Source organism: Syngnathoides biaculeatus, chromosome 10 (assembly GCF_019802595.1).
Source record: "Syngnathoides biaculeatus isolate LvHL_M chromosome 10, ASM1980259v1, whole genome shotgun sequence".
NCBI classification, from domain to species: domain Eukaryota; kingdom Metazoa; phylum Chordata; class Actinopteri; order Syngnathiformes; family Syngnathidae; genus Syngnathoides; species Syngnathoides biaculeatus.
The window spans coordinates 15,777,386-15,831,393 of NC_084649.1; the positions used below are offsets into that span (position 1 = coordinate 15,777,386).

General features: G+C 42.2%; 4 protein-coding genes across 7 annotated transcripts; all 4 read right to left on the reverse strand.

Annotated features, from left to right (window-relative positions):
* Positions 1 to 1,031: 1,031 nt before the first annotated feature.
* timm17a (translocase of inner mitochondrial membrane 17 homolog A (yeast)) lies at positions 1,032 to 8,058 on the reverse strand. 2 transcript variants are annotated; one of them, XM_061833714.1, is made up of 6 exons: positions 7,941 to 8,058; positions 5,792 to 5,891; positions 4,736 to 4,799; positions 4,147 to 4,275; positions 3,948 to 4,058; positions 1,032 to 2,255 (listed from the first exon to the last, which is right to left on the reverse strand). In XM_061833714.1, exons 1-6 carry the CDS (start codon positions 7,964 to 7,966, stop codon positions 2,179 to 2,181), a joined length of 507 nt encoding a protein of 168 aa, XP_061689698.1. In that variant the 5' UTR covers positions 7,967 to 8,058; the 3' UTR covers positions 1,032 to 2,178. The 2 variants fall into 2 exon arrangements, with proteins under 2 accessions (XP_061689698.1, XP_061689699.1); XM_061833715.1 differs by lacking the exon at positions 7,941 to 8,058 and adding an exon at positions 7,433 to 7,552.
* Positions 8,059 to 10,701: 2,643 nt separating this feature from the next.
* Positions 10,702 to 25,049, reverse strand: lmod1b (leiomodin 1b (smooth muscle)). 3 transcript variants are annotated; one of them, XM_061832855.1, is made up of 5 exons: positions 23,805 to 25,049; positions 23,431 to 23,688; positions 18,257 to 19,554; positions 14,917 to 15,214; positions 10,702 to 13,160 (listed from the first exon to the last, which is right to left on the reverse strand). In XM_061832855.1, the coding sequence occupies exons 1-5, from the start codon at positions 23,886 to 23,888 to the stop codon at positions 13,134 to 13,136; spliced, it is 1,965 nt and encodes a 654-aa protein (XP_061688839.1). In that variant the 5' UTR covers positions 23,889 to 25,049; the 3' UTR covers positions 10,702 to 13,133. The 3 variants fall into 3 exon arrangements, with proteins under 3 accessions (XP_061688839.1, XP_061688840.1, XP_061688841.1); XM_061832856.1 differs by having other exon boundaries at positions 23,431 to 23,684; positions 23,805 to 23,935; XM_061832857.1 differs by having other exon boundaries at positions 23,431 to 23,684; positions 23,769 to 23,829.
* Positions 25,050 to 25,548: 499 nt separating this feature from the next.
* Positions 25,549 to 35,834, reverse strand: shisa4 (shisa family member 4). The gene is made up of 5 exons (XM_061832858.1): positions 35,190 to 35,834; positions 33,568 to 33,745; positions 30,619 to 30,755; positions 30,343 to 30,534; positions 25,549 to 29,086 (listed from the first exon to the last, which is right to left on the reverse strand). Exons 1-5 carry the CDS (start codon positions 35,275 to 35,277, stop codon positions 29,046 to 29,048), a joined length of 636 nt encoding a protein of 211 aa, XP_061688842.1. The 5' UTR covers positions 35,278 to 35,834; the 3' UTR covers positions 25,549 to 29,045.
* A 360-nt stretch (positions 35,835 to 36,194) lies between these two features.
* On the reverse strand, positions 36,195 to 52,233 carry ipo9 (importin 9). The gene is given in 24 exon segments (XM_061833345.1): positions 36,195 to 36,924; positions 37,061 to 37,137; positions 37,224 to 37,331; positions 38,662 to 38,781; positions 38,892 to 39,025; positions 39,185 to 39,351; positions 40,806 to 41,081; positions 41,155 to 41,283; positions 41,731 to 41,879; positions 41,986 to 42,212; positions 42,473 to 42,635; positions 42,753 to 42,892; positions 43,782 to 43,888; positions 43,969 to 44,067; positions 44,129 to 44,280; positions 44,351 to 44,437; positions 44,912 to 45,002; positions 46,488 to 46,607; positions 46,673 to 46,759; positions 46,850 to 46,938; positions 47,168 to 47,369; positions 47,447 to 47,533; positions 48,024 to 48,085; positions 52,066 to 52,233. Coding segments are annotated over 24 exon segments (3,135 nt in total). The 5' UTR covers positions 52,217 to 52,233; the 3' UTR covers positions 36,195 to 36,813.
* Between the last annotated feature and the right edge of the window lie 1,775 nt (positions 52,234 to 54,008).

Here is a 54,008-nt window from a genome sequence, read left to right on the forward strand (position 1 = left end):
ATTCTGATTTTAGTTTTTTTTTTTTTCCACCTGAAAAGCTAGGCCATATTATATTTAGGCCATGGTGCACAAAATTGTCCTCATAAAAGGCTTTTTTTCCACAGACAAAAAACACATTTACAGGAACCCATCATACAATTTTCAAAATTTTGTACTCAAGTTTAACTGGCATTCCAGTCATACTCAGCATTATGAGGAATCTTATCAGATTGTCAACATATGTAACGTGCAGCATTTGAAGAAAATTGTGTGGTTCCAAGAGGTATAATCAGTTACTGCCCTACATGCTGTTTTGAATGTGGTTATTTCATATATATATAGCCTACAAGTGTTGATTTATTTTAACAACAACTGTGCCTTGATGTTTTATCTATTGTTTTTTTTTTCAACCCAAGATGTTCTTTGATTTTTATTCTATTTTATTGCACCTTGTGGAGAAGCACTCACTATTTCGTCGTATGCACAGCATATGACATTAAAGGCTTTTTATTTGATAAATGGAGACATTTAGTGTAATTACGACTGCAGTGGGCAGCACGGAGGCTCAGTTGGAAAGGCTTGGCCTCACAATTCTGAGGTCCCGGGTTCGATTCGGGAGTTTGCATGTTCTCCCCGTGCCTGCGTCGGTTTCCTCCCATATCCCAAAAACATGCAACATTAATTGGACACTCTAAATTGCCCCTCGGTGTAATTGTGAGTGCGGCTGATTGCCTCTATGTGCCCTGCGATTGCCAGGCAACAAGTTCCGGGTGTACCCCGCCTCCTGCCCGTTGGCAGCTGGGATAGGCACCAGCACTCACCACGACGCTTTTGAGGATAAGCGGCTAATAAAATGGATGGATACGAATGCAGTACGGCTTCAGCGTGTTAAGACTACAACTTGCGCGGACTTCAAATTCTCCATAAAACAAACTCCACGGAAAAGTTTTGTTTGCGACGGCTGCCCTCTAGCGGCTAATTACAACGACATCTTTTATCCAGTCAGGAGGAACGGGGAACCCTTGTCCTTCCCACTCCGATAAAAACACACATTAAAACATTTCAGTTTATTGTCTTATAATACACTCTCTCATATAGATTGAATACATGATGTAACGACCCCCTGGATGAGTTCCTCCATTCAATCGCAGCACCTTTTGCGATTTTGCCTTCCTCCAAAAGATCTTTGTGTTTTGAATGCCAAAAAGATCCTCTGCATAAAACACCTTATTGACTGTTTACATTGTAAAAATAAATACATCCCTACGAAACCAACTGGAATAGTCGTATTTTATCCAACAACAGGCCCACAGCAAGTTTAAGGACTTGTTCAATTTAAGGCAAATGAGCAAACACAATGGGGACTCTGTAAATGTATATACAATACACTAAAGTAATATCATAAATTAACCACACTTAGTGTGGTTTTTCGCGCCATTCGACAACTCAACCAGATCACCAGGCCTTACCCTGCAGCGACTGGGCTACAGATACATATGACAAAATAACACCTAAAATAACAGAAATCACATTACAGCGCAACCTCCAATTACGAACGTCGACTTTGACCGACATTTTGTGGAAAAATGTACCTCAAAAGTAGCGATAAAACCAGAAATGGAGCTTTCCGTGACATAGGCATGCCTCGCCGCTCACTTCATTACATACGCAAATTATGTCCCTTATTATTTGAATGCGTTATTTTCACTCCAATTGTAATTTTTGGATAAAGCTTGGCACCAAAAGCTTGCGATGTTTGTGTATTTTCTGGGCTTTCCATTCCCCCACGCACAGCTGCTCAAAACAACATGAGCAATACAATTCACAAAATTTACCACAGAGGGTGAGTGGCCACAATCGATCTTTAAAAAGGGACAAATATCATATCACTTGTCATTTGTTGATAGCGTATGTTTAAAAAAAAAAAAAAAGGCCCAAAAGAGGGATGTGTTTGTCTTTGTGTATCCTTTTGGAGGTTCTGCTGCACTCAAGAAAACAACGCCACGTGTATTCTGCATGAAAATGAAGACGTCACTGTCCAGTCTCAGTTCATCATGTGGTAAGCGCAGGGGGGTGTAGTCGTTTCTATGGTTACGTGTGCATGTGTGTGGCATCTCCATTTCAACTGTAACTCCAGCGAGAAATTAAAAAAAAAAAAAAAAAAAAGGCCTAAGAAGGTGTGAGAGGAGACCGATCCTCTCACTGATATTGTCGGTAGTCTCCAAAGGGGGCGGCGGGCATGGAGGCGGGGGCTGGCTCCTCCGGAAACTGAGGACCTGAAACACATATACAGAGAAATCCAGATGTTTGCAGTCTATGTTGTCATTACATGCCAATTAGCTATAAATTGTGCAATGTTGCCGCTCTTTAAGCATGTTATGTGTATTATTTTTTTGCTAGAAATGCATTTACTTTTTATTGTTAAAATATTAATTCATGTACACGGTCCCTCCATGACCAATAAATGAAAAAGAATGTACTGAAATAAGTCAAGAAAACACACTCTTAGGAACTATGAACATTAAAAACCAATGGGTGAGGTTATTTGTACCTTGTCAGTCACAGATTTTTCTTTATGGGATTGGGGAATTGTTGTTTTGAAATCAACGTAAAAAAGAAATATCCAAATAATTATGGAACTAATGAAAATAAAAAATATAAAATCGTCACTATCCATTTTAGGCATTACAGATTTTTTTTCTTGCCCAAGTTATAAAAAGGAACCAAGTCACATCTGTTGTCAATACCTCAACCCATGTACATTTGTTTTATTTAAAAGTCAACTAAAAATGAAAAAAAATCTGACGTAATTGAGTACAAAAAAAAAACTATATTTACACGATGTGTTATTATTATCTGAATAAAAAATAGAGGCAACGCATAACTGAGGACAGTTAGAAGGACATACATCACATCTTTTGTATTTTCTGACAACATAGGAAATGGATCATAAAACAACAAAATACAGTCATAGACTGATTTAAAAGTTGAATTTGTTCCATGACCAAGATTGTAACTCAATTTCCTTGTGTATCAAATCAAATTTCTCCATTGAAATTAACTGAAATGCCATTTATCTGTTCGAGCCACCCCAAAACCCAGCATCAAGTACAGTACCATTTTATTGTATCAGGATAATGGAAAGAAATCTGTTTTCCTAAAGTGTAATTACCATAATTTTCGGCCTATAAGACGCAACTTTTTTCAGATGCTTTCAACCCTGCGGCTTATGCGGTGATGAGACTAATTTGTATATTTTTTCTAACGGCCGGAAGGGCGCACTAGAGCGGAAAAGGTAAGAGTGAGACTGTGGAATCAATGTGGCGAGGAAGTGACTTTTACCGGCATGTTTTTTTTTTTTTTTAAACCGGCTCTGTTAGCACTGCGCTAGCGTTAGCGCTGTGTCTATCGTGATTTTTACCGGTATGTTTTTTTTTAACCGGCCCTAGTAGCTACAATGGTTGTTTTATTTTATTTTTTTGACTGGTATGTTTTTTTTTTTTTTTTTTTTTTTAAACAGCCCTGTTCGTGCTACTGTGTTGTTGCTTTGTTAAGATAAGATAAGGTATTAAAACTTTGAAAACTCTTTCTGTCTCCCATCTTTCTTTGTAAATATCTCGTGTTTCAATGTGGGCACTTGTGGCTTCTACACACGTTTATGTATGTACCAAATGTTATTTCCTACACAAATGTACTGGATGAGGCTTATAAGCAGGTGCGTTCTGTAGGCCGGAAATTACGGTACTGTACGTATGTTTTTTTTTCATATTGGATGTGTGCCTGCTTATATCCCAAATTGTGGGTTAACAATGGAATGTGAAAAACTGCTAGGTTGGCACACTCATAAGTCTAGGATACTGCTGCTGTACCAAAAATTAGCTATTTTTTTTAAAAAAAGGGGAGGGGAAAAGAATGAAAACAAATGAAATGATTTCACAATAAATAAAATAAATGGCAGACGAAATTACCTGTGGGCAATTGTGACGAAGCAAATCTAGACAGCATGATCCCGGCGCCCTCTATCAAGGCCAGCAGGATGCCCCCCATGGCTGCAGAGCCCACCATGGCCACTGGCCCGTCTGCATGGAGGCACAGTTACGCGTGTTAGTGTGTGTGTGCTAAGGCCAACTTCAGTCACATCATTTGCAAAAACATTTGTGCACTGACTTCTGGCGGCGAGGATGGCTCCTGTCATGGCGCCGCTGGTGATGGAGTTCCAGGGGTCCTCCTTCCCGCGCACCTTCACCAGGCCGCAGTCGATCATGGAGAAGAGGCCGCCCCACACCGCGAAGCTGCCTGCAGACCGCACAAACAAGACGTTCAACATCGCAAGTAGATGACGGATTGATGTTAATTTTGGAGGTCCATGACGATCGTTGATATTTGGCAGGAAAAAAAAAAAAAAAAAAAAAAAAAAAATCCAGAAACCGATTTATGGCATGATTCATTTTAAAAATATACAACAAATAAAATAGCTTATTTTTTGGTACCTTCATGTTTACGACAACAAAAAATGACGACAGGAAGAACATGTGGCATGGTGTCAGAGTTCCAGTGCGCGGAACAATGACATTAGGACACAAGTCCAAGTGACTCCAACACTGAAGGGCATTTACTGATTCAAGAAAGAAGAATTTAAAAAGAATTTAGCGGTGTTTGAATCGGGAAAACTCTGGCCAATTATGATGAGCGATAAAATTGGATGACCAAGAATCTGGTCCTTATATTTTGGGGCGGAATGAGAATAAGACTTTACCTCCAAGCTGTGGCGCTCTGGTCTTGATGGCAGTCATGCTGCCTTTCATTCTGTGACTCATTCCCTGCAGAACACAGTGACAATCAAAACATTTTCATTCTCTTGAAAGGAGAATCTTTAAAGAGGATACATGGAATTAATTAGTTTTGAAAGACGTGTAAAAATATTTGTGTATGTGGAGTCACAGCAAATAATTTCTATCTACCAATTTTTGAAAATGTGTTTGCAAGTGACTCGTTCTAAATCTTGGCACATTGTGATGTCAAAGGCTGGCTAATTTAGAGAACACCCCCCTCCTCCCCGCCTTTTGGCAAGTTTCTCCGCTGATAATTTGGGCACTTCGGGTGGGGGAAGATCGAGAGCCACTTTCAGGCAACATGCAGATTCCTCTCGCCGGACTACACTATCTGACATACAGAGACACACAGACTCCCCTGCTGCCAAAGCCAAAAGGTAAGCAGAGCTGCATTTACTTTTGCAGCATGCCCAGACTGGTATGACCTTAAAGTATTAGGTTTTGTTAAATGGCACTATATGTGATTGTGTGGTTAAGTTGTTGATGCAGTGCCAGGGGACATTTGTGTTTTTTGTACCACATGCACATAGTGTAGTGTGTAGAGGTACAACAATTATTTGATTAACTGACAAGTATTTAGACAATCTAATAGTTGTTAAATTTTACATAGCTGAAACTTGTCCACATCCTTGAATTACAGCATCTCAACAGTAAATATTTTCAGATTTCTGTAGTCCTCCATGAAAGCAGACTGGTTATCTTTGTGTTTAATCAAGATAAGGCATTTGCAAACAACTCTCACTTTGGAAAAAGATAAATATTTGTGCTTATTTTCTCTATGATACAGACCAAACCAATGAATCACAATCATTTTAGGTTTGTGTATTTTCCTACCTGTCAATTTAAAATAATGTCCTGCATTTGAATAAAAGGATAGAAATCAATTCCATTATTTCAGTGTAAGTAATTAAATAATGTAAGTAATTTCAGTCAATAGTTTGGCGTCCAAAAATTACATACAGCGTTGTGACTGGTCTTACCGAAGGTGCGTTCCTGAAGCCTTTCACTGCTTGGAATATTCCACCGCCAATGGCGCCCATGGTGAACGCACCCCCACAGTCGTCCACAATCCTCCAGGGACTGAAAATATTGACAAAGGATTTCATTTCCATATACAGTTTGAAAAAAAATATATCACTGATTCAATAGGAGCGGAACGGCAGAACAGATGGAGCGCAATCCCGGGCCCACCAGCGCAGCGTGCCTGCGTGGGTTTTCTCAGGCCACTCCCACACCCCAAAAATATGCAACATTAATTGCACACTCTAAATTGCCTCAAGGTGTGATTGTGAGTGCAACTGTTTGTCTCTTTGTGCCCTGCGATTGGCTGGCAACCAGTTCAGGGTGTACCCCGCCTCCTGCCAGTTGATAGCTGGGAAAGGCTCCAGCACTCTCTGCGACCCTTTTGAGGATAAGTGGCTTAGAAAATGGATGAATGGATGATTCAATAGGGCTGCAATGATTATTCAAACAACTTGAATAATTCTATTACAAAAAAAGATTGATGTAAAATATCAGCTTCGAAGATTGGCAGCGATGCTTTTTCCATGTGGACCAACATTAGTGCAGTTGTATGCACATGTCCGTTTCAAAATAAATTGCCGCGAAAGCAGAGAGACAGAAGGAAAGAATGCGTACAAAACAGAATGTCCAAAGTGTGGAAGCATTTTGCACTTGAAAAAGATACAATGTGTACCTCAACAGCATCTCTACAAATCATCAACAAAGAAAGTAATATAATGATGTTAGCTAATTTAATAGATGCTATTGTTGCTGGTTATAATGTTTTGTAGTGCCCCCGAGAAGTGGTCAAGGATAGACACAGCCTCCGGGGTGCTTTTAATGATTCTACTGAACAAACAATAAGAAGATAAACGCATAACCACAATGATACACTGATGGCCACAACTCACACAGTCCCTCAAAAGGGAAACTGGCTAACAGGTTAGCCACAGCCATTAATATAAAATCAATTTTCATCCCAATATGACAACAGATTAGTGCATGTATAGTGGCAAGTGAAATAGCCAGTGCATTTACGTAGTCATTTTTGTATGGAGGGTTTGAAAATGTTGTTCAAGTGTTCTAAACATTTTTAGGGATGTCAATAATTTCTATTCGGTCGTGGCCCCTAAGCCCTGTGAACAGTTAGGCTTGACAGCATAAATTGCAATATCAATTTATAAAACCCACAAGAAGCATGTTTTGGCTGTCAACATGGATAAGACGTGCAATATTACAGGACAATTATGTCCAAAGTCACATCTTCCATCATTCCAATGTCAGTTTAATGAAGCTGCTTAAAAATGTGGGAAGGATTTTGATGATTAAACACTAAATGCCAGAGTTGGGGACTCAGATTTCATTATTTGACCAGTTTCAGGCAAAAGTCACCAATTTTGAGAGATAGTATTACAAGCCTTGCCTGTTTACGGGTGGAAAAATCTACGTTTTCAAGGTAATGTGCGAATATATGCTGTGACTGTGCAAGGTTGTGCAACCAAAGTTATGATGACTTGCTTAACCCAACTAATGATTTGACTTGCTTTGCATTGTTCAGGTTCAATACAGGACTCGGTTGGTAATTGTCACGGTGACTTGGGGCTAAAACGTGCACTTACTTGCCCCCACATTTCTGATTACAACGTGACTGACAACAACTTTTGCCATACTGTGCAGTCAGGTCTCACTCGTCCCAAGTAGTTAGCTTATCAAATAGCTAAAGCTCACACGTCCTCCACCGGTCTAAAAAAAAAAAAAAAAAAAAACGTCAATATAAGTGTTCGATGTGTCGTAGTCCATTTTGTGCGATAAAACTGGACGAGAAAAGTAAAAAATGACGTGATGACATAATGGCGTGAATAAGCAAAGGTGCTAAGTCCGCAAGGTCACAACAACGTGCTTTTAGCCTCGGTGTCGCCCGGCTAACGTAATCTGATGGCAATTTAGCATTTGAGCTACAAGGGAGCCGGTCCCTGCTGGGTGCCGCGGGAAACAGTGACAAAAACAAATCAAATGAAAAAAAAAATCACAACATTTTCGTGCGGGTGACTTCTCACGGACGCAGTGACGCGCTGTGCCAAAGAAAACGTTCCAATAACGCGATTATTTGTGTCCCACAGGACTCACCACGGCTCTCTGGCATATTCCTCCATTTTGTTCTCCTGCTGCTCCCTCTGACGCAATGACGCAAACGTGAAGCGTTTATGGCGCCTTCAGGTGCACAAACAATGACAGGAAAGTCCACAATCATTAAAGACTCGCAGTGATGAAAAAAATGAGGCAGTTTTATTTTCATTTTCATTATGAGTACTAAATACGACATTCTGAACGTCGTACCAGGGCAGCACTGATTGGCGGAGAAATTTTCCTTGTGTGTTTTTACACACTTGGCCAATAAATCTGATTCTGATAAATCCATTCATCGATGATCCAGCCATTAAACTGAGCCGCTAATCCTCACAAGGGTTACATGGGAGCCGCAGCCTACCCCAGCTGTCATAGCCGAAATAGTTGCCAGCCAATCAGGGCACATGCAAGTATTCGCACTCACATTCACACTTACCGCAATTTTGAATTAATAGACCACCATTTTTTTTTCTTTACCACACAGGCATGGGTAGAACATCTAAACCTCACTCCATTTGAATTAGGGGGCTCAGAATTGTGATGTGCTCCCCAGTCCGTCACCATCCCGCCTCTCTCTAGTTAAATATAAAATGTGTTTTTCTAGGAGTCTTAAGTATGAGGGAAATGACAAGCTTTATCTATGGATAGGTTTAACCCTAACCCTAAATTAACGATAGAAAAAAACTTCAGGCTTCACCTATCACCTATGTCCTCTGACCTCTGTGACACACAAGATGGCATAATTGGAACCCTATCCATAGAAGTCATGCTATGACTTTACATATGAAATTTGAAAAGCTTCTTCGACATTTGGGTGTTATAACTATAGTGAAGCCTGTTATTAATAACAAGATAATACAGTCCTGGATGTGCATACTTTCGACGGCATATTCTTGGAGTCGCGGCGCACAGACTGAAACCCCGATGTTTTCATTCCTCAGCAATCTTTGCTGCAGACAGTCGACACAGCGCAGCGACGGACGGCGCTCGCTGGCCGGCGGCCTACTATTCGGAACCGCAAAGGAATGAATTACTGTACAGCCCGAGCGTCCTCCATAGAAGAAATGACCAAATATAGACATTTCGTGGCTGGACAGGCTGAGGGCCGTGCAAAGTCAGATGTAAACTGGCCTTCTGCTGCTGCGGCTCTTCTTGTCTGCGCGCTCGACATATCCCACCCGGTTCCCATCAGGAAACAAACCACGCAAACGCATAAACGTGATAAGATCAGATGCGAATGGAGCCCTTCAGACGTGGGAGAGGTAATAAAGTCAGTCAGACCAATGACATATAGCAAATTTGCACTTTTTTTTTTTTAAGTGCTATTCCCTAAGAAAACGGCTTTGTTGCTGGCCAATGAAAACTACATATATTTATTTTTTTTAATTATTTTCCCCTACATTTATTATTTGCAGTGCAACTTTTCAGAAGCATTTTCATTTTTATTACAAATTTACACATTTTGAAAAAATTGGAAACATTTAAGATTTTGTTGGCAGAACGGTGGATCAGCTGGAAAGCGTTGGCCTCACAGTTCTGACGTCCCAGGTTCGATACTAGCCCCACCTGTGCGGAGTTTGCATGTTCTCCTCGTGCCTGCGTGGGTTTTATCCAGGTACTAAACATGCAACATTAATTAGACACGCTAAATTGCCCCAAGGTGTGATTGCGACTGTTGTCTGTCTCAATGTGCCCCGTGATTGGCTGGCATCCAGTGCAGGGTTCCGCCTCCAGCCCGTTGACAGCTGGGATAGGCTCCAGCACTCCCACGACCCTAGTGAGGATAAGCGGGAAAGAAAATGGATGTATAATATTTTTTCGTTTTATTAAACTATAGACAAAATTGGATGACATCACATTAATGTGACAGGATGCCTATACTGCCATTAAGAAACGATAAGTATCAAATAATAGCTATGGACAGATATTCAAAGCCAACCATCCATTTTCTGAGTCGCTTATCCTCACGAGTGTTGCAGAAGTGCTGGAGCCAATCCCAGCTGTCAACGGGCAAGAGGCAGGGTACACCCTGAACTGGTTGAGACAGACAACAGTCGCAGTCACAATCACACCTAAGGGCAATTTAGAGTGTCCAATTAATGTTGCGTATTTTTGGGATGTGGGAGGAAAGCCCGTAGTACCCAGAGAAAAGCCACGCAGGCACGGGGAGAACATGCAAACTCCACACAGGCTGGACCGGGATTTGAACCCCGATTGTCAGAACGGTGAGGCCAACGTTCTAGCCATTTGGGTCACCGTGCTGCCACATTCACATGAAAATGAAAGTTCTATTGATTTTTCTTTGTCCATTTGCAGGGGGGAAGGGCGGGCATAACTAAATAAAATATGTTTGTGCAAAGTCAGACATTCCTCAATCATATTATTCCTTCGTTCATTTTCCGCATTGCTTATCAGCTGGCGGGTGTGCTGGAGCCAATCCCAGCTGACTCTGGGCGAGAGGCGCGGTACACCCTGGACTGGTCACCAGCCAATCGCACATTCACACCTATGGACAATTCAGTCTTAAACGGTGGATTGGAGCTACAGCGCCCGATGGGGAAGTTGAAATAGGTCTAAAAATAGAGTGCACACACAATTATTGACTGAAAGTAGCGCATGGCATGTAGATTACCGTAATGGAGTAAAAGTACCATTTCTTCTTAACATAAATGCACAAGTCACCTAGCTCGGAAAGTGTTGAACAATTACTTCAATAATAGCGTCTAATACAAATCTATACTGAAGACCATTACAAGTCAAGGACAGCATAGTGAGGCGTTTTTATTAAAGACTTACAGGCTCTGTAAGAAAGGCGTGCCATCGCAAATGAAAAAAATAAAATACAATATACGTTGAAGAAAAGACATTCACTCAAAAAAATATGGCATCAATCAACAGGAAGCGTCATATAAGCCTGAAAAACACAAGCTATATTACATGAATGTTACATACGATTAGCAATCCTGGTAGCTAGAGAAATTCTGTACAAGACTCATGGATTTCTACTTCCTGATAACATAATAATTATTGCCCAGATCAAATTCCTTCATGGCGCTTTTCCAAATCAACTTTGCCTGAGATTTGTTGACATGAGACGCACGATCCTTGACGTTCTCTTTCCCGTAGCCACGTTGCGTCGCTTCCTTGAAGTCGGCCCCCCGTGCTGGTTTATTCCCTGATATTTCCATCCCGGTTTGGCCGCACTGACGGTGGTCCAAATGGCTAAAGCGGGGTACACGCGTTCTGACAATTGGGCCAAACGTGAATATTTTCACCAATTAGGATCAAAGTCAGCAAAGGCCCGATTATCAGATGTGTCAGATTAGCCTCAGGGATCATATTGTGGTGCGAATTGAGTCTTTTTTTTCGACCCGATCCATGCGGAAATCGCTAAGGGCCACTACCATAATTCCCGGCCTACAGAGCACACCTGGTTAATAAGCCTCGGTACACAGCAAGAATTTTACGCTAGTGCCGCGCGCTAGAGGTTATAACCAGGTGCGCTAAAGCTAACGCTAGCGCCACACCACCGCATAAACCGCACCGTTGAAAGAGTGTGAAAAAAGTCACAGCTTTAAGGCTGGAAATTACGGTAATTGGAAATGTTTAAAGCGGGGTACGCGCATACCGACAAGTGGCCCAAATTTAAGTATTTTCTTTTCTTTCCCATTAAACCAGCAAAGGCCAGCTGAACAGATATATTGAAAAGATGATCCTAGGTGATTATCCTGTGCTGACAGTGATTTTTTTCCTTCCTGATTTGCTCAGAAAACGGTGAGGGTAGAGAATTAAAATTGTTGAAAATGTACTTAAAAATTAAAACAATGTATACAATAGATCATGTAATATGTACTCTATCTTGACAATGTGATGTTAAATCCTCTCTCATTTAATAGTGTTTTGAGAAGATTTTTATCCACAATTACAAATTTTCAGGGGCGCTGAGTCACATGACCTACACGGGCCGATGTGACGTGTTACGTGCCGTTCCAAACGCTCGATTACATGGGACACCGTTTACGCTGATTTCTCAGATTTATTCTCATCTGATGAAGAAATGGCAGTATCGAATAATCAGGAAGTCGGAGGAATACTTCCATACAGATTTGAACCTGTGGCTGTAAATAATGTGGAATATTTGGATGGTTCGACGGAGTCTGACTACTCGCATGCCTACGTGCAACATAAGTGCGTAAACAAAGACCGCCGGAACTCCGGGCCGGCAGCCGCAGATGGTTCTTCGGACGGAAATAACGCGGAGTCTGATGAGCAAGCTCTGGCGGCGGGCGGCGAGCCCAGCTTCAGGGTCTGCGAAGGCTGTCAGCCAAGCTTCGGCGTCCGGGGAGGCCGTTAGCTCAGCTTCAGGGTCGGCGAGGCCGTTAGCTGAGCTTCTGGAGTTGGGGAGCCCGTTAGCTCGCTCCCTGAAGCTCAAGCTCCAGATCAAGTGATACTTCTAATTCTTCATCATATGAGGATAAATCCGAGAAATTAAGATCTGGGCATAAATGGTGTCGCTTGTAACCAAGCATTTGGAACAGCACGTGACACGTCACATCCACCCACGGAGGTCGTGACTCGTGAAAATGGCAGTGCCCCTGAAAATTCGTAATTGTCGATAAAAATCTTCTCAAAACACTATTAAATGAGAGATGATTTAACATTACATAGTCAAAATAGAGTACATATTACATGACCTATTGGAGACTTTGTTCATGCAAACCACTGGATTTCCCCTTTAATAGATAAACTAACAGCATAGCTACTAAAATCTTCTTCTACTATTTTTTTTCCACCATGCTGCCTCTCACAGTTCAGTCTTGGTACTACAACATGAATCTAGTTTGGGAGGCACTGTCAGTCAGTATGTGTGTACCCTGCTTTAGTTGTTTTCTCAGGCACTCATATTCACACGCGAGCCAATATGTTGTTTTATGGACTTCATATAGTACCAATTAGTGCAAATAACAATTGACCAGCGAAGAGCGATAGGAAGCCACGACCACAAAATGGCACCCGTTCTCTAAAGGGTTCCTTTTTGGTCCAGTGTTCCGTGGGGAGGACTCAGGGTAATAAAGCGGCCTGGTGGTCTTTCCCCCGAGACGGGCCCCGGCCCCCTGGGAGTGTTTATCTGCTTGCGGTGAGATGTCCGTTCTCCCACGTTCTTAAGTTCCAGACACCAGCGGGGGGGAAAAGTCACTGCAGCCACTTGGGCACGGGGACCTGTTGTGAGATGACAAAAATGCGTCAACGGACTCGGGATGTGGAAAGCAACGCAGTGTTCCAACATGGCGGTCCCGTGATATGATGGATTTTTGTCTGGTGCAGAAACAACAGAACTCTGCATTTTCTCGCAATGGTTTTGATATCAGTTTTTAACGGGACTATAAATACTTTCCAGCAGGCGTTGAACTGAAGGGCTGACTTTTCTACTTTGCATTAACGTTTGAAGCTGGAAGTCGACAGCATTTCATCTTCCAAATGACCAATTTACAGAGAACCTACGACTTTGTCGTCATGGGACTTTTAACGCTTTGTGCAGCAATGAAATGTCCTGCTACTTGTGTATCAGTGTATGTTGTTAAAATTAGGAAATAAAAAAAAGATGGAAATCATATTTAGCCACATCAAAATTACATCACTGTTCAATTACCGTAATTCCCGGCCTACAGAGCGCACCTGGTGATAAGCCTCGGTACACAGGAAGAGTTTCACGCTAGCGCAGCGGTGCTAATGCTAACACTGCACTGTTAATACTAACGCGGCGGTGCTAACGCTAACGCGGTGGTGCTAATGTTAACGTGGCGGCGCTAACGCTAACTTGCGCGTCGGTGCTAATACTAACTAGTGCGGCGGCTATGAAAAAAGTCGCAGTTTGTAGGCCGGGAATTACCGTAATATAACAAGGGACAGTGTTTTGGGGATTATACTAACCCCCCCCCCAAAAAAAAGAAAAAAAATTGAAAAGGAAAACAATTGCAATTTAAAAAAAAAGCGTTAATCTGAGTGTACCGAACTGCAAGCATGCGGAGGTCCACCGTAATTCATAAAAAAACTAACTGTAAATGGAGAATTAAATACAGTAAAAACATTTTCATTATTTATTACATTTTTGTCACACTCCAATTGTCCTGCTTATTCTGGTTTGCATGCTTTCACAACCCGGGAGCTCTATAAGACAGACATGAATACAAAGTACTGGAGGCTCAGCTCCTCTTTTAGCTTCTCAGTACGGCAGTAATATTAGTTGGTCTTCACGGAGGATGAAGAATATATGTCTGTGAGCTTTGTTGTATGGTTTTCGGCATGTGTTGCTGCATTGTTTGTGTTCAGTTTTCAAAGGATAACAACATCACCACTTGCTAATTTTTAGCATTTGTGCATATGGAGTTTCCCATTACATGTTAGTATCCACATAGGAGCATTAGTGTGGTTGATTATAATCCAAAAAGTGGGATTCTCTTGGTTTAATAGTAAGATTCAACCTCTTTTTGGTGGGAAATGCTTATTAATTATATCTCCCAAACTGCGACTTGGTGTGAAATGAGTTGAGGCACCTGGCACAATGCAGTGTTCGTATCTCAAGTCTGAGCTCGCAAATCAAAGACAAAAGGAAAAAAAAAAAAAAGATGGTGGACAGCGCTTATCCTGAAAAACTTGAAAGTCAAGTCACTCGTATCTCAAAGCACCACTGTGTTGAAACTCAACAAAAGATACCATTTTAAAATCACACAAGGACAACAACCTGCAGAATTCAAAAAGCTTATGTATGAAATAAATCCAAAGATGGACATTTTTTGTTGTAATTGTAGCTTGTTTTAATTAGATTTGGGAACAGAAAATTCAATTTTTTCAGTTTTTAAATCTCGTTTATAGTTTACATTTCAGTTGACAAAAATGATTTTGCATTCTTGTTTCATGACTTTTTTTGGTGTTTGCGAAATATGCTAAGTTTGGTTTCCCGAGAGAGGGGACGTACCTTCTTGAGTTGTTGGATGTTGCTCCCCCTGATGGAGGCGAGCAGCTGGTCCCTGGAGTTCTTTGCACCTCCTCGGCTCTTCCCGTCCAGACTCCTTCGTGACACTGGTGTCAAAGAGTTCCTCAGGGAGTCCACTTCCAGCATGGGAGGCGGAGGAGGCGGAGGCCCCCCACCGGGCGGGGGCGGCGGCGGAGGGGCCCCTGCTCCCCTCTTGGGGCTCAACTTGGGCGAAGGCATCGGCGACGGCATCGGCGACGGTTTGGGGGACGCCTTTGGAGAGCTCCATGTTGAGGAATTTCTGGAACCGAGAAATTATTGCTTGAGCTCAGCGATTGCGGCAAAATAACAATTAGAAGTGGGGATCACCCGTTCTGTTCAAGTTTACCATGGGACAATTTACACAGGCATCCATGTTGTCTGTGGTTGTGACGTCGAGGTTATGTGCTGTTGCTCTTCACAGCGGATAAAGAATATATGCGTGTAGGGATGGTTATCTGTCTACAAGTGTTGCTGCACCGTTTGTGTTCAGATAGTGGTTTATAGGGTAACACCACCACCACATATCAGCTAATTGTTAGCTTGCGTGCCTGTGGAGTTTCTGAATGTATTCTAGCTAGTGCAGGCTATGTAGTTTTAAAAAGACACACAATTACTTGTCTTTGTTTAGTTTGACAGTACCTTTCAAATGAGAGTGGCAAAGACCACAAAACCTCCTTTTTGAAAAATATTTAATTGTCTGCTAAAATTCTCCTTGATGTGATGTGGGTTCAGGCACCTGCCACTATGCGGCGCTCGTATCCGAAGTTTCAGCGCTCAAAGTTAAAGCAGAAAAATCAGCCCGTCAAGAGCTCTTAATTAAAAAAAAAAAAAAAAAAAAAAAACATGAAGGTAAAGGTCACTCGTAACTGAAGGAATTACTCAGTGTATTGTATAAAAATATAAATTAAAAATTATAGAAGAGAATGGAAATAAATCAACTTTATAAAGTGAATTTATTATACATCCTGTTGCATCTGTGAATGTGTGCCTTTAAGGGGCGTGGCCTGGCACATGACATCAGAAGCTGGAAGTCGGGTTGGCACAATTGGAGGGATTGGTCATGGTGTGAGCGTCTTGGTGTGAGTTATGGCCTACAGCAGCTCCTTGCGAGCGCCCTCATTTTGCATTTTTAACTGTTTGTCCCAAACTCCTAAATTGGAAGCCTTCTAAGAGAAGGAACTACTATATACTAATATATTAAATACATTAAAAGCCTCCACTTCTGCTGTTCAGCATTTGCAAATTATCCCATTTTCAAAATTATTTTCCGAACCTATCCTCTGCTTTCAACCGTTTCTGCGCTCAAGCCAAAGCAATGACAGTTTTGCTTTGGTGCCATCTGGTGGTATCTTGGTACCAGGGGAGCCATTTGAGACCTTTATTTAGACAAAAGTGCTGTACATAACATATTTTTGCTAACTTGTTGTATCATTAGGGAATTACAAAACATTTTTTGGGAGGGCGCTAATTAGTCTGTAATACACAAAAGTTGAACACAGGCAACTGGACTCTTTGTCATGGTTAAAAATGTTTAACCTTTACTCTAGAAGGCTTCTTCGGTTGAAAGTTTTTGGGTGTGGAGTCAGTAATCTTAAAGTTACAGTTGACCACGCGTGACACACCTACTAGAAACATAGATAGTTATGCGCAATATGGAAATCCGCAGTCCACAGCACAAAAATGACAACTGAAGAAGCCTTTCAGAGTAAAGGTGCAATGTCTTTTAACAACAACAAGAAATCAGTTGCCTTGTTTCAATTTTTGCGGCTTCCCATGATCTGGATGATGACTGATACACCGGTGCCACTCGAAACGCAAAACATTCATATCTCAAGTCATCTTTTCTAATTGAAATGAACGTAAATGGCCTTAATCTGTTCCAGTCGTCACCTATAAAACAAAAATGATCTGTACTTTTGTGAAGAAAAATAACACTCCACAATATTGTACTTTCAAAAATAATGACATCATTAAATACAATTATAGAGTTGTTGTCAGACGACATGAATTTAAATGTTGCCCCTTTGCGTGTGCCCGTTTTAGCCACCTGGGAGCAGCAGAAGACAAGCATGGATATACTATTCATAGAGGAGTTATTATGAATTTCACATGTGTTCCAGGCACTTCTGGCCCGAATGGAGCAGCCAATCATATTGCAGCAGGGTGTGTGCTGCAGTGCCTAGAACCCAAGTGGGATTCATAATAATGTCTAACACCTCTCTGAGGTCGTCAGTGTGGCGCTAATATTAGTCCTTCTCAGAAGATACTGTACATGACAGAGCATTGCTGTATAGTCCGTCTATATCAAGGGTATCAAACTTATTTTTGTCGTGGGCAAATTGTGAGCAGAGAGCCGTGTTTAATGTTAAATGTTTAATTGGCTTATCATATTCGTACTTATACACAATAAGTTGATGGATAAGTACTTTTGAAATCCAAAGCCAAAGATAATATTTTAACGATTGTTCATGTAACTTTAAAAAGGACTTTGTTCACAGAAAAATGATGCTGAAATTTCTTAACATTTATTATAATTTAAAATTTGATATTTTAGGGTGTATTTTAGCAAGAATCATGAAAGTTGAAGCATTTCATCTGCCTCCCCAGACCAGATAAAATGATAAGATGAGCCAGATCTGGGCCCTGGACCATGAGTTTGACACCGGTGGTCTACATTTTGCTGAACAATCAGGATAATCTTTTGAAAACATTCAGAAATCAGGCTTTCCTGACTTTGATCGGAAGGTTGGAAAGGGTAACGCACTGCAACATAGTTGCTAGTTAGCATTAGCATTAAGCTAGCAGAGCGTGCCTGTCTTCAGGCTCTTGTTTGAATGATGAAATACACAAATAATTGTCTTTTTTTCCACGTTTAATCTGACCTCGGGAGTCGCATTTAGAGAGCTTGAATATTGTTTTTAAATTAATTATTCAGTATTTGCCAAACTGCTGTTTATGTAAAGTGTGGTGAGGTTAAGCATTTGGATGGTAAGTCTGATCTTGCATGTCAGGGCAGGAATTCGGCCAAATGACTGCTCGTTTTGCGAAAAACTCGTAAGCAGAGTATCACAAGGCACAACTGTACAATGAACCGGTTCAACATGCGCCAAGGCATCGATTCAGATTTTTTTTTTGTTGCTCAAAAAATCTTGTATTCTATCTTTTTGTAGACCATCTTGATGCCAAGGAACGAGTTCATTTAGAGAAAAGTGGCCCTTTGCTGCAATCTTGTGACATCAAAATGCAATTAATGGTACTGACGCCTTTTGCTTAATTGGCCAATACGATTCCTACTACACACCTCAGGGACCCTCCGCCACCCATCTTGGGCACCTCCAGAACATCCTTTTTATCGGTTCCGTTTGCGGCCTGGGCCTGCTTCTGCTCTTGCAAGCGCCTCTGCCGCTGGCGGTCCATGTTACGACTCAGGATGTTAGTGGTGGTCATCCTGGGCCCGGCCAACTCGAAGTGGTAGCCCAGTTTGAGCAGGGTGGTGTTCTCCTTCAGCACCTTGATCATCTCCATCTCCGTCTTGCCGCCGCAGATGTGCCGTTGGTTCTGGAAGCGCAGCTCTGTGAGGGTGGCGTTGTAGCGCAGCGCCTGGATGAGGGACAAGATGCCTTTGCCGGTGAGATGGTTGGAGTCCAGGTTGATGCTGGTGATGGTGGCGTTGTGGCGCAGCGTTCCGGCGACAGCGTACGCCACGTGGTCGTCGGCCCGGCAATTGGCCAGCGCCACTTTTCTGACATGAGTGTTGTTCCGCAGCGCCTCGGCCAGCTCAATGAGCGTCTTGGTCTTGATCACCTCCGAGTTATTGACGTTGAGCTCCACCAAGGACGGGTCATCGCCACGGACCTGCTCCAGGAGCTCGTCGAACATGCTCGAGTCTTCATCGGCGGCCTCTTCTTCTTTTGTTTTGGCGGTCGGGGCCACGCAGTTGCTAAGTTTTTCTTGGTTGTCCACTTTCTCCTCTTCTGCTTCCTTCTCTTTTAGGTGATCGCTGTGGTGGAGCAGCTCTTCCTCTCTTCTCATTCCCTCCTCCCTCTGAGAGGCTTGTCGTTCCACTCGTCGAGCAATCTTCTTGTTCTTATCGTCATCCTGAAGGTTCTTCTCCACGGGAACCGGGTTCTCCTGGGATTTGTTCTGCTTCTCCAGCATCCTGGAGACCAGCCCCTGCGTCCTGAAGCTGTCGGATCGCCGCACCCGCTCCTTGGTGCCTTCTTTCTCGCTCTTCTCCCGGAGCCTGGAGATGATGTCCTTGGTCTTGGTGTCGTCCCTCCTCCTGCAATCTTCCCTACGGATGTCCTCCTTCTTCTTCTCCTCCTGCAGCTTGTTGATCACGTCCCTCGTTTTGCTCTCGCGGTTTTGCTTCTTGTCTCTCATCCTGCTGTCCTCACATACTTTTTTCTCCTTGCAACTATCCTTCAGGTCACTGGAAAGCTGACTTTGTTCCTCCTTTAAGGATTCTGGAACTTTCCCCTCATCATCTTTGCCCTCGTTTTCTCCTCGTCTTTGGAGTCCTGCGTCTTCATTGCCCTCCTGGCTTTGGCTCGTCTGCCTCGGGTTATCACGCTTCTGGCTTTCATTCTTTTGTTTGACCTGTGTGGGGGAACAAATATGAACATATTTAATCCACAGTTGAACCAGACAGCCAAAGTTCATGCCAGTCAAGCCTGAAGTGCAGTACAAACATCCCTTTTTTTTAAGGACTTAACCAATTTTTAAACATAAGGGACTCCACACATGATGAGAGAAAAAAAGTGTGAATTGTGTTCTGTTCCTGTCATGTGTGGTGGACTCCAGGTGACAAACACATACAGAACCAAATCTCATTGGGGCACAATTCTGCTCTAGGTGTTTCTTCTACCAAGACTGATCTTTAACAGGAGCTTTGGTGACTGCTATCTTCTTCTTCTTTTTCTTTCGGCTTGTCCCGTTAGGGGTCGCTACAGCATGGCCTCTTTTTCCATTTAAGCCCATCTCCTCCATCTTCTTCTCTAACCCCAACTGCCCTCATGTCTTCCCTCACCACATCCAACAACCTTTTCTTTTGTCTTCCTCTCGCTCTTTCACCTGGCAGCTCCATGGTCAGTATCCTTCTACCAATATACTCACTCTCTTGCCTCTGGACATGTCCAAACCATCGAGGTCTGCACTCTCGAACTTTGTATCCATAACATCCAACTTTGGCTGTCCCTCTAATGAGCTCATTTGTAATCCTATCCAAGCTGCTCCGAGTGAGAACCTCAACATCTTCATTTCTGCCACCTCCAGGTCTGCTTCCTGTTGTCACTTCAGTTCCACCGTCTTTAATCCATACATCATAGCCAGCTTCACCACTGTTTTATAAACTTTGACCTTCATCCTAGCGAAAACTCTTCTGTCACATAAAACACCAGACACCTTCCGCCAACTGTTCCGCCCTGCTTGGACCTGTTTTTTTTTCACTTCCTTAGCACACTGTCCATTCCTCTGTATTGTTGACCCCAAGTATTTGAAGTCATCCACCCTTGCTATCTCTTCTCCCTGGAGCTTCACTCTTCCGCCTCCTTCCCTCTCATTCATGCACATATATTCTGTTTTACTTCAGCTAATCTTCATTCCTCCTCTTTCCAGAGCGTACCTCCATCTTTCTAACTGTTCCTCCACCTGTTCCCTGCTTTCACTGGAGATCACAATATCATCTGCGAACATCATGGTTCAAGGGGATTCCAGTCTAACCTCATCTGACAGCCTATCCATTACGACCGCAAACAGGAAGGGGCTCAGCGCGGATCCCAGATACAGTCCCACCTCCACCTTAAATTCTTTTGACACACCTACGGCATATCTCACCATTGTTCTGCTGTCCTCATACATGTCCTGTACTTTGCTAACATATTTAACGAACTATGGTGACTACTGTAGATTACAAAAAAAAAAAAAAAAAGTTTGTGGTTTGGCCCAACTCACTGTTGACCGCACACATTAGGATTTGCTATCATAAATAGTGAGCAGGTTCAACATTGCCTCAACTGTTTATTTGAGCAGATTAGGTGAGGAAAAAACATTCTTAACACGCACCCCACAACAGGATAAACACTTAAAATATTTTGAAGATAACCGATATTTGGGCTTTTGCTGACTTTGATTGGAAGCAGCTCAAATTACACTTGATTATTGTTATGCGTTTATCCCACTTTACGGTAGAACTTTATGACCCAAATGTACTCAGAAGAGATCAGGGAGGAAGAATTAACTGAAAGCACTCGGCACCCAAAGGTAACAACTCGGGACAATCTTTCAGACACAGTTGACAATAATGGCAATGAGGCCTTTCCTCACTTTGAACCCCACTTTAAACATTTCTGACCCTTTTCTGACCAATTGTGGGAGGAAATGTAGTGTACACACCCTACACCTCAGGACAATCTTTTGAAAACATCCAATAATCACACCTTTACTGACTTTGATCAGAAGGGTGGAAAAGATGCCAAAAGTCATCCTGATGATCTATATGTGTGTACCTCCCTTTACGACCGCCGCTCCTCATCCGTCTGCTAAGCGGCTTGTGTGTTTATAGCGGCCATCTTCTTCTTCTTCTTTTTTTTTTTTTTATGGCACAGGTTTGCCTAGTGTTTGATTTGCGAGCCCAGAGGCACGCCAGGCGAGCGTACGCATCCTTAAAAGGCAGTGAGCGTAGGAGCGATCAAGCGAGGAATTCCACCAGGGCCCGGGATTAAGGAGCCATACGCCGAACTGAGCACATTCACTAGAAACGACTCCGCGGTGGACTACAGTGGTCCAAACCAAATCAGATCAAAGCGCATTTACGGGAATATCAACTCTCAGAAGTGGGGTTTGTTTAGGAGGAGTTGAATGTCAAATGTAATCATCCCTCAGAGGGGTAAACAATATTTTTGGTGGCTCAAAGCAACGCCTTTGAGAATCTAACGGATCCAGCTGGCCTCTTGCTTCAATCCGCCCTCACAAACGTCACATGGTCATCAGCGCTGGACGTTACATCCTATCCGTCCATTTTTTTTTTTTTTTTTTTTTTTTATATGGCAGGTCCTCATTAGGGTCATTAGTTAAGGACGGAGCTGGAGTCCATTGTGGCTAAATTTAAGCCAGAGAAGCAGGGTACAGCTTCAACAGGGCGTCAGCCAATCACACGCACATTCACAATTGAGTTCCAGCCATTCCATCTGGCGAGAGAAGTGGGATACACCCTGGACTGGTCACCAGTCAATCATGGGGCACATCCAGACAAAAGACCATTCAGATTCACATTGTAATTCACGAAAAGAGACAATTTGGAGTTTGGAATTCCACCTTACTCCTGGCAAGAGAAGTAGGATCCACCCCGGACTGCTTACCAGCCGATCACAGGGCACGTAAAGACAAATTAACATTCTGAATTACACCTATAAACGATTTGGACTAGTCTTCAATCACAGTTGATTTGGTGAGAGAAGCGGGGTACAGCCTTGGACTGGACACCAGGCAGTTGCAGGCCACATATAGACGGAAGACCATTCTCACTCATATTGTAATCAAGAGACAATTGAGATTCTCCTGTTCCAGCTGACTTTTAGCAAGAATGGGATCCACAAACAAGCATCCGTACGCACATTCACAATTGAGGACAATTGATTCTTCAAGTCCATCTGGCGAGAGAAGTGGGATACACCCTGGACTGGTCACCAGTCAATCACGGGGCACATACAGACAAAAGACCATTCAGACACATTCACGACAAGAGACAAGTTGGAGTCTGTAATTCCACCTTACTTTTGGCAAGAGAAGTGGGATCCACCGTGGACCGCTTACCAGCCAATCACAGGGCACATAAAGACAAATTAACATTCTGAATTACACCTATAAACGATCTTGACTATTCTTCAATTACAGCTGATTTGGTGAGAGAAGCGGGGTACAACCTGGACTGGACACCAGGCAGTCGCAGGGCACATACAGACAGATGACCGTTCTCACTCGTACTGTAATCAAGAGACAATTGACATTCGCCTGTTCCAGCTGACCTTTGGCAAGAGAAGTGGGATCCACCCTGGACTGGTCACCACCCAATCACAAGACACATAGATAAATGACCATTCACAATCACACCTATAGACAATTTATATTCGTCTTCAATTTCAATTGACTTCCCGAGAGAAGGGGGGTACACCTTGGACGAGTTGTCAGCCCAGAGAGATAGTCCAGCACTAGTGCACACGTTCATTTCTGTACAGCGGTGTCCTGCCCTTTCAAGCAGACTTTTGGCAAAACAAGTGAGGTCCACCCTGGACTGGTCGACAGTCGTGCACATCCTTTGCACTCACAACCACACCTACGGACAATTTAAAGTCATCAATGAACCTCACATGCGTGTTTTTGGAATGCGAGAGCCGAACCGAGAACCCCCCCCCGTGCTGCGAGGCAGACGTGGTCACCGGTAGTCCGTAAATAAGACGCAAAACGAGAGGAACGTACCTGGATCGAGCCCTCCTCTCGGCAGCTTTTGGCGTCCTGGCACCGATCGTTGCCCCTGGCGCGCTGGCTTTGAACGGCAACCTCTCCGTCCCCCGGGTTGACGTCGGGCACCTTCATCATGTCCTTCTCCAGCTCTTCCATCTCCTCCGGGGAGAGCGTGGACAGCAGGGTGTCCAAGTCCGGGTCCTCGCTCACCTGCCGCCCCATCCGAGTCAGACCTCTTACCTTCCGTCTGGACATACTTAATAAAAGATCTTGCTTGAAAATAGAAAAAAAAATAAAATTTAAAATTAAAAATCAGGATATCGAGCAGCTTCGAGGTAAAATAATTTCCATACGTCCCAGAAGGAGTGAGGCGTGGATCCCGGACTCACATGCTTGCGAGGAGGGCGGCCCGTGACGGTGGGCTGGTGAGAGGCTGGGACATTCTTTGGAATCCTGGGAAAGCGCATGTCCATGTTTAGAGGACGGGGGGCTCCTTTCAAGGGAATGGGAAGGGCTGCAGTTTACTGAGGTGCCAGACCAGAGTTACTGTACACACAATTCTTATTACACAATTGCTATTTTTGTTCATTCCTGTTCTGTTTTCTTGGGAAGGTTATACGCCGGGTATATGTATTTTTATACTTCCTTCTCGTTATCTTGAAAAGATAATTTCAATATTTGGGAATGAGCAACAGCTATGAGATGTACGCATAACAAATAAAATATAGTAGCTCTTTCGGCTATGAGTTTACTTTGTTTCATGCCATATTTTTGCTTTAATACAATGAACATTGTGCAGATCCTTCTGCTCTGCACACCCTGGCCACCTGGGGGCAGTATAAGACAGACACATGGAGACATTTCACAACTGAATTAGTGAGGTGCTATAATTTCATAAATTTTCCCAAAAGATAAAGAGCATGTACCTGTGAGCGTTGTGATACTGTAGGTCTACATGTGTTGCTCTGCTGTTTGTGTTCACATTCATTGCTTCTAAAACCACAACAGCAATGCTAAGCATTAGCCTGCCATTCCGGTATTCCACCGCGGGAACGTTGACCAACTGGCTAGCACACCTGCCTCACAGTTTTGAGGACTGGGGTTCAAATCCCAGCCTTGGCCGGTTGGAGTTTGTATGTCTTCACTGTGCCTGCATGGGTTTTCTCTGGGTACTACGGTTTCCTCCCATATGGCAAAGACATTAGTGCTAGGTTGATTGAAGACTAAATTGCCAATAGGTAGGAATGTGTGTGGTTGTTTATACGTCTCCTTCAATTGGCTGGCAACCAATTCAGGGTGAACCCCCGCTTTCCTGCCCGAAGATAGCTGTGATAGTCTCCGACACGCCCGCAATTCGTGTGAGGATAAGCAGTACAAAATATGGATGGATTATTTTGACATTTTTCACATAAACTGACACCTTTGTTCTCGTAAAGTTACAGATTTATGCCAGTAAAAATAACTTCTCATTATTCTACTAATATTGTGCTGTTCTCGTGAAATTATTGTATTTTAAAGGATGAATTTGAGTTTGTATTTTCGTCTTTAATAATTTAGAAACTCATTCTAAAATTTATCCTGGAATATGCTCGTAAAAAAACACTTACATTTCTCATAAAACTAAGACTTATAATATTCAACATAAGATTTTTTTTCTTACCATTATGACTCCATTTTAATTAAACTTCTCACAAGGAAGACATTTTTTTTTTTTTTACTCTTAGATGACCTCAACGTTCGACTGGATTGGCTTTTTTCGTTTAGATGAAGACTTTTGTCATGTAATGCATTTTCTCTTAATATACTTTCACAAATGCAGGTTCTTTTTTTTCCTTAATATAGGTACATATTCGTAATGTACAATTGTTTTCTCCAAAGAGGGGCGAAAAAGTAACATTTGATCCGCTGCCTTTCACGACACGAAGTTGACAAAGGCGACCACGGTGCACGGTACAAAGCATCAAGTAAACAGGACAAGTGGCAAGTCCGAATCATCAGAATAAAACAAGACGGATGACATACATTCCAAAGTTAAACTTTATGTCATTAGAGATAAAAACTCTTTACTCTTATATATTACAATATCATACCTTCCATTTTAGTTGTTTTCCTAACTCATAGTAAGTTTTAACAACACACACAATCAGAGGAAAAACAAACAAACAAAAAAAGCCATGGAAGAAGAATTCATGAAGTGGAGTACAGGTGAAAGCGTTGAAACATTTCCAGTGTGCTTTCTAATGGCTCAGTAACTACCAACATTACACAGTTTGCGCAAATATGATTAAAAGACAGAATGAGTCAAGGCTCGATTAGGAGGAAAATGCAGTTTGTCTAACAAACATAAGGGCCATCAACATTGGAGTCTTTTTTTTTTTTCTTCCTTTCTTCCCATTCCCGGATGTGTTGGATAGGATAGCCTAAAAATTAGCTGGATAGCCTAAAAACTGGCTACAAGAGGTACATTTTATTACATTGTAAAGCAAAAGTATTGTTTGCATTAAGTCTCAATAAGATCTCATTATAACACAGCAAAGCAGATGAGGTACGGGATTCCAAAATATGGATTTCAACCGTTAAACTATGAAAGTGGATTTACGCTGCATGTCCAAGAGTCCGTTCCAATTTTGGAACACATCTTTGTATTATTTGTTGAAAAACTCATTTTCTATTTCTGCATGCAGGGCAAACAAAGTATTACTTTGGCGCCATCTGGGGAAATACTGTCGCCGTCGCTAGGTTTAATTCACTGACGGCGTTTCGTGTCTGCGTTTGTATCGTTGGCGGCGAACGCACCTTGTGCGGTTGCTTCTCTCAGGAATCTCTTTTGCCAACATTTATAACAGAGAAAATACCGCAGAGTGTTTCATGACGCAGTACCGTTTGTGTAAAATTGTAGTCGACATTTTTGTGTTCCCACATGATTACATTTCAGTTAATTTAGATGAGCGGGCTAGCCCATGCTATAATTGAGCCTCATGTGAAGTTGGTTCCTTTCTGTTGATTAATTTAACAACCGAATAGTCATTTATATGACAAAGGATAACGACTGTGTACATGTTAGATGCATGGTGTTTATGTTTTTCTAATAATTGTTGGTCTGTGTTGTTGCGGAGTAAATAAATCAGTCCTAACGGAATACCCATTTTGTCTTCTGATCTGTGCTTTGCCACCATTTTGTGACATTAATCCTATCTGTGGGGGCATGGTGGTGCAGCTATGGAGCGTTCTGAGGACCAAGGTTCAAATCCCGGGCCCGCCTGTGTGGAGTGTTCTCCATGTGGGTGTGTGGGTTTCCTCCCTTATCCCAAAAACATGCAACATTAATTGGACACTCTAAATTGCCCCTACGTGCGATTGAGAGTGCGACTCTTGTTTGTCTCTGTGTGCCAGTTCACGGCGTACCCCGGCTCCTGCCTGATGATAACTGATAGGCTCCGGCACTCTTGTGAGGATAAGCGGCTCAGAAAATGGAAGCATATCCCATCTGTTTTCACATTGCACTCAAACCAAAAGCTATCCAATATGTATCCCATTTTAATCCAGATTTGAGTCCAACGTGAAGATAACCAATAGCGCCCGCCCCTTTCTTTTCGACATAAATATCGGGGGTGCCACTTGGACCTTGCAGCGTAAATACAGCTTTTGTTTCACGGTGACAGGGGCGGTGGGATGTTGTGCGTCCAGTTCAAAAATTCAAAGCAGCGTAAACGACCGCCAACTCCCTCGACCTGATATGTTACACCAGAACTAATAATAAACATAACAGTAAATATTCACCATGGACATCACGCTAACACATCCTACATTGACATCAATGCAAATATAGTTCTACTTCGTTTTGGAAAGGAAAGGAAGTTGGGAGCATGCCGACACTGGTCAGATGTTACACGGTGCAGCTAAAAGAAACGTTAGCGTCCAGCAACGTATGGAAAACAATGCAGCGTTTCAACTAACGACAAGATTCAAAGTAGCATCAAAACCACAAGTTATTTCGAGCAGCAATCATGGCATACGTACCGGCTTTAGCAGCACCACACTGGAAAGAAAATAGCAGTTCAAAGGTCACAACTATACCTTTTTGTTTTTTGGGGTTTTTGAAATTGAGCACAAAAAAAAAATTGGACTCTTAAGACTTAAATATTACATCTTTCTTGTGATGTTCTTATGAAACAACAATTTGGTATTTATTTTTTTATTTGAGTCAAATTTCAACTACTCATAAAAGAAATGACAATTTACCATTGCGGATTTTCAAGCAAAAATTACTTTTGTTCAAGTAAAATGAAAACTTTATTGGTTGCAAAATTAATACTTCTTTTCTGGAATAGGTATCGCAGGGTAATAATTCCAACTCTTCATATCACATAGTGTTTTGACTTTTTTCATGTAAAATTACAGCTTTTTAGAAAAATCCAAATTTCATTGTTAATTTCACTGTAAAATTACAACAGACTGACTTCCCCCCCAGTAAAATTATAATTGTAATATTAAAATCTATTGTAATTTTTTTGTTAGTTGTAACATTTTTTAAAATCACAAAAATTACACGTTGTTCTTGTGATAATTTTGTTAAATTAACTCTTAATACTCTGACTTTATTTGCACACAAAAATAATATTTTTTTAATCCAGCAGCAAATTTTGGTTGAATCTTGGAATTTTACCACGTTTTTCTTGTTACATTTATGGTATTGTTGTAACACAACTTTCAATTTTGGCAAAAGACTTGGAATTCTTGTAGCGTTTTGACTTGTACCATAACTTTCTTCAATTAAAATTACAATTTTCGACAAAAGTTTCTTAATACATGGGATACAACCTTTACCTTTTTTCTCAAAAAAAAAAAATAGATTTTGCCATTTTTTTTTCTTTTCAGTGTGGTATTTTTAACACGTTCTTATAGCAAATACAACCTCTTGTTTTTTTTTCTATTTTCTTTTTTTTTTTGTCAATCCAACATGCATCACTTGCATGGCAATTGCATGTTTTAATCACATGAAAAACAAAGCAAAAAAAACAAACGCACATTATGTAATCATATTTCTGGATCAGTCACAGATATGAGCTAGCATGTTGCCTCGTGCCACATTAACACTACTTATCAAGTGTCAAATGTGTATTTGGAAAAGGATAAATGGGGGGGGGGAAATAGAAAGGGATGTCACACTGTACTGTACATACCCTGATTCCAATAGTCGTAGGACTCATCCAAACATTTAGCCTGCCAAATATCTGGATGCACTTTCCCCTTTTGTTCAACAAAACAATTTCACAATATGACAAAATTAAAACCATGTAGTGTTAACGAGGCGGCTTTCTGTTCAGTCACGGCACCTTCCGTCACACAAAGTCTTGAAAATGGCTGACCACGCCCTGTGCAAAAACCACACTGTCATTTAATCTAGCAGAAATGTTACCTGCTGCAAAAAAAAACCCCATCATCATCTTTATGCTGGATGAACACCGAAGCATTTGTCTGTTGAGGTGTGTGTGAGAAATGTTGCTGCTTTCCTTCTTTTAAAAGTCCATTTTTCCCCTCATTGCTGCCATTGACCGCATGTTGTGTGTGCGTGTATGTGCACGCATGCGTGCATGTGTGTGTGTGTGTGTGTGTGCACGTTTATCTGATCATTGGCCAGGATACTGCGGAGGAGAGTACGGTGGAGGAGCTGAGAAAAGAAAAACATTTATGGTCAGGTGATTATCATCCAGTGCATCAGTGTATAGACAGTATATTTACGCATTCTCTCAACTATTAACAGATTTGCAGTGAAATTTCTGTCTTATCTTTGTAAAAAAAGACTTGACTTTATGGACGTAAGATTACAACTTTATTCACTTAAAATTACAACTTTGCATATAAAACCATGATCATTACCTTATTCCCATAAAACGAAAACATGCTTGTAGTAACATGAAATTCAAAATTCACTAAACTTTTTTTTTTCTTGTAAATTGTTTTCATGTACAAAGCTAAACTTTTTTCCAAGTGATTAAATGACTTATTTGATGCAAAAAAATTCCCATGTCATAATATTATAAACATTTCCAAGTAAAATTACAACTGTATCTGTGTAAATTACTGCTTTACTCATGCGACTTAAAATGCAACATAAAATTACTTTTTTATGACTACACATAAAACTTACAATTTTATTGTTGTAACATAACTTATTTCATGTATAATTGTAACTCCACTTAAAATGACATTTAATCACGTTTGTTTTTCGATGCAAAATGCTGCCTTTTTCACAAATTTGACTTTATTCACATACAATGACAACTTCAGGTTGTAATACTGATATTTTTTTCCCCAAAATCCAATTACAACTTTATTTTCATAATATTTCGATTAGGTTCACATAAAATGACATCTTATTATATATAATATAATGTTATGAGAATATTACACTATTAACTACACTCTCATTTTCTCTACAACCTTGTTCTTGTGAGACTGTATTATACCCTTTCGTGCATTAAAATCATTACTAATGTTAGCACCGCCATGCTAATGCTAACCCTAGCCCCGCGCTAACAGGGCTGGTTAAAAAAAAAAAAAAAAAACATACTGGTAAAAATCACTGAGAAACGGCAGTAACACGCTAGTGCAGCGCTAACAGGGCCAGACCGGTAAAAGTCACTTCCTCGGCACATATATTCCACCAGTCTCACTCTGACCTTTTTCGCTAGAGTGTCCCCTTGCGGCAGTTAGAAAAAAATGCATTAATTAGCCGGATCACTGCATAAACCGCAGGGTTGAAAGCATGTGAAAAAAGTCGTGGTTCATAGGCTGGAAATTACGGTACTAAAAGCGACCTTGTGCTGTGTGTAGACAACGTCTTTAATTGCCTGGTCACAACGCAATGGTGTTCGTGTCCAGATTTGCGTTACCCCACAATGAGATGCGCGATGTGGGTCTTACCTTGGCTGTAAGCAGGATCCATATGGGGAGGGGGATAGTGTCCGGACTGCATAATGGGGTACTGAGAGGGCATTCCCGGATACTGGGGCGCCATAGGATAGCCCGGGTGGGGATACTCGGACGGTCCAAGTGGTTTTCCGTAGGCGTCGTACAGCGGCTCCACGGGGTAGCTGGCCATCGGGATCTGCTGGGCTGTGGGCCAAAGACGTTCGAATTGCGGCGTGAGGGCCCGCTACGACTTCGACGCGGACCAATTTAAAAACGGACAACTCTTACGGTCATAAGGAGTCCGGCCCCGCTGCAACCGTCTCTGGTAGAGATAACAGCAGGAACACATGAAGCAACACACCATGGTGGCGATAATGGCCACGAAGAGCAGGATGGACGAGGCGATGCCGGCTAATGTTGTCGGACTAAAAAAAAAAAAAAAAATCAAAAATCAACAAAGATTTAACACAATCTACTACAACATACTCATGAGGTAAACCGTCGTTTATTAGAAACGTATTGTAATGGCCCGCGAGTGGTCGAGAAGACACAGCTACACTTTCATTTGCGTCTTTGAACAAACTGAAAGAAAATACGGAACAGGCACACTCATACACACAGACAGCCCAGCCAACTCTACGCTCTCATTTGCTGACACTCCTGTCACTCATCAAGCAGGGACCCCGCCTTTTAAAGCAATACACACACAATCGCAGTTACTACCGTAACATGTGAGAATGGCTAGCCCAAGTGGGGAAAAATAATGCTCCCATCTCACAGTCACATTATTGTATAATAATGTGAAATCTACTTTTATCTGATTACTCAACTAAGCATCGGGATAATCGGTACAATACTTGATTTAAAAAAAAATACATTCAATAGCTGTAAACCTAGTTAAAGCATGTTCAATGCTACGTGGGAGTTACAATTACGAGTATGAAATTGGAAATTTTAAACGTTTGTTTTGCATTTCTAACTTAATTTTGTTTAATTGATCAGTTTTTTTCTCCACACACTTGATCAAAATGTCATCCCCACTTACCTATACCCTCTGTCTTGCATTCCTTTGCAAATTCAATTTTCTACCCTTCACTTTTCAAAGGTTTACAAACATGTACCAGAGGCCAACCAATCAGGAGTTTGACACGGTAAATTCTCATTGGTTGTTACTACCCAATCATCACTAAGAAGTGGGGGAAAAAAAAAACTCTAGGGATGTGCCATCTTGTTGCATGGCATTATGGTTGTAGCAGCCAATTTTTTTGAGGCAGAGGTCTGTCGTGGAACTTTTACAGAAAAGAAAATTTAATACAGCAATTTTCTTTTCATGCACATCATTTAGATTTTTATGTTGGTGACCCCAGCTCGACAGCAACTGTAGACCGGGCTTCTGTTGGGGGTTTCAATATGTGGCCATGACCTGTGAATAATGATGACTGCACAGTACTTAGGATTTAGCTATAAAAGGACAAAATGGAAAAAAAAAATTATTCATTAGGCTCAGAGTGATTGTTTTTTTCGTTATAGGCACAATAGTTCCCATCCCAAAGAGATTACATTCACGATAACATTATGAAGATGAAGCCAGAAAATCCTCATATTAGACTGACAGCATGCAGTCTGACAGTTTTGTGCGGATTTGGTAAAACCATTAAATCGGTGAAATTTACTTTCGAGAGCTACTATTTGGTGAGAGATCTAATTTTTCAACACGTAAAATTATTTTATTTTTAGTTTGAGGTAACGTCCATGAAAACTATCACAGCTAAAAGGATTAAATTTACAGGGGACCCACAGATTACGATAAAGGCAATATAGAGTCTCCTCCAAATGTATTGGGACGGCAAGGTCAATTCCTTTGCTTTAGTTGTATACTGAAGAGATTTGGGTTTTAGATCAAAAGATCAACATGAGACAAATGTTCAGAATTCCAAGATTGATTTCATGCTATTTACATCTAGTTAAAAAACTCAGGATGGAGCACATTGTATTTGAAGACACCAACTTCTCAAGTGAGCAAAAGTCTTGGAATAAACATTAAATTAACAAAGTGGCTAATGTTTAATATCTGGTGGCATAACCTTAACTAGCAAGAACTACATCAAGCCTACGACCCATTGACCTCACCAAACTGTTGCATTCTTTATTTTAGATGCTTTTCCAGGTCTTAACCGCAGCCTCTTTCAGTTCTTGTTGGTTTCTCCCTTCAGTCTCCTATTCAGTATGTAAAATGCATGCTCTATTGGGTCAAGGTCTAGTGATTATCTTGACCAGTCAGAGACCTTGCACTTTTTCGCCATGATGAAGTCCCTTGTTATATTGGCAGTATATTTTAGGTCATTGTCTTGTTGCATGATGAAGCTTCTCCCAATTAATTTAGATGCATTTTTCTGTCAACTTCCAGACAAAATAGTTTCGTAGATTTCAGAATTCATTCTGCTGCCACTAACGTGAGTTACATCATTATTAAAGACTATTGACCCATTTCAGAGGCACCCATACAAGGACGAACATTCAGTTACTGCCGACCATGAAGAAAATGTCGAAGAAAGAAGACACATGAAAGCACACGCAAAAGTGTGTCTTAACTAAGTGAAAATAAATGACTGCCTCAGTGCAACACTTAGAGTAAGGTGATAGTGTGAAAAGGAGCATTTTGCGATATACAGACATCTAATATTCTCCCTCATCACATTCAATGGCACTGGAGAGTTTTGCTTCATGTTTTCCTGCTGTTACTGACTCCTTACAACTGTAAGATTTGTTACTTTAAATTGGCTTGTGTGGAAGTCGTAGATGTCCTTAACGCCACAATTCAAATGTCTATGACCCACAGAGGGATTTGCCGGCTTCATCTTCATTATGTAATTGTGAATTTAATTATCCCTAGGATGAAGGGGTGGGGGAGGGGAAGAATGAGAATTGAGAATCGTTTGGAACCAGAATTGGGACCAGAATCGCTCAAATTCAATCAATGCCCGACCCTAAGTAAGCATTTCTTGTCCAATTTTTGGCCAAATTCAGGTTGGCCAGCCTCTAGCTACATGCAACCCAAATGATCACCATGGAAAATTGATGAACACATATTTGTTCGCTTCACTTTGTGAAGATGTAGACTGTTATGCTCCATTTTTTTGCAGTACATGTTTATTATAACAACCGATGTTGAAGTTTAAGAAATGTGATGGGAGATTTTCAACTCTGCCGGTTGATTTAGCGAAGGGCCGCACCGACCTGAATTGGAAGAGCATGCAGCGCTTCTGCTCACGCTCCGTGATCATCTTGAAGGCGTCCAAGCAGCAGTAGCGTCGCTGACAGTTGCCGCAGCAGAAGGTGATGAGCGGGCAGTCGAAGCCATTGTGCCACGTGCCATTCTTGTCCACGTACCACAGGCAGTCCTCGTTGGCCCCGACTGCGGACAAAAACGCAAATATAATGTTAGGGGAATGGTATTAAATTCATTGCAGCCTCCTTAACTGGACACATTTTTTATATGATGCTAAAAAAATTAGACACAAATGGCAGCTACAATTGATTAAAGCTAATCTAAATCCCCAATTGTCCTGTGTGTGACTTCAGTGACAACAAACAGGGGGGCCTCAGTTTAGAACGGCACAAGATGGCACGATCTGTTACTGCGTTACAGTACTCGGTTTTTATGGCCTAAACACTGTGTGCTACTCGTTTACAAAATGGAAACTTGAAAATAAACAGTGCAGCAACACAGGCAAATATTCTTCATACTAAAAATATAGGCAGTTATTTTGCCCACATGTAGATGAGAAACTCAAGCCGAATTTTTCTCAAGAAATCTGAGATTGTTTAGTTAAATTGTTAAAAAGATATTAAGTCATAAGGGGTGGAATGGTGGCCACGAGTTGGACTGTCTCCCCACAGTTCTGAGGACAGGGGTTTAAATCCCGGGTCCACTCTAAAAGTCTTGTACGACTGGTTGTTTATATGTGCCCTGCGAATGGCTGGCAACAAGTTCAGGGTGTACCCAGTCTTCTGCTGGGATAGGCTGCAGCACTCCCTCAACCCTTGTGAGGATAAGGAGCTCAGAAAACGTGTGTATGGATGGATAGATTATATTTTAAGGTTTTCACGTTATACTTGCATTGTTTTTCATTTAACTAAAGTGGAAAACTTAGTTTTTTTCATTGAAAGTGGTATCATTTTAGAGGCCCAGGCCCTTTATCATCAAATTACGATGCATGCAGCGCAAGAAAAATTAAGTTTGACACCCGTCAACTTGTGACCACAGACAGTACAGATTCATGAATGGGTACAATATTTCCTCAGTCATCTTGTGCACTCATTTGAGATGCTCTCGTCTTGAGGGATTGTTTTTGCCTAGTTGCTGAATCACGACTCAAGTGCACTTTGAAATGAAGACAAAAATACGATATCTAACATGTGCTCAGATTTTACCTACCAAAATACAGAGGGAAGTCAATTTGAGCGACAGGACCGCCAGTGCTACGTAAAGCAAACGGCATCATCGATTGTCTCGCATCCCTCAATATGGCGACCATTTATTTGCATCACCTATGCCATAAAGTACCCGGATATTATATTCGTCACTATCGCGTAAGTAAACGAAAAAGATTTTTTTTAAATTCCAACTCTTCTAAAACATAAACGTTTAATTAGATACTGTGTGTGTGTGTTTTTTTTTTCCAACAATTCAGACGAGATACAGAACTGCTTGCGCGCCGAGACGAGACGCAAACACAACTCAGAACAGAAATAACACGACGAAAAGGGTGATGTTTATCTGCCAACGTCCATCTTTAGCAATGAGGCGTTAGCAAGCGAAGGGGCCTGGACGTCAAGGGATTAACCCAAAACCTTACCCGGAGAGGAGCAGACCACGGTTAGTAACGCTAACACGGTCGTCGTCGACGCCGCAACCGACGCGCTGGTGCCAGTGTGGAACGCCATTTCTCGTCCCGTCTGCAAGAACGAGGCGATACACAGATGAATTGACGGCTAACAGGTGTAGTCAGTCATGATCCGGGCTTGGAAGTCGGCTGAGGTGGTTTATCCGTCGAAAATGACACACGAGATGACTGTGACGCCGTTCAACCCTCCGCTCGGATGGTCGTGATGCTTTCAAGTGCACGCGAGAAAATGTCGGATATGTCGCCAATCACCACCACAACTCCAGAACTAAAGTCCCGTCAATACAGCTGGTGATCAACGGTGTCGTCAGATTTTCTGATATTGTTCTTCAAGCCTGTGATCACACTCTCAACGGGTAATTCTCTTTCAAACGTCAATTAATACAAATTTGGTCGAATGTACTCGTGCAGTGAACGCACCAAGCCAATCCGGTGCAGGCAGTTGAACACGTCGACTCCCCTAAATATAGCGCAGTAGTGCATAGCACGGGGTGGATTTTAATTCTAGTGAGAAAAAAAAAATGAATGAAAATGAAATCTACAACCCATTTCGCAATATTTAATCAGGAATGGTCTCTGGCATACTTGGAAAAAAATTCAAGATGCAGGTTCCCACTGAAGACCCAGGTACCAAATGCATTACAGTACAACAATAATAATAAATTGGGATTTATTTATATATATATAAATCCTAGTTGAGGAACTTAAGTATTGGAAATAGAATTAAAAGGATTGTATACCACAAGTTGTGTCTCTTGAGGGCCTCTTCACCCAGCCAAGTGTCAAATGAGACAACCAAATAAATCTTGTGTGCTTATTTCTGAATACGTATTTGATTAAACACCCTCTGCCCCACCTTTATGCAAGAATGTGAAAAAAAAAACTAAAAGAGCAAAAACAGCATATTGAAGTCTAGAAGTAAATCACACGCGGAAACTGTCTGTTCAGACTTTTATTTAGAAATGTTTTTTAATACCTGTATTTTTGTGAACACGGAAGAAACGACAAGTCTGGGTATCACCATGATAACAGTGAAAATTCACCGCTGGGGGGGAGAAAAAAAGACAACCACCAGTAATGGCGAGACATAATTGGACTAAGAGCTTTACATTGCATTATAATCATTAACAGTCAATATTTCCTGGGAGAATAAGGCCTCCAATAATTATTCCACTTTTCAAAAGCACAGGAAGTTGTTTTTTCTTCTTCAGTGTCTGTTGGAAGTGATTTTTCAATGGATGTCTCGCTCATGTAAAACAGGCAGCATTATAAAGAGAAATTGGAAAACGGTACACATGTCACGGCTCACCTGGCGCACCGTGAAACCCTTGACACCCCCCCCTCACTCCCACAAACACATTTGTGGTTTCCATTCAGTCTCTAAAGTGTCACCGGGACAAAGTCCTTTATAGGCGTGGAGAACCAGGGCGCCGCAGTTTAGCGCGTGTCCATCTCTTCCCTCTGCCATTTTGCACAAAATCAGCATTCTTCCTCCCTGGGAAATTGATGCTGTGTGTGTTGGTGATGAGGCAACAGGAAAAAGGGAAGTAGAGCAGGGATCAGCAGGACAGAGGGGCTAGAGGCCAATAGACTGCAGCGTTTGTCTCTCGTTGTTGTTGAGGTGACCTGAGAACATGCTGTAGCACGGCTGCTGAGAAAACTGGGTCAGGAAGTCGGTCAGGTATGCCTAGGTAAAGAAATGGGGGAAAAAATGTCAAGCGGTGCAGTGAAGTCGTAGACAAAAAAAAGGCACACTGCGTTGAGTTGAAAAGGTGGAATGTGGGATTAAAAAAAAACAACAACTTTAATGTTCATGGGTGTACCTGCAGGTCAATTTGATCTAAGGGATCGTTTAAGGCATCGGGATCGTCCTCATCGTCGTCATCATAATAGTCATCGTCTGGAAGTCGGAACAAAATGGTGGATGTTGTTTTAGTTCAAGTCCGCCTCAAAGGAATATGCAACAAGGGCAATGTGACCGTGTACCATATTTGTTGGAGCCAATGAGATCTGATATCAGCTGCCCTGCCAGCCCTTCATCATCATCGTCCTCATCGCCTTCTTCCTCCTCCTCCTCACACATGCTGCTGGAATCTGAGACCAGACACAAAACTGTGACAAAGGCCGCGATGACGCCAACAGCCCAACTGAATGTTTATAAATGTTTTTATTTTGAACTCTCTAGTTCCGTGGAGATTTCTGGTGATACATCGCTTATGGCTGTGTTTACACTCTTCTTCTGTTTACACAGATATAAATAACACTTAATACAAATATTGTTAGTCACTCCAATGCAGTACATTTAGTACTTAGCATTTACTCAAAATGTAATTTAGTCCAAATATAATACATTTAATGATATGTGCTTTGGGTTTAGTTTAGCTTTGCAGCTGGTGTTTTTAACTCGTTTTTTGTTTGAGCAGAACCGGGAGTGCACTGTTTATGTGACTAACAGGAAGGGCATTTGAAGCCAGAAGTTTACATACACTGCGCAAAAACATCACGATCTGAAACCTCGCCGGTTTCAAGTCAGTTAGGATCACCAAAATTATTTTATTTTAAATGCCACAATTATGAGATTTTACATGATTTCCTTCGCGGTCAAAAGTTTACAAACATTTCCTTCGTATCGAGTAGCATTTCCTTTCAACTGCATGTCTCGGGTCAAATGCTTTGGTTAACCTTCCACAAGCTTCCGCCCCATTCCTCCAGACGGGACTGGTGTAACTGAGTCAGGATTGCAGATTGCCTTCCTCGCACATGCCTTTTCAGATTTTCCAACTAACTGTCAAGGGAATGATATACTTATAAAAAGTGTAAAGCCTTCACTGTCAAATGCTGATGATGTCACATCTGTCCAAATGATAACAAACAATAGTAAAAAGGAGGTGTTTAGCGACTTTTGGGATACCCAAAGTATTACATTAGCAGTCTGTCCGTCTATTTTCTTTGCTGCTTACCCTCATGAGGGTCGCGGGGAGTCCTGGAGCCTATCCCAGCTGTCAATGGGCAGGAGTCAGGGTACACCCTGAAGTGGTTGGCAGCCAATCGCAGGGCACACAGCCACACTCATAATCACACCTAGGAGCAATTTAGTGTCCAATTAATGCTGCTACCTCATCCCTGCTGAAATCTTATCACTCGATCTGTCCTCACTATCCCTCACTTCTATCACTCTTGAAGGCAGACTCACACTGAGTCTTGGCATGGTTTGAGGTTTCTTCCGCTAAGGAAGTTCTTCCCTTGCATTTGTCGCGTAATTCTTGATCTGTGCCGAATTTAAAGTGTCTTGAAATAACTGGTTGTGAACTGACTGTATGGAGGTAAAACGTAATTAGAACCAGACTAAACCAGCTAAAGAATGAATAGCCACGAGGCAGGCGAATTGTTTTAAAATCGGCTGACCACAAGTCTTGCTGGTCACCTTGGCTCCAGTCGGCTGGGTTGGCACGGCTGGCGTTGGCCTCCACGACAGTCGACAGCTCATTGATGATCAGTTTAAAAATTTTCACCAGCAAAGGAATATTGGTCCAGCGCTCCGGATCTGCCAGGGAGGCGGGATAGCATTCAAATCACACCCAAGGAAAAGCCAAGTGACAAATCCAATCTTTTGCTTTATGCAGAAGAAAAACAAAAGATCGTTTGGCATCTCACTCTTGGCTGATTTGGAGCGAGTCCGGATTCCTTCCGCGGGGTTGTATATCTCTTCTCCCTTCACCATGATGTCCTGAAGACGCTTGTCATCTGTGTTGAGACTGTACTGCAGCAGCTTACAAAGAGCCACCGTGCTGGAAGGAAGGCAACGTGACATAAATATGCAGCAAATATATTTTTATTTTGGAGACAAAATAATTGCGACAGAACCTCCGAAGTGGAACATAACCAGTTTTGTGATACTTTTTGAATTCCAAGTTGTTCTAATTAAAAACAAAAGAAGTGGGCCTGACCTGACTTTACCCTCGTACTGTCCATAGAAGAGATGCTGCCTGCTCATCCACTCGGTCATGACGAATTCCAGCGCGGGTTTACCCGTGGGGCCGGGGAGACTGCAGAGGAAGTCCAACAGGGGCTCCAGTTGAGAATGAACCAGGTGGGCAAATACCATAATAAGAGACTGCAGAGGGAGCGAAAGCAAGCCCAAGGAGAAAACATCCATTATTTCATCGGTTCGGCTTTTGCAAAGTGATTTCAAAACACTTCGCTGATGTCTTTTCAACCTGCATATCATGTCATATTTGTGTTAAAAAAATATATATTTATATATAACATGCTCAAACAATTTTGACCTGTACTCTAACTGTATGTACTCCCAAATTAAACTTGTATTATGGGACTGGGACAATATGGCTTTATCTCGATTCCATTCTTTTCAAGATATATTTTTTGTGGGTGCTGTTTCAACTGAAATAGTGAATATACTATACAGCTCGTGCACCTACGTCATAAAATCACGTGACTTTTGTTTACCTCGCAATATTGCCTAACAATTGTCTAACAAAGCATTTTTCAATGCTAAGTTGCTTGGGGATGACACGGAAATATGTCTCATAACACGACACCCAGAGTCTTGTCCAATAACGTTAAACATTTAGAAGGTGAAAATAAACGAAGGTACGTGGAAAAATTAGATAAACTTGGCATAGAGGATCCGTATTTAATACCAAAGTCGATGTTTTCGCCGATAAGAAATTGGACTGCTCATTTCGTTTCCGCTTGTCTTGGACAACTGGATCTACACATGGATCTGGTGAGTAAGTCGTCGAGATTTACACAGAAAAGTTTGTAAGCGTATAAAAGTCTGGACACATACAAATACTTTGTTGCTGGATCTGTTCTCAATCAGGAATAAATCCCACATAGTGACGGTTTTGACGGCTGGTGAACGCGGAAGCGTTCGGCAACACATTTACGGCAATCTATCTTTTCAGCTAGTATTCAATACAAATACCAATATTTAAATAAATCAACCCTAGATTTACACAAACTCACATTCATTAACTATGCTTGGGGGGGGGGGGGACACGGAGTCGTCTCCACGGAACGTACACGGAAGCGATTGCGGCCACACTTGATCTCCGTAAACCTCTGGGACAGACAGTTTTTTTTTCCAGATGCATTGTTCTCAAATGACCCAATTTGGTATTCCAAATACTTCTTGGTAATTTGAGATTGAGAAAAATAGTTCCTACCTGAAATGAAGCAATTGCTACACAGGCATGTGCGTATTTTGGTTGGGCACCATCCATCATGTTTAATTGCTGAAATCCATCGATATTTTCTGGTCTTTTCAGCTGGTATTCCATAGAATGATCTCTTTGAATATCTGTCTCATCTATTGTGACAACCAATAGTACAACAGGTCTCGGGTATTGTAAATATTCTCCTCTGGTTCAATGTCTCCCACAATGTGGAGCAGCTCTGTTTGACCAGCAATATGGCGGTGTGAAAATGGTGACGTCACGTGCACAAGCTCTATACTGGTTATTTTGAATTTGGAACGGAGCTGAATGTGCGCCACCCTCCCCCACCTCTATTGCGTTATCCGTCAAACCGGCATTCTTTGCCTACCTGCATGACGCTCAGAGTCTCCGCTTGCTGCATTTTGCTCAGGATGGCTCGCAGAATTTGGTCCAGCTGTTCGCCGAGCTGTGTGCCAGCCCGGGAGATGAGCGTGGAAACCAGCCTTCCAACGAAGATGGCGGTGAACTCCGAGGTCCTGGGGTCCAGCAACAGGTTTACCACCTGCATGACATACCACACGCCGCTGTTCCCTTGGTCGTCACGCCACTGGGCAATCTGCTCCAAGGCGACTGAAACGTAGGCCCGCAAACACTCGCCGCCGTTCTGCAAAAGGAAAAAGGACACATTGCTCGCACCGGGCCAACATCTCGCCAGCTTGAAACCCTGCGTTTTTTACCTGCATGACAGTATTGTCGTCAGTGCGTAAAGTGCACTGTGCCATTACGGGGAATGCCTGGCACACCAGCATCTCGGAAAGAGGCGGTTTGGTGTTGCGCACAACCGTGGTTAGTGTGTCGATGGCTGTCTGTAATGTACACAACAATATAAGACTTTTTTTTTACCCCACAGTTTTATGACCTACTCAAATAAAATGATGACTCCCTCAAAGTATTAAGCTAAAAAAAGTTTTTATTCTTATAAAGTGTTTCCCCTTATATAAAAAAATGTTCTCGGAAAATGATGATTTATCCCCATGTTAATCTTTTTTCTTCAAATGAAATTGTTTTTCTTCATAATTTGACATTTAAAAAAAAACTTTTTTCCTCAGAATGTTATGACATTATACCAAGAAAAAAAAAAGACTATTCCTTCTGATATTAACTATTCTCCTGGATATTTGACAATGCCAGCTTGACTCTTGTTTAAACATAGAACTTCATATTTAACAGTGAAGATTATTATCATGGAAAGAATTTTTAAAGAATGAAAATTCTTCTACTTAGTTGCATTATGGTACCTCTTCCTAACTTACAGCACACAGTCCAGTCGGGATTTTGTCAGTAGGGGCCTGCATAATGCTGACCAGCGTGGGGATGAGCCGTATCTGCATGGGTCCCTGACAGCCTTCGATCTGGGACAGTTCCTTGAAGATGCCCTGCGCAAGGGAAGCCACCACCGGGTCTGAGGAGAGCAAAACGACCGATTAACCTCATATCTAGCAGTACTTCTGCTCTTAATGTTCCGATCTGTCTTTAACCATTAGAAGTGAGTGTCGGAGGAGCCGTACCGTTGCTGTATTTGAGGAACACCGCGATAGTGAGGGGGCAGATCTTGTTCTCGGCGCTAGTAGTGAAGGCTGGGTCGAAAGTGCAAACGATACAGAGTGTCTCCATGACCAGCGCCAGCACCTCAGAGTTGAACTGCGTGGCCAGCTGGACCAGCCCCTCCAGGATGCTGGGCAGGAAGGGCTGCAGGATATGCGTGTTCTCAGACAACTTCAGCTGGTCACAATATCTGGAGTATAAAATGTACACATTCCTCATTAAATGAACCATTAATGTTATTATAGGGATGTTTCAAGTCGCCGAATCGTCTGATGTAGCTCTGGGTCTCAGAGTGGAGTTGTGTGTTAAAATAGAATCAATTGTGCCGTTTGAGGAAAAAAATTGTTTTTTTTTTTTTTCAATTAAACCATGCCGAGTAAATTCTCTCTAAGAAGCATTCAACAACAATTTCACTGCTTGTGCAAAGATGAAAATGTAGCGTAAGCTCACCCCCAGATGGCCCTGACCGAAGATACCCGCACAGATGGCGGCTGGCTGTCGTGGAGGCCACTCACGGTGGCCTGCAAAAACTGTTGGATGAGTTCAGGCGACATGGCGGCAGTGAAGCGACTGGCTGCCCATAAAGCACGGCCAAGGAGGAACGGTGACACGGCTGAACGAGAGGAGAGAACAGTGAGACAAGAGAAGGGGGATACTGGTTTAAAAAAGGGGGGAAAAGCCATAAAAAGTATTTTTTTCAAGTCAGATGGGGATTTGGTTTCAGACTCACTTGCCAGGTTTAGGTCAGCCAAGACAACACCAGCCAAGAAGCCGTGCATGTCGAACTGGATGCGACCGTCTTTCACGTTCTCAGTGATTATGCTTTTGACTGAGCCAAGTGCCAACATGCAGGCCTCATGGATCTTCCACCTGGTAGACAAACAAGAGTGGTCAGAATTTTTGACCCTTAACTTTAATATCTTTTTAAGTACCCCCCATGAACACAAAATTGCATACAAACTGGTGTGATGAGATGTGGCAATTCCGAACATGTTCTAAACTGATCTCACCCACAGTATCCAATAGCCTGTCAAATCCAGCCATCAATTTTGTGTGCCCCCCCCCCCCAGAAAAAGACTTCATCCATCTCATCTGGTCAATACGTCGATTGTGCGGGTAAACTTATTGAAATTCGGTTTGACCAATCGTGGCCTCTTCTGACATGTCACTGCACAGATAAAGGCGGGTTCGAGCAAGTTGGCTTCCTATATACCGTATGTCTCATGCTTTTGTCACAGCAGTCGAGCTAGAGGAACTGTGGTTATGATGATGATATTCTTTACTTCAAAGGGCAATGATGTAGATTACAAACTAGACTGCACAAGTGAGCAACACCGAGGCAGGTCACTAATCAAAAGACGAAACCCACCCAATACATAAACCAGCAGTCGTGAACAATAAAACAGGATGGATGAACACACAATGTGTACAACTACCAGGGAATAATTTATATCAAGCATCGACAATAAAATCAATCAATAAGTCAACTATTTACACAAAGCTGCTTGGCATGCTGGGTATTCCAGCATCAACTTCCTCGACACTCAATATATTTAACTGTAGTAGCTCAAACACCATTCAACATAATGAACCAGATCGATTTAACTACTGGCCCGCTTGAAATGCAATCTGATATTGCACATCAGACTTTACAATTTTAATTTGATGTAACATGTTTGTGTTTGTAGTGATCAAGAAAACTATAGCGATACAAAAACCCATATGATGACCATTTTGTCCAAGTGGACAAGAGGCTGACCAGTGCTCATTCCCGCTGTTTTTGGCCTGCTCCGCCTCTTGGAGCTGTCTGGTGGCTGCTGCCGCCAACGCCGCCGCACTCTCATTCTGGAACTCGGCAGCAACCGCCTGGAGATGAGAGTTCAGATTTTATCAAGAAGAAACCCGGCAAGTTCCCATCATTTATTAAGAGCTCAGTTTCCTCTTACCAGCAGCAGATCCTGAGCAGAAATCCTCACAGTGTAGGAGAGGGTGTCGTCGTCCTCGTCCTCCACAAATTGGTGAGGGTTGGACGACCACACTTTGATCTGCGTGAAGATGAAGTGGTCAGTACAATGTGACGTCGTCACGCCAAAGATCACGTCTCACCTGGTCCTCAGTCATCTGCATGTAGAGGATGATGTAATAAATTAGCTCGGGCAGCGCCTTCTTCACCGTGCTCTTGAACTTGTTCTTCTCCATTAGCGTGTGCACAAAATCAAAGATGCTGAAGACCAGGTTCTCAAAGCCCAAGACTTCACCTGGAAGTCAGCAAAATGGCCAATTAAAAGGCTTTCTGGTCGATAATATACCTCTTCTGCACATTCTCACCATCTGAGTCGACAGGATCGTCCACTTCCTCTGTGTAGTTGACTTCTGTTCTGACATAAGTGGGCATGTCAGTTAAGGGTTTTCAACCTTTCATTCAACTTTCCTAAAGGCTTATATAAGCAAAGCTATTCCACAATTTCCTATTGCTAAGGGAGTGCCCGGACATACTACGCAACTGTGTTTCCCAATTAGCCTGGGAACACTTGGGGATACCCCTGGTTAAGTTGGACAAATTGGTTGAGAAGAAGGAAGTCTGGATTTTCGTCCCCAACCCCGGATAAGTTCAAGATAGAAACGATTGTAAAACATGTATGGTGCTAAGGAATGGTAAAATAAAAAATAGAAAACATTGCCTTACTGAGATGTTGAAGCTGGCAGAAAAGCCAGGACTTCTTTTACCATACTTACCTTCTCAGGGAAAAAAAGCCTTAGTGTTTTCCGATGGGTCGCGTGTCCAATGAATGAATATTATTATGGTTTTCCAAATATCAAGCAAGCTATTCAGCCAGGTATCTGTTGAACGTGTACTATGTCGTTGCCACAAAGGATATAAAGCTGCACTTTCAGTCAGCGTGTTCCAAACGATGGGCAGGATCTGCTGCATGGAAGACACCATGGGCTTTGGAAAGTTCTGAACCAACGCAGTTATCGCCTGCAAGAAGATGAAATATTCATGTCAATCTTACAGTTTGGATATACTAAGTAAACTGGGGCTCCTTGGTTTACGAAGAAGTTCATTTCCGACGGGTGAAATTGGGTGGGAGTCAACTATTACTAGCCTATGCTAATGTGGTAGTAAAGTAAATATAAATTAAAAAAATATAATCATTTGTGTTAAAAAAAAAAACATAGCCCAAGACATGCAAAGCATTTTTCATTTGTGGGCCCAGTACAGGTATATTGTACATTGCAAGGAAAAGTTAATGTGGGCACAAAATACAAATAAATATTAATCTCATTCTTGGACAGTTGGCTGAGCAAAGCACGGCTTTTCTGGACCTGGTAAGGTAGAAGAAATGTAAGAGGGACTCCATTTGCTTGACCAGATGTCAAACTCGTTCATAAAAATGATAAATCCCCATATTGGTATTCCATGCAAAGTTATTAGCATGTAATTGCTAAAAGTCTATATTGTAGCTAGGGATGCACCATTTTTATTTTTGACAGAACAAATACGTAGATTAGAATAGTAGTCGATAAAAAGTACTGAATACCATTACATTTAAGTTGCAATTGGAATGAAAATGTGTTTGACCTTTAATCAACTATTGGGAAAAATGTCATCTTTTCTTGACTCTGGCAAACGTTTCAATGAAATACTTTTTTTAACAACTTGTCTTTACTACAAAACAACACAAAGAATAAATCCCATACTACAAAATAAAAATAAAAAAATATCATGAATCATTCCAATTGTTAAAATACAGCAAAACGAGATTAAAAAAAAACCTTCCAAATTTGACATTACAGTGAAGAGTCTAGTTAAATGAGTGAATTTTAAAAAATGCAAATGGCTTCCAAATGCTCAAGAATTGAGACAAACTGTATCTGAGAGTTCTGACAATCCCGCCCCTCTTATTAATCAAATACACATATCAACTTCCTTCTCTCATAGCTCCTTTCCAGCAAACCAAGATATCACAGCAGCCTCTGAGCCAGCATAATGACCACAAAGTGCACCGCCAGGACAATTTACCCTCCTTTGAAATTCAGCAGACAATGTGCTTCTGTGGCCAAAGAATGTTGCTCCAAAAGTGGCCTAAGCTGTCCTATGTTCTCTGGACCCAGTGACTGAATGAAGGCGGAAAGGAGGCTTTTAGGCTAGACCTCCAGTGGCTTCTCTAACTGCTAGTGATGGGCCACGTAACACAACGCGCATAGCTAAAATAACTTTTATCCATACTGATGCTGTACAAAGGTATAAATCAGTATTGGTACATTTACCCCTTGACCTATGTGTCGGGTCAGGGGTTTCTTAAAAAAACAATGCCCCTAGAACAAAAATAGAAAATCAAATGAAAAAGTACGGCGCTAACTGATCTGGGCTTCTTGTGGCACATTCTGACAACGCTGCACGAATTAGTTAATTGCAGCATTTGTAACCACCCCCCGTTCATGTATTCCAATTTATTTTCACCTTGAGGACCTCCATCTTCAAGCCGCTGTCGGAAGAGGGTCCGTCGGGCATCTGCAGGGCCTGCACAAATGCTTCAGTGAACTGCTGCACTACAGGGAAGATCAAGGCTTTGGCTGCACCCTAAGAGCACACAGAAAATACAGTTAGGAAAACTGAATGATTTTTGAATTATTATAAGCGTTCACCTTTTCAAGTTCCTCAATAGCGCAGATGAGGTTGGCACAGGTGGTGAAGATCTCCACGGCTCTGGAACGGGTGCGAATGCCGTACATCTGCCATGTTAAGAAACGCCAAGCCAAATTCAAACTCAAATAGAGCCTGTTAAGTTTGTGGGGGTAAAAAAATGTCTTGACTGTGGTTACCTCGGCCATCGTGAAGATCTTGTACATCTCTGGTAAAATGACGGGAGCCACCAGCGGCATTTGTGTGTCTGTCACTTCCCGAGTGAACTCTGGAGACGCACAGTAAATGCTCAAAAAAAAAAAAAAAAAAAAAAAAGTAACAAGAGGAAAGTAAGTAATGAAAATACACGAGCTTTTCATCACCCCTAAAATATATTTCTGTTTTTTTAACGTAAGCGAGACACCGAATGGCATATAGAAAGCATCAAATATTGTTTTCTGTTGTACTCTCTCTCGCTCAGTACTGTGACTGACAGGTGATCACTCTTGTGAGCGTACCTGTTAGGACCCTCATGGCCCCGTGCACGGCGCTGACATCGCCGCTGACCAACATTTCCATCAGCAGGGTGAAAAGCTGCGGCCAGGCCTCGGGCCAGTCCCAGTGGGCGATGGCGGACACGGCGTAAGCGACGCTGGAACGCACTTTGCTGATGGATTCGCGCAGGCCACTAGGCAGTAAGCTCCTGATGGCGGCTTTGGCCTGGAGAGGGTAGCAGAAAAAGACGTAAGAGTAGCTGTTGGCTTCTAATGACATGATGCAGAGGTCTGGTTGGTTACCTGGTCAGAAGTTTCGGGGGGCCGGAACTTCTCTGAGTGGGAACACCAGTGAGTTTCAACATACTGCTTTAGGATGACTGATGCTAACTGCGGACAGAACATGAAAGATTGTGCTTTTGGTTCATATTAGAAAGGCTTTCGGATCTTGAGCGCATGCCAATCTTCACGACAACTATGGAAGTATATTAGTGCCACCGGGATTTGAATTTGAAATGTAAAGTGATCACATTTTCAATCATTGCTACAATTCGCATTCTGAAATTCAACTGGCTACAATTCGCCATCTAAAATTCACTGTCTGTGCCACCAGGCAGAACACCCAGCCAATCGCAGTTATGCTTTCTTACTCACGTGATGTCACATATTAAGAAAGCGGAACTGGATTGGCTGGGTGTTCGGTTCTGACCTGAAGTAACCCTGGCTGGTGGCACAAAGAGTGAATTTTAGACAGTGAATCATAGCCAGTTGAATTGTTATCATTGAAAGGTTACACTGAGATAGAACTATTGAAAATGTGATCACTTTACATTTCAAATTCAAATCCTGGTGGCACTAATCTATTTTATAGCCAGCTCACCTGGCGGATGGCGAGTGCTCCTTGAGGATCAACTGTGAGTTCTGCCAAGTGGACACCAAACTCTGTGCATAGGAGGGATGGAAAAAGACACATTAGAAAGACAATGTTATATAATTGCTGCTATTGTCTTGGTCTGGTTGAGGAAAATGTTCTACTTCTCTTTTTTTTTTTTAATTATTTGCTACATTTATACCGTATTTAGAACCCCCTTATACAGAAAATCAAAAAGTCTTTAAAACTTATAAAATATCAAGGATTTTTATTATGTCATGTATGACAAATTATATCTTCGGCTTCATTTTATTGGGTTTTGCCAGGCGAGGTTCCGTTTTACAGTCACACCGTACACTGGTTTTGACGCATTAAGAGGGACCAGGATCAAAACGGCGGCTTTCAGACCAAAGTGACATGAGGCTGGGGTGGACAATGTTCCTGCTGACAAGTGAGGGGCCCGCCTAGAGGGTCCGCTTCAATTGCTGTCCCAAGTAACGTGACAGTCACAGACAATGGACATGTGCAAAGTGCTGTGAAGCGCTTGTTACTGTAACCGCCCATTTCAAGTGACAATCGTTTTGTTGAGGCTGCTGTTTGAGCACAGCGGTAACAGAGTAGCATCTATCACCATCCTCATACATGAGATACATTAGGCAGGCTTTTTAATATCAGTACTGAGGTGGTGATCAAGAAGTTGTCTTATAGCATGACGCCCAGAGTTTTGTCCGATACCGTTAGACATTTAGAAGGTGAAAAAAAACGACGGTATGTGGAAAAATTTGATAAACTCTGCATAGAGGACCCTTATTTAATGCCGATGCCGATGTTTTCGCCGGTAAGAATCTGGACTGTTAATTCGCTTCCGCTTGTCTTGGACAACTGGATCTGCACATGGATCTGGTGACTGAGTCGCCGAGATTTACACGGAAAGGTTTGAGAGCGTATAAAAGTTTGGACGCATACAAATACTTAGTTGCTGGATCTGTTCTCAATCAGGAATAAATCCCACATAGTAACGGGTTGACGGCTCATGAATAAGGAAGCATTCGGCCACACATTAACCTTTCCCAGAATCCATCGATATTTTCAGATAGTATTCAATACAAATACCAATATTTAAATAAATGACCCCTGATTTTACACAAACTCACATTCATTAACTATGATTGAAAGGATGGAGTCGTCTCCACGAACGTACACGGAAGCGATTGCGGTCAGACTTAACCTCCATGAACCTCCGTGATAGTTTTTTTTAACACCCATTGTTCTCAAATGAGCCAATTTGGCATTATAAATACTTTGTAATAATAATTGTAATTTGAGATTAAGAATAATTCCTACATGAAATGAAGCAATCGCAACACAGGCGTGTGTCTTTTGGTTGGGCACCATCCCTCACATTTAATTGCCGAAATCCATCGTTATTTTCTGGTCTTTTCAGATGGTAATCCGTGGAATGATCTCTTTGAATATCTGTCTCGTCTGTTGTAACAACCAACAGCACAACAGGTCTCGGGTATTGTAAATATTCTCCTCCGATTCAATGTCTCCCACACTGTCAAGCAGATATGTTTGACCGGCAATATGGAGCAATGAAAATGATGACGTCACGTGCACGGGCTCTATACATTGGTTCAACAAAAGACATACACATTTTGTTCTTATATCAAAGTGAGTTTTTGACATATATCTGCTTTGGAAGTACGCAGTCCTGATAGCACTAAAGAAAATGCAAATAATTTTGCTTGACCAACTGCCCTTTATCAACCATCGAGACCTTCAAGTTCACATGGAAAGTGTTGCAAAATTTTGTGTTAACATTGTTGTCACAAGTCTCTCAGGCTAATAATTTTTATTAGCGCACTTCCTTGAGTAGTCTTGCAACTCTCCACTATTTACATACCAATTGTTGGCCAATGCAGGTGACTCTTGTACCTAAAAACAATCTGCACCATTGGCACAATTTACACAGTTCCAGATGATCAAACAACTAATCACTTTAAACTGCTCTAAATTACTAGATGAATCTGCATAATTTTCACAATCGTGGAAAAAACAAGTATCAGCATGACCAAATTACCAGAAACGTTTCAATGCTTAGTGATTCTTTGTACTGTACCAGGCATGAGGATTTCGGCAAGTATGGTAACCGATCTTTCGGTTCCGTTGATTTTTGTCCTGGGAAACGATTTTTCGGTTCCTATTGATAATGCTCATGGGAACCGGTTTTTACATGTACTTTAGAATAAAGCCTTAGCAGGCATGGGCATTTTGTCTTTTACGCTTAGCAACCGACATGTTTGACTAGCGTTTGAGTGACCCGGATATGAATAACTCGACCTTGCGCATGCGTAGCGCAGAAGCGGAAACCGGTACTGTTTGTAAACCACACTGACAAAGCTGGGCGTTTTAATCATTAAAAATAAAGGGGTTCATGTAGGTTCGTTTTATACAGATTGTTGTATTTCGTTGAGAATTTGTTTTACATTCCACACATGGGCGAATTTTATTAAAAGTAAGCCCTGAGATCTGGGAAACGGACTTTCGGTTCCGTGTTTTCTCAGGCTGGGTAACGACTCGGTAACAGAACGATCGTTTCTGTGAAATGCTCATGCCTGCTGTACTTTTGTGTCTTAAATTTTTTTCTATCAAATTGCAGTCTGTTGTAGTAGTGTGGCTGTATTTTTTTTACATGCTTGGCATTTCAAGAGGATTCTGATTCTAAATTGCCTATCCCAGTTCTAAATAGTTGCACATATTAAATCGCAAGACTGCCTTGAGGAAGACTTCTAAAAAAATAGCTAAGAAGCAAAACACCATCGGTTTAATGAAAGACATTTTATCACAGGAATGTTAAAATTGTTTTCCTGGTTGTTTTTGAGTAACTTAGTAAAAAAGACGGCTAGCCTACTAGCAAGCATCTCTATAGTAGGAGATGTAGTTCAGTGTCAAAATGGCATGTCTCTGCCACTAATCCGAGCGACAAACAAATACCTAGTCCGTCAATCATCCATCCATTTTCTTTGCGCTTATCCTCACAAGAGTCATGGCGAGTGCTGGAGCCTATCCCAGCTCTCAAAAGGCAGGAGGCAGGGTACACCCTGAACTGGTTGCCAGCCAATCACAGGGCACATAGAGACAAACAGTCGTACTGACAATCACACCTAGGGGCAATTTAGAGTGTCCAATTAATGTTGCATCTTTTGGGGGTGTGGGAGGAAACCTAAGTGCCCGGAGAAAACCCACGCAGGCACGGGGAGAACATGCAAACTCCACAAAGGCAGGGCCGCAATTGAGCCCGGGACCTCAGAACTGTGAGGCCAACGCTTTCCAGCTGATCCACCGTTGCCACCCCCTCAATCATGTCAATGTCAACTACGTCTATTTTCCACGTTTATTTTTTTTTAATAAACTTGCCTGTTGAAAGCTAAATGACAGCCGCCCTTAAACCTGCGTAATATTATTTATTAAACTCGGGCGGTAGAGGAAAAAAAGGCAAAAATCAGAGTTTAACCAATTTATTGTGTACTAGTAGTGGCATCTGAACTCGCATGCATTTGCCACCCGGAAGTGTGCGTGACGTCACGACGCAACGCTCTTTTGGAAAACACGTTTCGGCCCAGGCTCCCCAGCCAAAGACAAACCTTTAGCTGGGAAGCTTTCAGCCTGCATGAGCGACAGTACGCGGTTCCCATGGCAACCGCGCCTTTAAATTAGTTAGCATTTTTGTTCACCCTCCATACGTTGTTGTTGTTTTTTTTTTTCCCAAATCAACGCATCGAAGACAGAATTGACAGACTTGAGCAAATAAGCTAATAGGGAAGGTTGCTCCCCTGCGAGCTAAAAGCCAAGTTACCGCTGTTAACGTGGAGCTTCCGTGTTAGCCGACGGAGACGAGGCTTGTCTTCGCTAATGTGTTAGCCGAAGAGGCAAGACCGATTGTCAGCATGGCGCGTGGTGTCCCCCTCCCCAATCCCACTGCCGTTGCCCAAAAGACAGCACCCGTGGCCCTTCGGGGAACGAACTCCCCCAACTGTCCGCTACTCACCTTCCGTCACTTCCAGCACTTTAATCTGCTCTTCGGCAGCTGCGCGTACTTCTTGAACCGGAGACAGGATGGCCGTCAGGGTCTCCATGAGAGCCTCTTTTAGCCCCTGCTGGACCGGGCCGGCCACCGAACCCGACCGAACAGTGTTCATGCCTGCTATGTGGACAGTTGTTTATGTTCTTCTCCTCTCTAGGGCCGTTAATAATGCTATTAACATCAGCACAACCGCCGGAGCGAATCGGTCCAGCAGCTGCCCGCGGAGGAGCAGCGAACCTCGGCCACGAAACGCTATGCGCGCCAATGCATGGAAAAGCCGGAGGCGGGCACTTTTTTTTTCTTCTTCTACTGTACTTTCGAAGGTTGAAAATCAGTTTTCAAACAGCAAGTCTGCCATCTATTGACCAAAAGTGGGCCTGAATGTGAACTACAGTAATATATATGCAGTACAGTACTTTGTTCAACGCCACTTGCACACAACACAAAGAAAGTATCATAAAATATGACGTTATGTCGTCTCTTAGAAGAAATTTCAAGCTTTGGGGACAACTGTTCATCTGGTCAATTAAGACCCGTACTACAGTGGAGAGCGACCAATGAATCAGCGGGAGAACATGCAGATATCTGCAACATCCACCAAAGATGATAATAGCTGATATTTAGGCTTCCTTCGTGTTTACATACACTGAGTACATAAACTATTCAGAAACCCTTACATTTTCACTCTTTTATAGATGAGATAGTTGCTAAAGTCAGTTCCCCCTTTAATGTATATGTATTTTTTTCATTCATGTGCATACACCGCCCCACATTGATGGGGAAAAAATGGAATTGTTGAAATTTTTGCTTATTTATTTAAAAAAAATGCTCACACCCTTTTGAGCTAATATGGCCATCAGTTTTTTGGGGTATGACGCAACAAGTTATTCACACGTGGATTTGGCGATCTTCTCTGCAAGTTCTGTCAGGTTGGATGGTGAACGTTGGTGGGCAGTCATTTTCAGGACCCTCCGGAGATGCTCAATTGGGTTTAAATTTGGGGTCTGGGCCGGCCACTCAAGAACAGTCGCGTTCTGAAGCCACTCCATCGGTATTTTAGCTGTGTGGTTTTGGTCATTGTTTTATTGGAAGGTAAAGCTTCAGCTCAGTCTGATGTCCTGAGCACTCCGGAGATGATTTTCGTCCAGCATATTCCAGTACTCAGCCTTCTTCATCTTTCTTTCAGTTGCAACCAGTAAACCAGCATGCTTCAACTTTGAGACTGTATTGGTCTGGTGATGAGCAGTGCCTGGTTTTCTCCACACATAACTAATAAAGGCCATAAAGTTCTGTTTTGGTCTCATCAGACCAGAGAATCTTATTTCTCACCATACTGGAATCCTTCAGGTGTTTTTTTTTTTTTTTTTTTTTTTTTTTAAGCACGCTATCATGTGTTTTGCCCTGAGAAGAGGCTTCAGTCGGGCCACTCTGCCAGCCTCGACTGGTGTAGAGCCGCATTGATGAATGACTTTCTGGAAGTTTCTCTCATCTCCCAACTGCATCTCTGGACCTCAGCCGATGTGATTTTTTTATATATATTTTTTGCCTCTCTCTGCAAGGCTCATCTCCCACGATTACTCAGTTCGGCGGGACAGCCATCTTAAGGAAGGATTCTGGTCATCCCAAACGTCTTCCATTAAAGGATTATGGATGAAACTGTGCCTTAAGATCATCACAAATGTTTTTATAACCTTGGCCAGATCTGTGCTTTTCCACAATTCTGTCAATGAGCTCTTCAGGCAGTTCCCTTGACCTACACTGTGAGCTGTATACAGTATACAGGTATACATCTATACAGGTGTGTGGCGTTCTGGATCAAGTTCGATTAGTATAATCCAGTGGACTTCAATCTTGCGGGAGGCGCTATCATGAACTTCTTCTTCTTTTCCTTTGGGCTTGTCCTGTTA

Bases quoted from the DNA above. Each gene is read 5' to 3' on its own strand.
- shisa4 (XM_061832858.1), bottom strand. From the start codon at position 35,277: ATGGCGTTCCACACTGGCACCAGCGCGTCGGTTGCGGCGTCGACGACG. The intron at 30,756-33,567 runs GTCGGTGCGGCC...TTTTTTTTTTAG, and splicing joins TGCATGCTCTTCCAATTCAG to TCCGACAACATTAGCCGGCA. The intron at 29,087-30,342 runs GTAAGACCCACA...TTCTTTTCTCAG, and splicing joins GGATCCTGCTTACAGCCAAG to CTCCTCCACCGTACTCTCCT.
- timm17a (XM_061833714.1), bottom strand. From the start codon at position 7,966: ATGGAGGAATATGCCAGAGAGCCGTG. The intron at 4,800-5,791 runs GTAAGACCAGTC...TGTGTTCTGCAG, and splicing joins GCTTCAGGAACGCACCTTCG to GGAATGAGTCACAGAATGAA. The intron at 4,276-4,735 runs GTAAAGTCTTAT...TGCGGTCTGCAG, and splicing joins CAGAGCGCCACAGCTTGGAG to GCAGCTTCGCGGTGTGGGGC.
- lmod1b (XM_061832855.1), bottom strand. From the start codon at position 23,888: ATGGACATGCGCTTTCCCAGGATTCCAAAGAATGTCCCAGCCTCTCAC. The intron at 23,689-23,804 runs GTGAGTCCGGGA...TCTATTTTCAAG, and splicing joins GCCGCCCTCCTCGCAAGCAT to CAAGATCTTTTATTAAGTAT. The intron at 13,161-14,916 runs GTACGTCCCCTC...ATCTCACAACAG, and splicing joins ACATCCAACAACTCAAGAAG to GTCCCCGTGCCCAAGTGGCT.